General features: G+C 39.3%; 1 protein-coding gene across 1 annotated transcript; it reads left to right on the forward strand.

Annotated features, from left to right (window-relative positions):
• Window positions 1-5890: 5890 nt before the first annotated feature.
• Window positions 5891-41821, forward strand: ak3 (adenylate kinase 3). The gene is made up of 5 exons (XM_028802302.2): window positions 5891-6381; window positions 22801-22920; window positions 28693-28865; window positions 30226-30344; window positions 40542-41821. Exons 1-5 carry the CDS (start codon window positions 6234-6236, stop codon window positions 40660-40662), a joined length of 681 nt encoding a protein of 226 aa, XP_028658135.2. The 5' UTR covers window positions 5891-6233; the 3' UTR covers window positions 40663-41821.
• Window positions 41822-72089: the final 30268 nt, after the last annotated feature.

The following is a 72089-nucleotide window of genomic DNA, read 5'->3' on the forward strand; positions in this document are numbered from 1 at the left end:
TTGTTTAGTCTACTTTAGTTGGTTTATTTTTGGAATGTAACAAAGACAGCAGCTACCATCTGCCATGCCTGTTGGTCTCTCCTTCTGAAATCCGAAGATCCTTTATAACAGTGTATGGAAGGTTCCTTCCTTTAATCCATCAACTTCCCTCACCACTGGAATCCAGTTCCTTGCTATAAACTCCACTATTAATATCTCCAGTTTCCATATAATAATACTTATCATTCTATCTTTTGCATATGCCTTTACTTAATGTAATTTACAAGATTAGGAGAAATTGCAATTGTTTATATAGTTTTATTAGCAGATTGACATAGTCCGGTAAAGTGACTTGCTTAAGTTTGTGGTTTATAGTATTGATTTTCCACTACCAGTCCTCTGGTACATTAATGAGCAATCTCCTGCTCAAACATTTTTCTTAATGTGGATTGTGTGACTACCACAGAAATACTATAACAATTCATCACTCAGATTCAGATTGGGTAAGCTGTTTATCTCAATAATGTCTCTTCTTGTATATACTGTATAATCATTGGCATTTCTCAGTAGCACTACAGGTTGAACAGGCAGTTCCTTTTCAGGCATCGACAACCACTGTCCCTACAAGGATACAATATGTAGAACCATTTTACTTGTGTATACACAGAAACAATAATCACATTCAACTTCCTTAGCCTAAGATCATACAGAAGCAACAAAACTAAAAATTAATGAAAATGTTTGGGAAATAGAAAATTAAACTAAATTAAAGTAAATAAATATTTTATTTAATTTACTGAGTTGTTGTACAAAAATAAATACAAAGAATGCCTCATAGAGAGGTAAAAGCAATACCTGTTTTTAAAAATTTCACCATTGAATAATATTATTTTGCAGGCAATGGACAGGCATTACAAGTACTTCTAGAACCGCCTAATGCCCAACTGGATTATGTGTAATAAGGAGACAGGACAATACACAAGTTAGATGTAATTAAGGAAGTAGATACATTGAAGATTAACAAAGCCTTAGGATAATGTAACAGTCTCTGTGCTGCTTCATCCATTTCAGGGTTCAGAAGTTACAGGACCAATCCCAGCTGCACTGGGGACAAAGCAGGAACCAGCTCCAGACAGTGTATTAGTCACATACAGAGCTAATAAAACATACCCCACATTCACAATAATCAATTCCACTTCATTTGGAATCACTCATTGGTGTGGGAGAGGAAAACTCTAGAAAAACCAAGAAAGGGAGAACATTCAAACACCACATGATTAGTGACCAGACATGCGATTCAAACCCAGGACTGGATCCATGGTGCAGCAGAATTAATCACTGTGCCACCACATGATATCAAGTATGTATCTAATGGAATTGTACCAGAATATCTGAAACAATAAAAATGTTATTTATTACAACATGCTCCAGCAACCATTTCTGATGTACCTGATGATTTAAACATTACTCATGTTCACAAGGTGGGTGACAAAATAGATCCCAGCAATTATACAATAATACGTCTTACCTTTATGCCATGAAAAACAATCATAACTGCTATAAGAAATACATTTCCACCCTTATTTTACCCTAATTATATTCTAAATGTGAGAAATGATGGGTTCTTATTCCACCAAACTACTCTGTTAGATGTGTAAAAATTGACATAGTCAAAGTCAGCTATTTTCCAACCCGCTACATCCTAACACAGGGTCATGGGGGTCTGCTGGAGGCAATCCCAGCCAACACAGGGCACAAGGCAGGAACAAACCCGGGCAGGGCACCAGCCCACCGCAGGACACACACACACCAAGCACACACTAGGGACAATTTAGGATCACCAATGCACCTAACCTGCATGTCTTTGGACAGTGGGAGGAAACCCACGCAAACACAGGGAGAACATGCAAACTCCACACAGGGAGGACCTGGGAAGCGAACCCAGGTCTCCTAACTGCGAGGCAGCAGCACTACTCACTGCGCCGCAGCATTAATCAAAGTATACAACATAATTAACTTTCAGAAAGCTTTTAATACAGGTCTGCACTGTAGATTAATTGTGAGGCATGAAGCCAATGGCATTTGAGGTAATTTACAAAAATTAATTTCAAGTTGGTTTTAACAGGCTGGAGGAGGTAAGGAGTACACATGGGACAAGGGGCCTGTTCATTGACTTTTATTATTTCTAATTTATATAATGATATCAACTTTGATATAGTTAGTAAACCTATGAAATTTGCAGATGACAGCATACCCGAAGGGGTAGCATATACTGTACCATGTAGGTCATAAAAGTTATTCAGAAAGACCTGGACGATCTGTCGAACTGAGCAAACACTTGGAAAATGATGTTAAAAGTAGAAAACTTTGAATTGCTGAACATCCACTACCAGTCAAATGTTTTGACACACACAGGATATTTTATTTTTGATAGAAATTGACATTTTTTTATATCAAGATACCAACAAAATACCAAAATATTTTAAAATACAGCCAAGAAATTACTAATGTTGCTAATAGCTACTACTGCTTGAAATTACTGTTTTTTAATTTATTATTCATGTATCACTGCAAAGCCTCATTTTCAGCAGCCATTCATTGTGTGTCCTAATAGTGAACTCTCTTAGCTCATCCTTAATTAGTCATTTTGAATTCTAATTGGTTATTAGGGAAACATTTGTAACTGCATTAGTACAAATGAAACCTGTTATTCTGTTTACTTGGGTTGTATTCCTTATATTCAGTTTTGGGTTCAAAAATGAAAACTGAAACAGCTTTCTCAAGAAACATGTGAGGTTTTTTTTTCTTTTCAGAATGAAAGTTATTCATTATGACAGATTGCCAAGAATCTGACAAAGGTGTCTATTACTGCCTTATGAAATAAGCACAAACTGGATCTAACCAGGACAGAAAAAGAAGGAAAGACCCTGATGTGCAACTGAATAAGAGGATAAGAACATAACAATGTGGAGTTTGAGAAACAAATGCCTTACAGGTCCTTAGTTGGCTTCTTCTTTAAATAGTATATGCCAAATACCAGTGTCGTCTGCAACAGTGAAAAGACAACTGCAGGATTCTGGCCTAAAAGACAGAGAAAGTAAACAGCAAATGCAAAGAAACTGTTAAAATGGGCAAGAGAACACAGACATTGAACGGAAGATGACTATCCTGTGGTCAGTATTCTGGAGTCATCTTTTCTCTGTTGCAGACAACACTAGTTGTGGACTGTTTTTTTTTTAAAGAAGAAGCCAAGTGAGGACCTGTAAGGTGTTTATTCCTTAAACTACCAACTCTGACGTCCTTATCGTCTTATGCAGTTGTGCACCAAAGCCTTCCTTTCTTTTACTATCCTGGTTAGATCCCATTCTGCCAGTAACAGACACTTTTGCATGAAATCTCTTGGCAATTTGTCACATGGAATAACCTTTTTAATGCAAAAATATATATATACTTGAGAAAGCAGTTTCTGTCTGGCAATGTTTGAACTCAGAATTGAACTTTAGGAATGCCAGTTGTGACGGACAGCCGGGTCCCATGCCCGGCAGGGACGCCCCTGCTACATCTATTCCGGGGGAGCAACCATGAGCAGCTCAATACCTCCCCCGGGACGCTTGGTGGCAGCCTCCCTGGCGGACGGTGATCGCCCAACCTGTCGCATGGCTCCATGGGAGATGGAGTCTTCCACAGCCTGGTTGGGAGCTTGGATGGCCACTAGGGGGAGCTGCATGGAGTCAACAGCCCGGCTGGAAGAATCTTCAGCCCCACCCGGAAGTGCAATTAGGACCAGGTTGTCAAGCACCTGAAACGCTTCCGGGTGGGCTATAAAAAGGGCCAGCCACCACCACTTGAGAGCGAGAGTCAGGAGGAGGAGGACTAAGCATGAGGATGAGGATGAGGATGAGGATGAGGATGAGGATGAGGATGAGGATGAGGATGAGGAGGAGTGGTGGTTGTGAAGGAGAAAGGATTAAGGATTGTTGGTGTTGGTTAAGTGCTCTATGGACTGTGTATTGCCCGTGGGTCACGGGGAAGACATGCGCCCATGTGTGAAGAAAAATAAAGTCTCTTGTTATTTGGTACGTGCCTCTGTGTCCATCTGTGTTGGGTCCGGCGCCTATATAGCGCCTCTGTTACACAGTACATTGCAACCCAAGTGAACAGGTTTCAGCACTGCTAATGCAATTACTGTACGTACAAAGGTTTCTCTAATACAACTTATTTACAATACAACTTACGTTATGAATAGAGCTCTTCACTGTGTGCCGGCAGAGAGCGCTGTGAACAATTCTCAGTTAATATACAAGTATAGGTCACACTATTTACTAAATACAGAATTGGAATACATATAACTACAGATTTTTTAAAACACACACAGAACAAGGTAGAAACTGATTAAACATAAGTGAAAATCAATAATATCTGCCTATTAATTAATTGATGAATTATGGCATGTTGACAACAGTGAGGATTAAAATTGTAAAAGAGAATATTAAAAACAAAGTCAAAGTCCTGGAGACCTCTTCCCCTGGTATTTTCTATAATGGAGTCTGCGTTGGCCATCCCATCTGATGAAAGAATCTTTCCATCCACTGATTCCAATGCTCCTTTATCCAAGTCAGTGCCGTCTTAATAGCATCATAGGCCCCCAGGCACAGTAGTGCTCTGGGGCCCCTGTTTTGACAGCAAAACAGAAACATACATAGGTATCAGAAACATCATGGGCCCCTATGGTCCTAAGGTGCCCAGCCAGTGCCCATTGTGCTCATACGTTAAGACGGCCCTGATCCAAGATGACTTTTCCATACGCAGGAGAGCAGCCTGGCAGTAGAGCAGTGGCACTAAGTGCTACATCCAGATACCAGGAAGAGAAACAGAACTGAGGAGGGTTAGCGACAGTTTAAAATATTGTGATACTTACAAATGCTAACAATGTGCATTTAAAATGACAAATTAAGGATAACTTAAAGAATCTGACCGTTAGGATAATGATGGAATGGTTTGTGAAAATGGGACTTTGCTGTCATACATGAATAATAAATTAAAAACAAGTCATTTGCAGAAGTAATAGCCATTAGCAACACTAGAAACGTCTTGACTGTATTTTAAAATTAATTTAACAGTATCTTGATACAAAAGAGATGTCAAAATCTATCAAAAACATGAAAATGTCTAGGTGTGTCCAAACGTTTGACTGGTAGTGCCAGGTACAGGAAACATTAATTATAAATATAAAGTAAGTTTCACTGACCTACAGGACGCAACATATGAAAACAATGTAAGAGTTTTAGTTGAAGCATTAGTTTCATTGTAATACTGTAAAGAAGCAATTAAAAAAAATTGTATAAACATTTGCATATAAAATTAGGTGGGTTATAATACAATGCAAATGGAGTTCTCGTTTATGAATTCAGAGAAACTTAATACAAATATTAATGTGGATATATAACACGTAAGCGAGACTGAGGTGGACAGGCAGCTGTAAAGTTTCTACAATTACATCACATACCTTTTTTAACAAGAAATTTAAACAAAAGTTTGGAGCATTTTTTCATTTTATGATACCAAGATAAACAAAATTCCCTATAGATAAACCTGATAATATAATATTAACCATAACCATATAAATCACAGCACGTTAGATTTAACTATTTTAACAGAGAAACCTAAACAGGTTTATCCAAAAACCTGGGAACCAATGTTAGCAGGCTTTTGTCGTCGCTCAAAGTGCGGGTAGTTAAAGGTGATACACAAGCTGGATCGAAGTGCTCACGCAAAAGTGTTTTTACGTGGGGGCGTCAAGTATCCTCTGTGGCTTTATGTCAGATTGTATGAAATGGGAAAAGAGTCTTAAAAGTTTTTTTACAATTATTTTAGTCGTCTCGTTATGTATTAAAGCGTATAAAATCATATGTGTACGTATTAATAAAGAAGAGTGCTTTAAAACTGCTTATCTGCACAAATATCTAAAGCAGGCAGCGAGTACATAAAACTAAAGAAAAAGCTGCCAGCTACTACGTATCTCCCCTTCCCTGTGAATGGACAGCTCTTGGAAAGCAGGCGAATCTGTCTTCCTTCTCCTCCTTTTCCCCCTCCTACTCGGCGGCCGCCTCCTCCCACCAGCGGGGAGCCGAGTAGAACTTCTCTCGGCGCGGTGGGTTTTATTTCTCGTCACGCCGTGCGTGTGAGTCGTTACTGCCACTCAGATGCGATTTGATTACTTTTTTCAAGCAGAAAACTTTCACTGAAACACAACCATGGTTGTTCGTGTGCTGTTTCGTGCTGTCATCATGGGACCCCCAGGCTCGGGGAAGGGTACGGTGTCGGACCGGATCGTGAAAAGTTTTGGTTTAAAACATCTGTCCAGCGGAGACGTCCTGCGGGCAAATATGAAGTCCCAGTCAGGTAAGCAGATAAGATCGCTGCCGTCTGAAAGTTGTTGGTTTTACGGACACGTTTCATATGCGGGTCCAAACTGTCTATGGGCTCACCAGATGGAGAATTCAGCAGGGTCACCCATGGGCTGCCAGCATCTGTTCAGTGAAACTGAACCGTCTGCTTGGATTTTGCTGCTCTTTCAATAACTACAATCAGTGGATCCATAAAGCGCATCTTCTTGTCGTCCTTAACATTAATCGCCTTGTTGGTCGCAAGTGTAGCTGGGGCTCTCACTACACAAAAGTGCGCAGTACTTTGTTTGTATGGGGGAGGGGGGGGGGATTACATATGGGAAATGTAGATAAGTCAGCAGCTCAAGTTTCAATAATTTCTTTTCCTACTAGCGATCATCAGGCTCATAGGCCAAAACCACATTCGCAATATTTGCTTATTTATCTCATTTTCTACATTCAGTTGGAAAGGGGGTGTAGGGTGGTACACAGCTGATTAAACAAGAGATCATATCAGAGTGAGCTCGCGCACGTAGCCTGACCAGACACGAGATCAGGACCCCCATGATCGCGGGGTAGTCGAGGCAGACCGTGTGTTGTGTACTCTGACAAATGTGACACCTCATGTCATCAATTTGCTTATATTCTGAGTTGGTCAAACTTTAACATGCCTTGCAAGAAGCAGTTAGTCCTTGCAGTTTCTGTTAATGCGGAGGAAAAAGAGTTAACCTAGCTACTTTTGATTGTGTTCCCATCATATAAAACATGCACAACAGGAAAAAAGATTTTGCTAAGTATTTTACAGATATGGTCATCAATTTTCAGTTATTTTCATTTTCAAATCTGTCTTTCACCACTTATTGTAGTATTGCTAGGTTTAACAAGCACTGGGATCTTGGCCCTAAAGTCCCGGGTACGTTTTCCTAGATTTAAATGAGTTCTTTTGCTTTTGAGAGAGTGTAGTCCTACATTGCCTCGGTTTCTCTGCTTTTGTTCACAATTAACAGAGCATAAAAGGGGCTCTTTCTCACTTGGCTAAATAGTACATTGTTTTCTGTCCATTTGAAGTGTTACTGGGTCACACACCAAAATTAAGAACAAGACTGGCATCAGCATGGTAAAGGATGCCAGTCCATCAAAGCATAATTTTGTACTCAACCGTGTTGTTTCTCACTTGGCCAATTTGATACAGCAGCTGTCGGTTTACCTGATATATTTTATGTGCGGCAGGGTAAAAGTTGACACTATCTTAGTTTCCGGAGACGAGAGTTTGAATCTAGGGCCTGGTTGGTGCTGATGTGCAGTGTGCATGTTCTTGAAGTGTTTGGGAAACTGATGAATCTTAATTGTTCTTGTACAAGGGAGCACAGTTTTCTGTGTGGTTGTACCCTCCTGTGGGATAGCAGCACATCCATAGTTTGATCCTACCTTGTACACAATACTGTTGACTCTGCCAACCTACATAAATTAGATCATGTGGTTACAGTACATACTTTACCAACCTGCATAAATCAGATCATGTGGTTACAGTATGTATAATGAATGAAATTAACATCTGTTGGAATATGAGGTAAAAACAGAGAGTTCAATATCCACACATATTTTAAGTATCCAGCCCAAGAATGAGGCTTAAATTTGAGCTAAGAGGGAGAATTGTTAACCACTGCAGAAGCATGATACAGTGGTGCGTGCTCTTGTGTCTCAGCTGCAACCTGTACGAACCAGTCAGTCCTCATGAATATTGCCCCTTTTTATGTTAAGTACCAATGCAAGAAGCTTTACATAGCTACATAACATGACCGGGAGAAATGTCATATAAATCACAGAACTTAATTGGCTTGATAAAAATAGGGTACACCGGGGATAAACTTCCTGAATACACAACCCAGCTGATCCACTTTCTCCTGCTTAACTCTCGGACTGAGACAGCTGGGTCAGATGTCAGGACTTGTCCAAGCTTGAGACTTTCCAATGCAATATATAGGAGGAATCTATGTAAATCTGAAGAACAGAAAGACTAAAGGACTGTAACTGTTTTTTTTGTTGTGTGTGATATTCATTTTGTACTTATCCAGTGTTGTTATATTTCAATTAATATAATTAATTCCATTTTGTCTTAGCTGTGTTTGTAGCCTTTTTTGTGCATGCGATAGGCTCTGGTTTTACATAGTCCTTTACTGGAATAAACATTCCACGGATATGGATTGTTTTTAATGCTTGACAGTGCTTTGTTATACCAAAAATGGTGTTTTGGACCTATAAAATGATACCAACCAACCCAAATGAATCAGAAAGTGATTTTTTCAGCAGTTGATTGATAATAGTAAAAGACAAGAGGCAAAAGAATAGGTCAATATATAAAGGCAGACAGTCACTTTGTTTTAAGTACAAATAGTTCTATAAAGTAGCCAGCCTAATTATTTTTCCATGTAACATTATGTATCTATCATGTAATTTTATCAATCCATTTACTGAGCTTGCCTAATCTATCTTAAGTGTCACATGGTTCTAGAGCTGATTTGCCATACAAACTCTTTTAACAGGAGTTCTTAGGCTGATTTTAAATACACATTGTTTTTTGCACACCTGCACCTTTCTAATTGATCATTATTGTGAATGCAAGATATATGCAAATAAATCATTTTGTGCTATATTTTTGTGACTCCTTAAATGTAATGCTATAAATTCTGAATTATTTGTCCACACAATGTGTTGATGCTGTTAGTTGTCGTTTGTCACTAATTCAGCAGAATTGTTCTTTTTATACTTGCCCACAGTAAAGCAAGCAAACATAATGTAATATCCTCGACCCCACTTAATCCAGTTTATAGCTGTGGGGAGCCAAAGCCTACCCTGGCAGCTCTAGTGCAAGCTAGGAACCAGCCCTGTCCTGTCTAGTATATGGTAGAGTCCCTGCATGCACACTTTAACTCACAGTCTCTGAGGGTCAATTGTAAATGAAGTCTGTAACTTGAAATCCCTAGAAAGTTAGTGAAATGCCTTAAAAGGCATGTCTTTGGGATGTGGGTGGAAAACCATATAAATGCACAAAGAATGTGCAGACTTCACATTGACAACAGCTAGGCACAGGATTTGAACTCCGAATACCAAATCTGTGAGGCGGCAGCACTACCCTCTGTGCCACACCAAACATATAATTACATCGACAACATACATTTCACAAAAAAGGATTCACTGCTGTCATGAATAAACGTTTACGTTTAGAATTCTTTCACTTTTGACATTCTTAACAGGCAAGGTCCAGGAGTGAAGCACAGACTCATATCTTTGGTTATCAGAATAGGTCCACCCAGGGAGTCTATAAGCATGCAGTGTTTCTGTAAGTGAATATTATGACATTATTGACAAGTCTGGGAGAACTTACACAGGAATCTTGACTAGAGACAGGCACAGGCAGACACATATTGCAACTGGGATAGCTCACAGAAGGATCCATGCATGTTCAGAGTAAGCAATTCATATGAAGCAGCAGCCAAAACAGTTGCAATTTGATGTTACAAAATCTCTCTGCTGGAATTTAGGGCTAAGACTCCTAGTTAAATCAAAGCACATGGTAGCCCACTTTCTCTGTAACCATGGCACTACCACTGCTTCAGTGACTGCTGAGCAGCAAATGCATTTTAGTCCTAAAAACTAGACACAATATGCAAAAGAAAACCAAAATGAAAAATTACTACCACAGTTAAGGTGAAGAAAACGTTACAGCTAAGGGTAAAATGTGAGAAAGGGCTCAAGTGAACAACATCTGACAAAACCTTTTCTAGTGTAACTGGTTCTTTTCTAACCTGAACTTTTCTGTATGCTTCTAGTTATTCTAGGGGTTTTTGCCATTTTTTTTCAAGCAAGTGAGTGAATTTTATGAACATCTTGTTCTTTTTAAAGAGTTTGATTTATATGTTGACTTATTTCGCAATATGTGGGGCAGGTTAACAGGAAGTAGAACTCCCTTGCTAACAGTTAGAACTTGACCTGTCCTCTGTGAGACCTGTATGAGTTCATAGCCAGCATTTCCACATTTCTAGCTTGTGTTGTGCTAATGGCTAGTCCTAGCATTCATGACTTTGCATAAAGTTAATAGACCTGTTATCTTGGGTACAGAATTTTGATCTGTTAATTTTTAACCAGACAGTTTTAAATGCCAAAATGAGGCCATTCACCCTGTATGGTATGAATGAATGTTTGTGTATCCAGTTTCTTAATCTTTTTTAAGGAAGCCTGCTCAAGTAAAAAATCTTTAAAAATGTATAGTTTGTAGTTTTATTTTTTTCCTTAATGTTTAAATGCCTGGGTTCGCTTCCCGGGTCCTCCCTGCGTGGAGTTTGCATGTTCTCCCCGTGTCTGCGTGGGTTTCCTCCGGGCGCTCCGGTTTCCTCCCACAGTCCAAAGACATGCTGGTTAGGTGGATTGGCGATTCTAAATTGGCCCTAGTGTGTGCTTGGTGTGTGGATGTGTTTGTGTGTGTCCTGCAGTGGGTTGGCACCCTGCCCAGGATTGGTTCCTGCCTTGTGCCCTGTGTTGGCTGGGATTGGCTCCAGCAGACCCCCGTGACCCTGTGTTCGGATTCAGCGGGTTGGAAAATGGATGGATGGATGGATGTTTAAATGACTGCTAAAATAATGTATTTTTGCAAGGTTTCTTCTGGGGTCTAATTAGAATCCCTTATAAGACATAGCATAATACAACTTTCACTGAGTGTAGGCACAAAGCTCTGCGAACAAAATCTCAGTATATACTAGAATTTTATTCTTGTGATTATGAATTATTTTTGGATTATTTAATGTATAGAGGATGCCATTCAGATTAAATATTTGAGCAAAATATTTAATAATCTGATTTTATAGGAAGTCTAATTCATCAAACTGTTCAGAAACATCCTGTCAGTGTGCCATTTGTGGATTGCACTAGTGAAGGCATGCATATGTATGTGTGTGTGGCTGCGTTTGTCTATGCTGTGATTCCTGCCACACTGGTATGGATAAGTGCCTAGGCATGGTTTTGCACCATTTCAACAGTACGTTTTTTTGAGGCTTTATTTAGTTTCTGACCTTTATACTGTTTGAGTTTTGGTATTGGGAGCATTATATGTTGATGGCATTATAAGGACAAATGTGGGAACTAGCCTCATGAGTGACATTAAGTGCTTTCCCGCCACACTAACTTTGTTCTCAGGAAACAATGAGCTCCTGTACAATGTAGGCCCTTGGGCAACTTGTGGTCCCTGGCCACTTTTGTGTGTTGCATTCCCACCACAGAAAAGGAATTGTCCCCTTTACAGAAAATATGTGACGTGCAAAGATGAGTGATGTGCCATACCCTTTCCATTTGTAAATGATTAATTTAACTGTACTGCAAAGGATATTCAGTGGCTTGGATATTTTCTTGCATCCATACACTGATTTGTACTTTGGCATTCACCTTCAGACAGAGTTGCTTGGAGTGGTCTTTTGTCTTCATTGTGTAGGTTAGGCCAAGTTACTGACTCCCCACGTGTAGAGCCTTCCAGATACAGGTGCATTTATACTATAATCAGCTGAAGCTCCTTGACTCTACACAGGTGATCGCCATTTCACTAATTATGTGAATTCTAATTGGCTGTACCAGTGATGATTTAGGTGTGCCATATTAAAGGGGGTTAATACTTATGTGATCAATTATTTTATGTTTTATGTCTGGTATTAATTTAGATCAATTTGCTGTGATCCGGTTTCACTTTGTCTTTTTTGTTAATCACTGTCAAAAAGGCAAATTAAATTCACTGATAATTCAATGTCGTATAGCAGTAAAATGTGAAAACGTTCAAGGGGGTGAATTCTTCTAATAGGCACTGTAGCTGTGCTTTACGAAGCAGTTCCATACTTTTGCTCCTGAGAAGCCACCTGTGTCTCACTGAACAACTGTCTGGCAGGGCTTGAAATTGGAGATAACTCTCTAATATAAGGCTACAATGTTACCTGATGGACTAGTAATTTTGGCTGTACAAATAACTAACAATGTTTACTTGTGAAGATCCACTATTGTTAGTATAAATCCTTTATGGAATTCTTAATGGGGCACATCGATTGGATTAGTATGAGAAATGTGCGCTTTCAAACCTCAGTAGCGACAAAAGTATGCAGGCCAAAGAATGAGTCTTATTGTTTGGTACTGAGCTACATGATGTAGCTCTATTGGTTTCACTTTGACAGTGCAGCTGTACAGCTACTTTTAACACCTCAATTTTTGCTTTCTTGTTGAGGTTATATGCCTTACTGTACCACTTTTGTAGATGCTTCTATGTAGCCTTTCTTTAAAATAGCTTGTGCTGTGGTGGAGATACTACAGTCTAATTCTTAGAGTTTATGAAGGACTGATTTTTAATCTTTAAGCTGTAGTATGGGAAATAAAGTTAATTTTAATTAAACAAAAAGTACCATATATTTTAAATGTAAAATCAGAATACAGTAGCATATGCTACAGTATATACAATTTAAGATTGATCAGGCCAAGTATGTATTTATCACAAAGAACATTATAGGTTAGGGCTGTCAAATTACCCAAAAAATGAGGTTTGAATATTTCAATTAAAAACAAGTAAATATATAGATATATTCAAACTTAAGTTAACGATTATGGGTATTACACGAACATTTGTATGTGTATTGTTACCAGAGTTATAAAAAGCACACTCAGGTGTGTCCTATAAAAGAGAAGGACCTGTCTTCAGTCTAGTAGTGGGTGAGCAAATATTGTTAGGATGCCGAGTCATAAAGAGAGAAAATACTGCAGCTATCAATTCAAAGTGTCACCTGAAAACAGCCATTCACAAAAATTTAGTTCTCTGTGTATACAAAAACCATGTGATCATAAAGAAAGTAGACCTGGACACACTTAGTACTGCCACTAATGCAGATATTAATCACAGAATAAATCACCCGTAATTGCTTAAACACACTAAATGCAGTTGTTATTTAATTTTTCCCGAGCTAAGCTGTTTGTTTTTGTGCTTTAGACCCAAAAACATGAGTTCGTTGTTCGTCTATTTTTTTTATATAAATTGAAGTATAGTGAGTCTGTTCATATTTCACAAATGAAGTAATGTACTAAATGTTACATTATAATGGTCATTAACTATTTAACTATTTTTGTTTAGGAGACATTTTTATTCACAGCAGCTTTCAAATTATGTTTAATGACTTTGACCAGGAAACTACTAAGTTAACAACTGATAAATAAGGAGCAAATCACAAGAGGTGTAGGATGTAGTTAGTTCAAGAAATTAAATAAAATAAAGAACATAGCTGGTGTAAGGTAGATGCTGTGTGTGGACCGACAAGATAAGCTTGTAGCATGGAGTTGAGTGCTGTAAGTGGGAGCCAGCCATCAAGGAATAACAGACTGGATTAAACTATATTTACAGTTTCAACAGAAATGTAATAAAGATGGCTTGAATATTGTTCATTATGCCTCATTGTTTTAGGCATTATGTTGTTTGTTGTCTAAAATAAATAAATGTGCATTGTTGACAGTAAAAGGCATTTAAAGTGTTATAATAATAGAAGGAAATCAGAAATGTAACACGTTATTTTCTATTTGCATTAATTAATGCAATCTTAGGTTTAAGAGAAAATCAACATGGTATCAGATGCCGAATGATTAGGGATGAGAAAAAAAATACAGATTTTATGATTAATTCAAATTTTGGATTTGCTGATTTGATATTGATTCATAAAATCCTAAAATCAATCTTGTTAATTTATGCAGTTTGCCCATATTTGTAAATATTTTTTGAAGACTTTTTTATGTATACAGTAATCCCTCTTCCATCACGGGGGTTGCGTTCCAGAGCCACCCGCGAAATAAGAAAATCCGCGAAGTAGAAACCATATGTTTATATGGTTATTTTTATATTGTCATGCTTGGGTCACAGATTTGCGCAGAAACACAGGAGGTTGTAGAGAGACAGGAACGTTATTCAAACACTGCAAACAAACATTTGTCTCTTTTTCAAAAGTTTAAACTGTGCTCCATGACAAGACAGAGATGACAGTTCTGTCTCACAATTAAAAGAATGCAAACATATCTTCCTCTTCAAAGGAAACAGAGAGGAAAGCAAACAAATCAATAGGGCTGTTTGGCTTAAGTATGCGAAGCACCGCCGGTACAAAGCTGTTGAAGGCGGCAGCTCACACCCCCTCCGTCAGGAGCAGAGAGAGAGAGAGAGAGAGAAACAAAGTCAAAAATCAATACGTGCCCTTTGAGCTTTTAAGTATGCGAAGCACCGTGCAGCATACTTAAAAGCTGCACATAGAAGGTAGCAACGTGAAGATAATCTTTCAGCATTTTTAGACGAGCGTCCGTATCGTCTAGGTGTGTGAACAGCCCCCCTGCTCACACCCCCTACGTCAGGATCACAGATAGTCAGCGCAAGAGAGAGAGAAAGAAAAGTAAGTTGGATAGCTTCTCAGCCATCTGCCAATAGCGTCCCTTGTATGAAATCAACTGGGCAAACCAACTGAGGAAGCATGTACCAGAAATTAAAAGACCCATTGTCCTCAGAAATCCGCGAACCAGCTTACATATAAAATCCGCGATAGAGTGAAGCCGCGAAAGGCGAAGCGTGATATAGCGAGGGATCACTGTATAGGTCTTTTTATCCTGTATATGGTGCTAGTTTCCTTCCCATCTGTAGTATTTACCCGGCATCTATGCTTAAGTAAATTTAATAAAATAAGCTATTGCGTCTAACAGCAATGGCAGAAGTTGGCAATCTGAAAGCAGCATTTTCCATCCTTAAAGCAGGCTTTGGAAGCATTCTGAATTTAAAAACATACAGAACAACTGGTAAAAAACAAATATATTTGCAAAGTGTGCAGGGGTTAAATATTGTAATACCACAGATCTCAGAGATCATTTATTGATGAATCACCTGCACATTCTGAAGTCACAGTCCAATCCAGTCTTAGTTTCATGCTGCATTTGCTTGTAAATTTCCATAAGTTTGCTTTGCTGGAAAAATTAAATATTGAGGAAGTTATCAGATACAGGTAAGAGAAACCTATCAGAAAATCCACTCAATTGGTGGAGAGCACATTAGGGGTATTATCTACTTTCGTCCCATCTAGCAAAGGGCTACCTTTGTAGCCGTGGAACCAGTGTCCCTGCTGAAGGGTTATTTTTTTTTCCTACTGCACAAAGAAGTCGCCTCACTCACTCCCAAGAATGTTGACCAGCTTGCAGTGTCTAAGAAATGATCAGGCCTCAGATGTCATTGAATGTTTTTGATTTTTCATTGTTTTCAGAAGTGTTACTAACTTTAAAGAGGGCTATGTGTGGAGTAGGCTATTCTTCTAATTCTTTCGGCTGCTCCTGTTAGGGGTCGCCACAGCGGATCATCTTCTTCCATATCTTTCTGTCCTCTGCATCTTGTTCTGTTACACCCATCACCTGCATGTCTTCTCTCACCACATCTATAAATCTTCTCTTAGGTCTTCCTCTTTTTCTCTTGCCTGGCAGCTCTATCCTTAGCATCCTTCTCCCAATATACTCAGCATCTCTCCTCTGCACATGTTCAAACCAACTCAATCTCGCCTCTCTGACTTTGTCTCTCAACTGTCCAACTTGAGCTGACCCTCTAATGTACTCATTTCTAATCCTATCCATCCTTGTCACACCCAATGCAAATGTTAGCATCTTTAAATCTTCTATCTCCAGCTCTGTCTCCTGCTTTCTGGTCATTGCCACCATCTCCATATAACATAGCTAGTCTCACTACCGACCTGTAGACCTTCCCTTTCACTCTTGCTGGTATCCGTCTGTCACAAATCACTCCTGACACTCTTCTCCACCCATTCCACCCTGCCTGTACTCTCTTTTTTCACCTCTGTTTCACAGTCCCCATTACTCTGTACTGTTGATCCCAAGTATTTAAACTCATCCACCTTCGCCAACTCTACTCCTTGCATCCTCACCATTCCACTGACCTCCCTCTCATTTACACACATGTATTCTGTCTTGTTCCTACTGACCTTCATTCCTCTCCTCTCTGGAGCTTATCTCCACCTCTCTAGGGTCTCCTCTACCTGTTCCCTACTATTGCTACAGATCACAATGTCATCAGCGAACATCATAGTCCACGGGGACTCCTGTCTAATCTCGTCTGTCAACCTGTACATCACCATTGCAAATAAGAAAGGGCTCAGAGCCGATCCCTGATGTAATCCCACTTCCACCTTGAATGCATTCATCACTCCTACCGCAGACCTCACCACAGTCACACTTCCCTCGTACATATCCTGTTCAACTCTTACATACTTCTCTGCCACTCCCTACTCCATCATAAAATACCACAACTCCTCTCTAGGCACCCTGTCATATGCTTTCTCCCGGTCCACAAAGACGCAATGCATCACCTTCTGGCCTTCTCTGTGCTTCTCCATCAACACCCTCAGAGCAAACATCGCATCTGTGGTGCTCTTTCTTGGCATGAAACCATACTGCTGCTCACTAATCATCACCTCACTTCTTAACCTAGCTTCCACTACTCTTTCCCATAACTTCATGCTGTGGCTCATCAATTTTATCCCCCTGTAGTCACTAAAGTCCTGCACATCCCCCTTATTCTAAAATATCGGCACCAGTACACTTTTTCTCCAGTCCTCAGGCATCCTCTCACTTTCCAAGATTCCATTAAACAATCTGGTTAAAAACTCCACTGCCATCCCTCCTAAACAGCTCCATGCTTCCACGGGTATGTCATCTGGACTAACGGCTTTTCCATTCTTCATCCTCTTCATAGCTGTCCTCACTTCCTCCTTGCCAATCCATTGCACTTCCTGATTCACTATCGCCACATCATCCAACTTCTCTCTCTCGTTCTCTTCATTCATCAGCCACTCAAACTACTCTTTCCATCTGCTCAACACACTATCCTCACTTGTGAGTATGCTTCTATCTTTATCCTTTATCACCCTAACCTGCTGCACATCTTTCCCAGTTTGTTCTGTCTGTCTAGCCAATCGGTACAGGTCCTTTTCTCCCTCCTTAGTGTCCAACCTCACATACAACTAATGATACGCCTTTTCTTAAGCCTTCGCCACCCCTCTCTTCACTTTGCACCTTATCTCCTTGTACTCTTGTCTACTTTCTGCATCTCTATAACTATCCCACTTCTTCTTTGCCATCCTATTCCTCTGTATACTCTCCTGTACTTCCCCATTCCACCACCATGTTTCCTTTTCCTCCTTCCTCTGTCCAGATGTCACGCCAAGCACCCTTCTTGCTGTCACCCTTACTGCATCTGCTGTAGTTTCACAACTGTCTGGTAACTCTTTACTAGCACCCAGTGCCTGTCTCACTTTCTCCCTAAACTCAACCTTGCAGTCTTCCTTTTTCAACTTCCACCATTTGATCCTTGGCTCTGCTCTCACTCTCTTCCTCTTCTTGATCTTCAACGTCATCCTACAGACCACCATTCTATGCTGCTTATCTACACTTTCCCCTGCCACCACTTTACAGTCTTCAATCTCCTTCAGATTGACTCTTCTGCATAGGATGTAATCTACCTGTGTGCATCTTCCTCCACTCTTGTACATAACCCTATGTGCCTCCCTCCTCTTAAAATATGTTTTCACCACAGCCATGTCCATCCTTTTGGCAAAATCCACTATCCTCTGACCTTCTTCATTCCTTTCCTTGACACCGTACGTACCCATCACCTCCTCGTCTCCTCTGTTCCCTTCACCAACATGTCCATTGAAATCCGCTCCAATCACCACTTTCTGTCCCTTGGGTACACTGTTCATCACTTCATCCAACTCACTCCAAAAATCTTCTTTCTCATCCATTGCACACCCAACTTGCGGGGCATATGCACTAACAACATTCATCATCACACCTCCAATTTCCAGCTTCATAATCATTACTCTGTCTGACACTCTCTTCACCTCCAAAACACTCTTGACATACTGTTCCTTCAGAATAACCCCTACTCCATGTCTCCTCCTATCCACACTATGATAGAACAATTTGAATCCACCTCTGATCCACCTGGCCTTACTCCCCTTCCATTTAGTCTCTTGCACGCACAATATATCAACCTTCCTTCTCTCCATCATATCTGCTAACTCTCTCCCCTTACCAGTCATCCTGCCAACATTCAAAGTTCCTACCCTCAGTTCCACTCTCTTTACCTTCCTCCTCTCCTCCTGCCTCTGGACACGTCTCCCCCCTCTTCTTCTCCTTCTTATTCTTCTTCTACGGCCAACAGTAGCCCAATTTCTGCCAGCACCCTGTTGGCTAACAGTACTGGTGGCGGTCATTGTTAACCCAGGGCTCGACCGATCCAGTATGGAAATTTGTATTGTTGTCCGCATATTGATTTGGCAAAATTTTACACCGGATGCCCTTCCTGACATAACCCTCCCCATTTATCCGTGCTTGGGACTGGCACGAAGAAACACTGGTTTGTGCATCCCCTGTGGCTGGGTTGCGGAGTAGGCTATTACCTTCCATTAACATTCAAAGATTTTTTTTTTTTTTTTTTACATTGTAATAGAAATTATCTGGTAACTATAGTTCACTGTTTTGCTGGTTGAGTAAATAAAAAAGAAATTCAGTGTTTAATATTGGCAGTTGTTAATGTTTAACATTAATTAGTCTACACAGACAATCTTTTTAAAAAGAAGTATTGCAAAATTAAATTGAATCAAAATTGATCAAAATCGAAACAGGCTCATGTCAATCAGAATCAGATCGCATCTGAATACAATACAATACAATACAGTTTATTTTTGTATAGCCCAAAATAACACAGGAAGTGCCGCAATGGGCTTTAACAGGCCCTGCCTCTTGACAGCCCCCCAGCCTTGACTCTCTATGAAGACAAGGAAAAACTCCCAAAAAAAACCTTGTAGGGAAAAAATGGAAGAAACCTTGGGAAAGGCAGTTCAAAGAGAGACCCCTTTCCAGGTAGGTTGGGCGTGCAGTGGGTGTCAAAAGAAGGGGGTCAATACAATACAATGCAGTTCACAGAACAGAGCAATTCCTCAATATAGTAAGAAATAAAAAATATAAATTTTAGAAGTACAGAGCAGAATTTAACAGTAGATGATATATCCCATGATAAGATTTGGATTTGTGTAGAGTCCTGGAGACCTCATCCTTCAAGCTGCCTCCCCCATTTGGCCATTCCACGGCTGAAACAGTGCTGGGCCAGCCAATCTGATGAAAGGACCCCTCTTTCCCACGATTCCTGCGATCCTCCATCTGGGATGACTTTTCCTTAGGCAGGCAAAACAACTTGGCAGGTGGGCCATGGCACCAAGTGCCACATTTGAGTACCGAGAAGAAAAACAGAATAAGTGAGGGTTAGTATACAATTATAACTGTCATGTTACTTATGTTTAAGTGCTAATGACTAACAACAGAGATGCAGTCTGTACAGTAATCAGCAGCTCTAGTCAGGATATGCTAAACTGAAGTAGTGAGTCTTCAGCCGGGATTTAAAAGCTGAGACCGAAGGGGCATCTCTTATAGTAGCAGGCAGACCATTCCACAGTTTAGGGGCCCTGTAACTAAAAGCTCGACCTTCCACTGTTATTTTATTAATCCTTGGGATCATAAGCAGACCGGCATCTTGAGATCTTAATGTGCGCTCAGGTTTGTAAGTCATGATAAGCCGGACCTCGACCATTTAATGTTTTATATGTTAAAAGAAGGATTTTGAAATCTGCCCTAAACTTAACCGGGAGCCAGTGTAAGGATTTAAGAACTGGAGTTATGTGTTCGTATTTTCTTGTTCTTGTAATAATTCTCGCAGCCGCATTTTGGATTAACTGGAGGCTGTATAAAGAACAGTTTGAACATCCAGTGAACACCGCATTGCAGTAGTCAATCCTACTAGAGATAAATGCATGAATTAGTTGAATGGCATGCCTGATTGCCAGCATTATGAACTATACTTTTCATTTACCTGAAAAGTGTTATAAAGTCTGCTGTGAGTACTCCTGTGGATTTGGATGCATGGGAAAAGTTCTATATAAATAAAAAATATTATAAAAAAAAAAACAGTACAGTGGAAGAGAAGAAAAACTTTTCCAAACTAAGTTGTGAAGGAAGTTTGGCTGGAAGGTATACTAAGATAATGAGCTAACTATTCAAAATTTCTAAAAGGCTGATTGCAATGTGCAACAAAAACAGATCTGCCAAATGCTGCAGCATTGCATAGTGTGTCCAGAGTAACACAATGCCAAAATTAGTATGGGATAACAACCATTATTTTACAATAGAATGTCAGACTTTGCCTTTGAATAAGATCCTTTCCAAAAAGTTCAAATTATATATGAATAGTGACATTTGATCTGACAGTCCTATAATAAGTGTTTCTTGCTGTGATACGTTTCTAGTAACTTCCTTGTGACTTTCAAGCCAAGATATCTATTGACTAGTTGAAATTTGTGAAAAGCCCTTTTTACATTTATCGTTTTGTGCTATTTTAGGTACAGTTATGTAGACATCAATAAAAAAAAATCTAGTTAGATATATCTGTAATTATATTTTGACTAGTCCGGGTTTGAATTTTGATTGTCTACAGTTCCATTTTGGTTACACTGATTTTTTACAATGATTTATAATTATGATTTTAACTTGTTAATTCAGACAAAAAAATTATCAAAAATTCTCATTTTTTAGTTGTCAAAGTATATTTGCATAACAATATTTGTCAGGCACAAGGCAGGAAGCAGCTGGGACAGAGAGCCAGTTCATTGCATGTCTTATACATGCATATATCCACACTCGTTAAATCTCTAATTCATTGCTGTATAAAAGTCAATTGGAAATGTCACTCAGTTGTTAGTTCCCAACATATTATTACACACCTAGTTATAACATTTACTGGTAAATATTTAGTTACAGACACAAAAGTATAAATCTATGCATACTCTACTTCCAAGCCACACTCGTGTCAGTTTTGTGTGTATTCCATACCTTTGATGTCATCAATGCATAGGAAAGGCCATTGATATACCACAGAAAGATGTGTTATATGACAGAATTCCCAGATACTATGCTTTAAACCACTCCATTCTGGCCCAGCTGCAAGCAAGATTTCAGAAAACCAGCAGGACAGTTGACCATCCCTCTTTCTATGGGTTTCTCATGTCATATTTATGTGGCTTTTTTTTTTTTTTTTTTTTTTTTTAATATAGCTTTTTAAACTTAGTGATTTTTAATGGTATGCAGTTTTGAGGATTCCTTGCCCACATTACTATTAACACTCTTATTGCACTTTTAATCTTAAATACTTTATGTTAACTTTACAAATTAGAGTGGCCATATCAAGCAGTTGATCCCTTTCTTTTAAAACTTGATAGATTGTAGTCTGTTACACAGTACATTCACCCACAGTTACTCATACCAGTACATTTTAGAATAACCTGTTAGTCTAAGATGCATATCTTCGAAATATGGGAGAAAACTGAAGTACCCAAAGAAACCCTCCATGCACAGAATACCCCATAACTTTACACAGACTCTATTGAACTGTGTGGCTACAGTGCTATTCACTGCAAATTCCAGTTTTATGTATTACAACTTAAAAAGCTCTTGTCATTTATAAACATCTCTCATCTTCTCAAACTGCTTTTCATGGTGAGAGTTGTGGCCATTTGTGAACAGATATATTAAATGAACTGTGCAATGTATGGAGTTATTCCATTAATGGAGTTGTTTGATTTAAATTTTGCCACCAATACTGCATTGATAATCTTCTGAAGTGGATTAAGCTGGTTTAAGAATGTTATGTTCATTTTACCTGAAGATGCTTTAAAATGCTTAAAACACAGAATTTAAATTATTAACAGTTACCTTTTGAATCATATTTAACAGTGCTTACAACATTACTGATCAGAAGCTTTGGATTCTATGCCCCCTTGTAAAGGCGCTACAGTACTCCCTTTCCCATTAATGTGAGGCACTGGATGTCAGGAAAAGTCTTATTACACGACTGGATTGACAGTAGTGCTTTAGGAGTCCACTAAAAATATTATGCTTGGTATAAAGTAAATAATATAAAAAGAACAGGAAATGAAGGATTCTCAAAACACTATTCTAGCATCCAAAGTCCATTTTCTTTTGCTCTGTTGGATGTTTTTTTGCAACTGATGTACGTGTGAAGTAATGAGTGAGGACCCAGATAATGTAGGTTGCTGCTAGCGGTACTGCAATGGAAAAAATCAGTTTCAGAAAGTGATATAAAAGAGGTACATTTTACATTCATTATGTTGACAAAGAGAAGCAGATAAGGAATGTGGTAATGTTTTCATTACATGTATAATTAATGATGTTTAGCCTTTTCAGGAACTTGACACCTGCATAAATCTAGCGGTGTTTCTAGTGTTTTATTAACTTTTTAAAAAAATATTTTTTATGTTTGCAGAAATTGGCCTTCTAGTTAAGTCTTACATTGACCAAGGTCAGCTTGTCCCTGATGATGTTATCTCCAGGCTTATCCTTGGTGATCTGAAACATCTAGAGAACTGCAGCTGGCTACTTGATGGTAGGAGTTTTTTCTATATTAGTATCATACTATTACGTTTGTTATTGTTTGTTTCATTTGGTACAAAAGTATGCCTTTTCCTTCCTTCATGCTCAGTCTGTTTCAGTGTTTTTAAATTATTACATAAGCAAATTGTGCTCTAACCATAGAAGAACAATTACTTTAAAACTTCAGAGTGGTGGTTTTACTTCCACTCATAATTCTAGATCTCTACGCAGTTCCTTTACAAAACAAATAAAACTTTCACTTTAAACCACTCAAGTGGAGCCAGAGGTCTTAAAATTTATGGTAACATTTTAGGGATCCATGTGTAAACTTTTCATAAATAATCTATATAAATGATATTACTACTAAAAACAGAAAGAATCTTAGAATACATTGTCATTTAGCATTGTTTTATTCCGTGTTTAAAGTGCTTATGTTTTATATATTCAGCTATTAAATATCTCTATTTATAACATTTTATCATTTTTTAAGTTTAGAGAGGTATTGTAAAGTAGGTAATTGATTATAGTACAGCATGTGTTATAAATATTTTATGTTTTTTTTTGTACTATTAGAGAGTTGCCTTTTTATATGTTTAGAGTTTGTGTGAATATATACAGAATAACCTATTTTGAATTATGAGACAGAAATCTGATATTCACTATATTGAATGTAGTCATAAAAGTTATCATCTACTAGAGTTAGGCAATATGGTCTTCCATATTATGCAGGCTAGGTGGTGCCATTCTTGGAAAGGTAGGCATACACACCTACAGTGCATCCGGAAAGTATTCACAGCACATCACTTTTTTCATATTTTGTTATGTTACAGCCTTATTCCAAAATGGATTAAATTCTTTTTTTCCCTCAGAATTCTACACACAACACCCCATAATGACAACGTGAAAAAAGTTTACTTAAGGTTTTTGCAAATTTATTAAAAATAAAAAAATTGAGAAATCACATGTACATAAGTATTCACATCCTTTGCCGTGAAGCTCGAAATTGAGCTCAGGTGCATGCTGTTTCCCCTGATCATCCTTGAGATGTTTCTGCAGCTTAATTGGAGTCCACCTTGTGGTAAATTCAGTTGATTGGACATGATTTGGAAAGGCACACACCTGTCTATATAAGGTCCCACAGTTGACAGTTCATGTCAGAGCACAAACCAAGCATGAAGTCAAAGGAATTGTCTGCAGACCTCCAAGACAGGATTGTCTCGAGGCACATATCTGGGGAAGGTTACAGAAAAATTTCTGCTGCTTTGAAGGTTCCAATGAGCACAGTGGCCTCCATAATCCATAAGTGGAAGAAGTTCGAAACCACCAGGACTCTTCCTAGAGCTGGCCGGCCATCTAAACTGAGCGATCGGGGGAGAAGGGCCTTAGTCAGGGAGGTGACCAAGAACATGAAAGTCACTCTGTCAGAGCTCCAGAGGTCCTCTGTGGAGAGAGGAGAACCTTCCAGAAGGACAACCATCTTTGCAGCAATCCATCAATCAGGCCTGTATGGTAGAGTGGCCAGACGGAAGCCACTCCTTAGTAAAAGGCACCTGAAGGACTCTCAGACCATGAGAAAGAAAATTCTCTGGTCTGATGAGACAAAGATTGAACTATTTGGTGTGAATGCCAGGCGTCACGTTTGGAGGAAACCTGGCACCATCCCTACAGTGAAGCATGGTGGTGGCAGCATTATGCTGTGGGGATATTTTTCAGCGGCAGGAACTGGGAGACTAATCAGGATAAAGGGAAAAATGACTGCAGCAATGTACAGAGACATCCTGGATGAAAACCTGCTCCAGAGCGCTCTTGACCTCAGACTGGGGCGACGGTTCATCTTTCAGCAGGACAACGACCCTAAGCACACAGCCAAGATATCAAAGGAGTGGCTTCTGGACAACTCTGTGAATGTCCTTGAGTGGCCCAGCCAGAGCCCAGACTTGAATCCGATTGAACATCTCTGGAGAGATCTTAAAATGGCTGTGCACCAACACTTCCTATCCAACCTGATGGAGCTTGAGAGGTGCTGCAAAGAGGAATGGTTGCGAAAATGGCCAAGGATAGTTGTGCCAAGCTTGTGCCATTATTTTCAAAAAGTCTTGAGGCTGTAATTGCTGCCAAAGGTGCATCTACAAAGTATTGAGCAAAGGCTGTGAATACTTACGTACATGGGATTTCTCAGTTTTTTTATTTTTAATAAATTTGCAAAAACCTCAAGTAAACTTTTTTCACGTTGTCATTATGGGGTGTTGTGTGCAGAATTCTGAGGAAAAAAATGAATTTAGTCCATTGTGGAATAAGGCTGTAACATAACAAAAGGTGGAAAAAGTGATGCGCTGTGAATACTTTCTGGATGCACTGTAGGCAATGTTTTATGTGCATCATCAGAGAAATAACATGAAAGCAAGATGTGTGACAGTGTGGATGTTGCATCAACAGCAACAATCGCTCATACATAGAACACAGACTAGGAGCTTTGGTAATTATTATTCTGGCCATGTTAGTAATATTAAAACTGAATTCTGTCTAATTACACCATAGAATATATCCTCACTGATGGCATCACCATGTGGTATCATAACAGATCAGAAAGGACATTCAGAAAGTTGTGAATAGACCTACTTTTAAAATTACAAGAGCTGACCTGGCATTAATTGGTTATAATTTAACATCTGTGTGGTAAGTTAGTGGTCCATCAATCAGATACATCTAACTATTCAAAACAACAACTAAGGTTTTTCTGAATGTGGAAGTCATGACAACATTTGTGCTTGTGTTGGCTTGAGTATTTATGTAACAGACTTTAGTAAGGCAGCATTTTAAAGTTTTTTGCAACTGAAAAGTCAATCAACTTGCATAACCTATAGCATTGACTTATGTATTCTATTAATGTATACAAGGAATGTTCAAAACGTTTCCACACTTTTATATTTTCGTTGGAAACGGCTAAGGTGGGAGAAGTAGTAATTGGGCATTAAAAAATTAGTATTGCGCTTTGAAAATTGTATCGCAAAGGAAGGTGACGATGTAGAAAAGTGATGTAATTTTGTTTTTGAAATTCTTAATAGAGTTAAAAAAAGTGCGAAAACTTTTTGAACGTCCATCATATTCATAATACTACCAAAAATTCATATGTAATTTTAAGGAAAAAGTAATATGTAAAATTAATAGCTTATAATGCGTGCATGAAACATATTGTAAGCATTTTAGCATAATATAAAATAAATTCAAAATGACAATAGCATATTTTAAGAATTTTACAATTTTCAATAATATATTATTGTTAAGCTTCATTAATAAAAGTACAAGGGCAATCCCAAAAGTAAGGTCTCCTATTTTTTTAGAAATACAAACAACCGTTTATTTTCTATAACGTTTACATCATTTTAAAGGCTAAAGAATTACTTATTTTTCTACATAATCGCCATTTCGGTCGATGCATTTTTGTAGATGCTGTGGTAGTTTTAGAATGCCCATGTCATACCAGCTCGCCTCCATGTCCTTCAGGAAGCGTTGAACCTCATCTTTCACCTCTTCGTCGGAGCAGAATCACCTTCCGGACAAATGTTCTTTCAACTTAGGGAACAGGTGGTAGTCACTGGGTGCCAAGTCCGGACTATAGGGTGGGTGGGTGATGAAGTTCCAACCGCCGATCTTTACGCATGTTTTCCTCAACCTTCGCGACTGTCTCGTCGGAAATTGACAGTCTCCTGCGCAAACTTCGCACTTGGTGGTAGCGTTCAACGGGAGCTCCATTTTCAAGGGCTGCCAAGCCAAGATTGAGCATCCCAGCGAAGCCGCAAATGCTTGTTTGGGAGTGGAGGAAGCACCAATCACAACAATGTGGCCAACAGCCGTACGAACAGTTTCTCTACGTCCCCACCGCTTTGGAGACCTTACTTTTGGGATTGCCCTCGTATTTATAGATGCTTGATTCCTAAACTGAAATTTTACCAAATTGATTTTTTAGGCAGAAAGTCTTTGCCTCAGAGACAAAATTATTGATTTCTATCTGTCTGTGTCATTTGCGTAAGAGTTCTTACTCAAACTGACAGTATCTTTTCCAGCATTATGTACACAGTTTACTTGAGTTACATTTGTCTCCATTTGTATTCATTGGTATACATTTGCCATTCTAGCAGACCAAATCTTCAATATGTTCATGCTTTCAAATTTTTAATTTTATGAAAACCAAATTTTCTATATATGCATGCGTTCATATTTGTAGTTTCATGAAAACTGTGTTTGATCTCCTAAATTTCCTTTCAATTCAAATGGTGAATATGAAGCTGAACTACAAAACAATTTTTTGTGTTTTTCTAGTTGTTTCTTTGCACACTTGTTGAACCATGCTTTTTGTGTGATTTCATAAAATCACAAACAAACACTGTTACTCATCATTGTTTCTGATTACATTGTCTGTACGTAAAAGAGGGAGTATTGTATGATGTTTATATAAATAAGTACAAAAAAAGGGAATTTTATGTGTGAAAAAGTAAACATGTTACTACATTTTTTATGTTTTCTAGAAGTATCCTTTTCTTTAAGCATTGGACTAGTTCTGCTGGAGTTTGCTTTTTTTAAATCTAAAAAAGGTCAATTACATAAATAACTTGTACCATATATAGAATTATACTAAACATTATATTAACCATAATATTAGAGAACTTTTGAACTCGTCATCTTGAGGTAAGTTTAAGTTGATACATTTAAAATGCACAATTTTGCGACAGTTTGCAAACTGGTATAGTTTACTATGAATAAGGTTTCCGGTATTAATTGGCAAGTCAGAGATAACTTTTAATAGCCTTAACTATTTATTTGTTTAACTTATAATAGCCTTGGGCATGTATTCATTAATAATATAAATAAACTTCCCTTATATCTTACAAATACAGGAAAAATTATTTTGATAAAATAAATTTCTAACACAGTATGTACATTTACAAAGGCAAACCAGTCTACCAGGTGTTGAACCCAATTGAGCCTAGTTTATATATTATATTAGGTAATACTCTGACAGAGGTAAGCAGAATGCTCTAGAGAAGACAAAACATACATTTATGTATTTGTAAGTTTCAGTTTGCATGGTTTAAATGGGCATAATCAAACATTCTTTTTACATTTTTTGCCAGAGTGAAGATTTTCTCCAAATCTTTTTGGAACTCTTGGCTTTTATGCAAGCAAAGATTTCCTAGGCATTGTTTTTAGAAAAGAGAATTTGCAGGTATAGTGGTCCTTAAATACAAAGTACAGCATGTGCAAGTTCAAATCAATACATAAAAAGAGATAGGTACGTTTAATGAAAAAATAACTTTTATGATGTTATGAATTGCTTAATCACTCCACTTTGTGAGTTTGGCAGGGAATTGTGGTAGGGCACAAGTAGTGAAAGGCTTAAAGCTAGAATAGGTTTCCAATATAATATAGAGAAGGTAGTATTGTAGTTTGCCTCATTACTTGACTGTATGTGTAATTCTTCATATTAATGTAATTTCTGATTTGATTGGCTGCATAAATTGCCACTGCATACTTTAGGCCCAGAATTTTAAAAATTCATATAAATCTTTACAAAATGTATTAGCGTGTGTTGTACAGTTTGTTGATTAGAAAGCACGTTGCTGTTGTCTAAAAAGACTTACTTACTGACTGAGCACAACAAAGCATTGGGTCTTTTATTTTTATATGTTATTTTAGTAAAATATTTTGATTGCACTCACAGCCAAAGATTACAGAATATATTTTACTTTGAATATAAATCAAATTGTTTTTTCTAACGTCTTGACAGGTTTTCCTCGAACAGTAACACAAGCAGAGTCCCTACATAAAGCCTATCACATTGATACTGTGATAAACTTGGATGTGCCTTTTGAAACCATTAAAGAGCGCCTTACTTCACGGTGGGTGCATCCAGCAAGCGGACGTGTCTACAATACCAACTTCAACCCCCCCAAAATACCTGTGAGTTTTTCCAAACAGCTGAGCTCTTAAAGATTTTAGTGATACTCTTTATGTATAGTTTCTTAAAAGTTAAAGAACTGTATGTGGGTTGTCTGAAATATTTTGATGTCAAATATCATGTAACATCTGTCATCTTTTATTTTCAGATCTGTCCTTATTGGCAACCAAATCATTAAAATATCTCCTCTCTAATATGTAATATAAATGTCTTAAAAAATACTTCAACTTACTGAGTTTTATGTAGAATTAAATCTATTACTCATTTTAAAGATTTCAGTTGCCTTTCTAAATGGTACAGTGATTTTACACTACACTGCGGTTAGGGAGAGGTTTTTGTCAATGGTTACATCACAGGCCACTTATTAAAAAGCTGAGACTTTCTGTGCTTTTATATAAATATAAACTTTTTCATATCATCCTGCAGTCCCTCGTATTTACATCTATCTTGCAAAGTCTATTGGCTAGACAATTTACTAGCAAGTTTTATTTTTTTTTTATTTAACTTTGTGTATTATTATTAAGAGTGAGTCTTAACTTTGAAACAGTGACAAAAATGTTTTTTCTCCTACATTGTGTTCACTAAACACTGATACCACGTGTTAGTTAAATACTATATAAAATATGTAGATATAGAACATTGAAGGCTTTCAGATGCAACAGTAAAGCATCCATCATTGTGCACTATAATAAAACTGCAGAATATGGTTAGCATTTTTCAAAATTAAACCTTGAGAACAATTCTTACATTTCTATGATTTTTTTTGTGTGTCACTTATTCACTCAATTCACAATTGTAATTCACAATTGTAATGCAAACAGTAATATGAAACTGACTGTATTCTGCCTAAGAAATGTGAAAAATGTCAGGTGGGTTGATTATATTGGGATCTTTAGTGGTGTAGAAGTTAGTGCTGCTGCCTGGGTTTGAATCCTGCATGTGGTTGTCATTTACTTGGTGTTTGCATGCTATCCTCCTGTCTATGTGTGTTTTTTTTTTCTTGCTATTCCTACATGCCAATGACACCCATATTAGATTACTTCGCTATTCTTAATTGGCCGAGTGGAGCGTACGTGTGTGTTCCTTGTGATGGACTAGCACCCATTGCTGCCATAATAGTCTGTTCCCTGTCAAGAATCCTGAATTGAAGTAAACAGGATTAAGAATGCTAAGTAATTTGTGTTAAGAAGCTATGAAAACTATAATTTAAGAATAATCATCTTCTGATAATTTTTCTGTTTAAAAATTAACTGTTTAAAATCAATATTTTTATTGAATTGTGATAAAACTTTAATTGCATAGAAATGGACATTCTTAATAATATTATTTTCCTTTTTGGTTTGCTTTCTATGCTATCTACAGGGTTTAGATAATATTACTGGAGAACCCCTAGTACAGAGGAATGATGATAAACCAGAAACTGTCACAAAGAGGTTGAAGGCCTATGAAACGCAGACTAAGCCAGTACTTGAATATTACAGGTAAGTGTATTAAGATAAGGTGTATAGAATTATGTATATACTGGCTTATAACTTTGAGTGCTTAGGCAAGATTTGCCCACAACTAAAATGGGGTTGGGGTGTACATGCAGAGTTTCCTTCACTAGATTAGAGAAACAAGAGTGTGATCTTTGTCACATCTTAAAGAAAAAAGTGACATTCTAGCACATTTTAGTTGACTAGCAGCCCCATGATGTTATCATAGTTTTAATTCCAGGGACCTCATGCATAACGGCGTGCGTAGAATTCGCACTATAACATGATGTAAGCACAAAAGCCGAAATTTGCTTACGCACAGAAAAATCCAGATGCAGGAATCTGTGCGTTCGCCAACTTTCACGTTCTTCCTCTACATAAATCCCGCTCAGCGTGGAAATAAACGCACATGCACGCACTTGCTGTCCCGCCCCAACTCCTCCCAGAATTACGCCTCTTTGAATATGCAAATCAATATAAATAGCCCTTAATCCCAGTGTTCTGTGAAAAGGCAATGGCAAACGTATGAGGAAAAATAGAAGAATTTCAGCGAATACCAAATGGAGGCAAAGAAAAACGTACTATTTGTTGGTTTAAACAGTTATATAAGCAACAAAAGGAAGTTGATCGAGTGACATAGCGTGTCGGAGAAACTCGAAAGCTCAAGTTCACAAAGTTGCACAGTGCCCAAAATAAAAAAGTTGTCACATATCAAAGTCGACGAGAAAAGGCGACTCGTAGCCCACCGTCTGAGTGTCATATGAAAGCTTATTAGGGTACAGTGGGAAAAAAAGGCACACAGTGTGAAAAAGCACGAAATGTCAACTTTAATCTCGAAATTTCCACTTCAATCATTCATAAACTTCATCTTAAAATCATTTAATTTACTAGTTTCTCAAATCCCATCATAACTAAAGTAGCACGTTAAATGCTTTGTTGTGTATTTTGATCTTATATGTGCTTTATATGCCTGAATCACTATGTACTCTTCCTCCGACAGGACACAGAATCCATTACGTTCGTAATATTACAGCTCTCTGAATAATTGAAATAATGAGAAGTATACGTGATATCATTTTCATGATGATATGAGTTAAAGCATGTTATTAAACAAGGGAACACAGTGGCGCAGTGATTGTTCATGTCTTGCAGCAAGATGCTTGCTGCGCCATGCGTGACCTTCAATGAAATGCTTTATAACAGAAATATTGTCTTTTTCAAACATAGTAATCCCCAATTCCTATCCTTACTTTTCTTTCTATAAATACCCAATCGCCACACAATCAGCTCTGTAATAGACGTTAAGCCATCTGTAAGCTTAGAACGCCGATTCTTCAAAACTTTTAAGGAACATTGTTTAATTATTCTATCCATCTATCCTTCCAGTGTCACGCCAGCCACAGCATGAAAACAGCGTGAGGCAGGAACAAACCGTGAACGAAGCTCAAGCTCGCTAGCACTGCGGCACCGTGTAGTTAAAGTTAAAGTTTTATCTGTATAATATAATTGCATTTCATCTTAAAAATGATATCGTCATCAAATGTAAATACGCGCTTTATAAAGTGGCTCAGGTTGTGCAGTATTATAACTGTATCATAAGTACAATTACCTCATGGTAACTTGCAAGTACAAACAGTTCTACAAGGAGCACTTGATGGACTGATTCAGTGTGTGTATAGTTCTTGGGATGAAGCTGTTTGTGAACCGCAAGGTCCGAATAGGAAAGGCTGTGAAGAGTTAGTCGGATGATAGCAGTTCAAATAGTGAATGGCTGAGGCAGCAAGTGCTTGATGCTGTATACTGATAATTCTCTTTCCAATCGCTGTAGATCTGTGATTCACACTCAGATACAGTGATATAAATACTCTGAGTGATGCAGTGAGAGTAATATAGAAAAAGATGATCCACTGTGGCAACCCCTAATGGGAGCAGCTGACAGAAGAAGAAGAAGGTACAGTGAGAATAACAACACTAAAGCAGTTATGGTATTTAGAATAGTTTGACCATTCTGTGGACCATTATATTGTTACAGGTTAATTACAATCAGATGCATTAAATTTATGAACGATATGCGGTTATAATTTCAGTGTATTTGATAAAGCCACTGTCGTGGATGTGGATCTAAGAAAGGGTAACCACACAGGAACAGGAGCACTGCATTGATGCTGGGTGCTGCCAGTCTGCAAAACCAGTGTGGAGCGGAGAACTTGCGTACGACAGGGTATGAGGTACCATGGAAAAGTGCGTGGCTTTACGCCAAGTATAGGTTTTATACATCGCGATTTGAACATGGAAACGTTCTTACGCAACATTTCTGTACGTACGCACCGTTTATACATGTGGCCCCAGTTCTTTAGCTCATCATCTTTGAGGTGGGTATAAATGGATCCATTTAATATTCTGTTTATCCTTTATTGAACCACAAGGCAGAAATCATCCGTGGAAAGGACATCTGTGTATTATCTATACTAATTAATAAAAGGCAAAGCCCTCACTGACTGACTGACTGACTGACTGACTGACTGACTCACTCACTCACTCACTCACTCACTCACTCACTCACTCACTCACTCACTCACTCACTCACTCATCAATAATTCTCCAACTTCCCGTGTAGGTGGAAGGCTGAAATTTGGCAGGCTCATTCCTTACAGCTTACTTACAAAAGTTAGGCAGGTTTCATTTCGAAATACTACGCGTAATGGTCATAACTGGAACCTGTTGTTTGTCCATATACTCTAATGGAGGAGGCGGAGTCACGTATCACGTCATCACGTATTACGCCTCCTACGTAATCACGTGAAGTGAAAACAAGGAAGAGATTTACAGCACGAGTCAAACGCGGGAACGAAGGTAAATGACGTTAATTGTTGAGTGTCTTTTAATACTGTGTAAGCATACATATTAACAGATGTGCAATTAAACGTGTGCATTTACGGGGTGATTTCTCAGGCTTAAAGCTCGAAGTGATCACTCGAGTGAAGGCAGCTTCACAAAAAAACAGATCCTTAACAAACTATTATTGGTATATTCTACTTCAATTTGAAAAGGTTTTCTTTTCTTCTTAATAAAAATTTAAAAGCAGAACTTCGCCGGTGCGAACCGCGGGGATTTGAGCGACTGACGCATACAGACATATTCATGAGTGCAGGTACTTCGGAAACAAAGCACCGTGTAAACCTAAAGTTTAAATTAAGTTCATAGACCTACAAAAGGTTGCCATTGATTTCAGGCAAGATTGCTTTTCTCCTGTACAACTATACGTTGCATTCTCAAGAGTGTGCTTGCACGGCTTAGTCATATTACAACCGGAGTGCTGAACTGACAAACTGGTATACAAACAGAACAATCGTAAAAACAGGATTAAATAAAAAGGCTGCTTCCGTTGGCGAAGCAACGAAAAAGGAAGACCTTATATGACGTTCGTTTATAAAACAGCGGAGAGGCTGTGTGAAGTCAGCTACACAAAAAAACAGATACTTAACAAATTGTTAGTGGTATATTTTACCTCAATTTAAAAAGGTTTTCTTTTCTTCTTAATAAAAATTTAAAAGCAGTACTTCGCCGGTGCCAAGCGCGGGGATTTCAGCGACTGACACATACAGATATATTCATGAGTGCAGGTACTATGGAAACAGAGCACCGTGTAAACCTAAAGTTTAAATTAAGTTCATAGACCTACAAAAGGTTGCCATTGATTTCAGGCAAGATTGCTTTTCTCCTGTACAACTATACGTTGCATTCTTAACAGTAAGCTTGCACGGCTTGGTCATATTCCAACCGGAGTGCTGAACTGACAATAGATAGATAGAGATATATATATATAGATAGATAGAGATATATATATAGATAGATAGATATACAGTACAGTGATCCCTCGCTATATCGCGCTTCGCCTTTTGCGGCTTCACTCCATCGCGGATTTTATATGTAAGCATATTTAAATATATATCATGGATTTTTTGCGGGTTCGCGGATTTCTACGGACAATGGGTCTTTTAATTTCTGGTACATGATTCCTCAGTTGGTTTGCCCAGTTGATTTCATACAAGGGACGCTATTGGCAGATGGCTGAGAAGCTAGATTGCTTACTTTTCTCTATCTCTCTCTTGCGCAGACTTTCTCTGATCCTGACGTATGGGGATTGAGCAGCGGGGCTGTTCGCACACCTAGACCAGGGGTCCCCAACCCCCGGTCCGCGGCCCACTACCGGGCTGCAGCCGTCTGATAGCCGGGCTGCAAGAGAACTGCCGGCAACGGCGACTCACTCAGACTTTTCAGAACGCTTGGCGGGCGGGGCTTTGCAGCGGCGCAGAGAGAGGAGAGAGACCGAGGTGACAGAGTATTACAACAAAGTATTTTTATGGTCCCGACAGTTTCCCCATATGACACGAGTCTATAGAAATCGCGTTACTACGAAATACATTCAGCAGATGCTTTCATTACAACGAAGTGACCTTGAAATGCTTGAACGAATCATCCACTGAGCAGTTAGATCTGTGGTCGCAGCTCAGATGTGCACATTTGCACAACGATCCCCAAACAGAAACATTGTAAAAAAATCTCTTTCTTCGAACTTTCCTCGTACTGTTTTTTTTTTTTTGCTGTTTTTGTTTTCTGTGGTTTTCAGTGATACCTTTTGCTTATTGCTTGTCAACATTTGAAAAACATCCATTGGGATTAAACTCATTGTCACCCTCCTATAGAAACAGCAGACACGAAAAAAAGATAGCAGTGTTAATGTTTGTGATGTGCAATCTGTTGAAATGGCAAATGTAAATCATATGTCTTTGTTATATGCAAAAAAAGAAGAAAAATCTCGGGTTGCAAACGTATGCGAACTGCTTAATAACTTTAATAATAATAGAAATGGTATGTAAATGTAAATTGTGTATAAAACTGCTCCCCCCACAACCAACCCCCCTGACCGGTCCGTGGAAAAATTTGCATCTAATAAAGTGGTCCTTGCTGTCAAAAAGGTTGGGGACCACTGACCTAGACGATACGGACGCTAGTCTAAAAATGCTGAAAGATTATCTTCACGTTGCTATCTTTTGTGCAGCTGCTTCCTGAAACGACATGCTGCACAGTGCTTCGCATACTTAAAAGCTCGAAGGGCACATATTGATTTTTGACTGAAAAACAAACTCTGTCTCTCTCTATCTCTCTCTCTCTCTGCTCCTGACGGAGGGGGTGTGAGCTGCCGCCTTCAACAGCTTTGTGCCGTGGTGCTTCGCATACTTAAAAGCAAACAGCCCTATTGATTTGTTTGCTAGAGATTGTTTTTTCTATCTATGTGACATTCTGTGCTCCTGACACGCACTCCTTTGAAGAGGAAGATATGTTTGCATTCTTTTAATTGTGAGACAGAACTGTCATCTCTGTCTTGTCATGGAGCACAGTTTAAACTTTTGAAAAAGAGACAAATGTTTGTTTGCAGTGTTTGAATAACGTTCCTGTCTCTCTACAACCTCCTGTGTTTCTGCGCAAATCTGTGACCCAAGCATGACAATATAAAAATAACCATATAAACATATGGTTTCTACTTCGCGGATTTTCTTATTTCGCGGGTGGCTCTGGAACGCAAACCCCGCGATGGAGGAGGGATTACTGTATATCTATATATCTATATATTTATATATAGATAGATAGATAGATAGATAGAGATATATATAGATAGATATATGTGTATGTATGTAGATATGTATATATGTGTATATATATGTAGATATGTAAATATGTATATGTATATATATATATGTGTCTGTGTGTGTGTATATATATATATGTGTGTGTATGTATGTGTATATATATGTTGATATATGTATATATATGTGGATGTGTATATGTATATATATATGTATATATGTAGGTATATGTGTATATGTAGATATGTATATATAAGTATATATGTTTATGTATATATATGTTTACATAACCTCTTTAACACACTACTTCTCCGCTGCGAAGCGCGAGTATTTTGCTAGTAGCCTATATACATGTATACTGACAGCCAAGATCATGGGATGGGAGTAGATTGCCAGCAGTACTGGATGCAAGGCAAGAACCAACCCTGGAGACAGCAGGCCTTCAAAAGGCACATGCACTCATGTCAGGCCAATTTAGAGTCACCAGTTAATGTCTCACCTAAATATTGGAACTATACCCTGTGAAAAACCCATATAGGCCAAAGGTAAAAATGCAGATCCATTAGATTGGTGCTGATCATCTTGCACCAGTGTTGATAGTAATATCTAAGTTCTCCTTAGCACAGTCTGTAGTACCAACATGCTTTTAAAGATCCATCATTGTTCCTTTACCTGAAAAGTCAAGTCCAACCTCTGTGAAAGGCTATCGTCCTGTAGCACTATCGCCTATAGCAGTGAAGTGTTTCGAGAGGCTAGTCAAAAATTACATATGTTCTTCTCTGCCAAAAGAATTAGATCCACTACAGTTTTTAACTTCTGAGAGGCAGACCCCAGTTGGTTCAAGTGGGTGGCCACACTTCTTCATCCCTTACTCTGAACACAGATGCTCCACAGGAGTGCATTCCGAGTCCTCTGCTGTACTCCATGTACATAAATGACTGCATAGCTGTGCGTGACTATAATGTCATTGTCCAGTTTGCCTATGACATAGCTGTGGTAGGCCTTATATCTAACAACAATAAGCAGGCTTACCTGGATGAAGTAGAATGTCTGGCACACTAGTGCCAGGACATGTGTCTTCTTCTGAATGTCAGCAAGACAAAGGATTTTATTGTGGTCTTTGGGAGAAAACAGCAGAGGCACTAACACTCCCTCAGTATTAACAATACTCATGTGGAAAGGGTGGACAGTTTCAAATACCTTGGTGTCCACGTCACAGAGGACCTGACCTGGATCCAAGCACTTTTGATGAAGAAGGCACAACAGCATTTTACCACCTCAGACACATCAGGGATTTCAGGCTGCCCTCCCAGTCACTAAAGACGTTTGCATCCACCATCAAAAGTATCCTGAAAGGAGGTATCACTGGCTGGTTTGAAAACAACACACAGCAGGACCATAAGGCCCTGAAAATAGTGGTGTGGTTAGCTGGGTGCATCAGTGGGTGGGTTACTTCCAGGACATCTACAGACCAGAGCAAGGAAAATTATCAGTGACACCAGTCACCCCAAAAACAACATTGTCTCTGTGCTACAGTCAGCAAAATGGTACCGCTGCTTGAAGACCAGTTCAGAGAGACTGAGGAGGAGCTTTTTTTCCCACTGCTCATCTGCATCTTGAATGAGAAGTGTCTAGAGTTACATGATGCCTTATTGTTAACTCTCTTACATTGTTCTTTAAGTTATTAGATTATTTATTTAGCAATTTATTTTTTGTCACATATTTTATAATTCTGTTTTGATGTATATTATTGCACTCATTTAACATAATGATTTTTATTGATATTTATAAAGTCATAAATTATAGTTATTTCCCCTTTATATTCCTCTTAAGTGTACAGTCTTATTGATTAGCGACTAAACATTTCACTACATATTGTAAAATTAGATACATACAATAAAATTAGATTTTAAATGGGGCCTGCACTTTCATTTTCATACCTTAAATGACCACTAATGCTAAAAAAATTATAGTAGCATTCCTGGGAAATGCTTGCAAATACACTTGAACCTTTGTTTCAGATATGACATTATTTCTTTACAAACAGGTACATATTGCCATATCAGAGTAACGACTTCATTTTTGTTATTGTTTGTTTAAACATACTGTGTTAGAAACCAGTTGATCACTTGGCAAACAATACAATACCAATGCTCAAATAAATAACTGTTTAAAATTAAAAGAATTTAAACTGGATGTCGATATTGTGTTACATTACAGTAATGGCTCTTTCAAGCTGAAATTTGTATAAAATAGAGTCAGGGTGCATTCACAGTATGTAGCATTGCACAAAAGGTGTCCAGTGATTTGCAGTATTTTTTCTATTAACAGTACTAAACATGACTTTCCATGTTATTTGTGAGTAGACATCTGCTAAACTGAGAGCCAATGAAAACATTTAATTGAAGTTGTAAGTAACTTTAAACAGAAACATCCCCAGCTGCTGAATGGCAACAGAGAAGTTGAAACTTGAACTGCTTAAAGAATGAGTATTGTCATATTTTCCTTCAGAACATGAATTTGGGGGGAAAAATCAATTGTTTTCAAAAGTTGGGGACAATGATTTATGTCCTTTCTCCGTAGCTAACAATACATTTATTTTACAACGACTGGCTACCTGGGTTTTCAGTTATCACCTTCTTCTCTAAACAGATCACTGGTACAGTTGTACATTTTGGAGTAGTTGCATCAGTACAGCAGTGTGTGTTTTGAGGGATGAAGGATTCTTCTGTCATCCTCAGAAAGTGAAACTTGCTTTCTTGTTTACTTATTTAGGCTTTAGCACCATTTGGTGCTATTGTGTCTTATCTGATTCAAGTCGTGAGGAATTCTAGTAGATGATTTACAATCAATCATCAGTTACACGACTATGTTATTTAAAAGTACTTTACTCGTGGTACACAAACTGTATATCCTGCTTTGTTACACGCGGAAAAACTATAAGCTCTCAACAAGATCACAGAGCACTGATTAACGGCCTAAGGAAAATAGATTACAAAACTTTCCTTTCATACGACAAGAGCTATTGCATTTTGGGTATGCAGCATTAAGGCACTTTACCTATAAGCCCTGAAAAGAAGCTGGGGTTTGAAACATTGATTACTTTCCAGTGCTAAAGGTATCTAGAAAGAAAGATATCTCTGTTGGTACTTTATGTGGATCATGAAGCAAGTGATAAGACGAGACACACTTCTGGTTAATCAATTAGATCTGTGTGGTGTGTCCAGCAGTGAGCTTTGGCTCCATGGATGAACTAAGATTCTTGCTGGGAATCACACTGTGGAAAGGCTGTCTTAAAGCTAAAACTGAGATAAAATAACAACAACACAAATAATAATTGTTATACTTTGCTTGTATTAAAGAATTGTTCAGCATCCAAATCCATAATCAGGTTCTATAGTGGGTCCCATTATAAAAGTTGACAGTAATAAATGCAGTAGTTTCCAGAGGTGTCAATCATTATCTCCTCCAAATGGCATTAGAGCCTGCAGAGGTTTGGAGGCTGGAAGGTAAATGAAAAGCTGGAATTAAAAAATCCCTGGATTGATCAGGTCAATAACAGTGGTGCTCCAATGCCAAAGTATGGTAACACTTTACATAAGCTAATATTTTGGTAGAACAAAACTATCAGCATCTAAGCAGGAGCTTCACCACCCAGTTATATCAGGGAAACAAAGAACATTCTTGCCATTTTTCCTGGCAGAGCACAAATAATACATTTTCTTTGACTTGTAGAGAAAAAGTTAGCACTCTAACATAGAGTGATAATAATAAGCATGAATGAGCATACTATGTATTATTTAAAAGTAATATTTCATCAGAAGGCTATTTATATATGCCCGCCCACTAAGGTCCTCTGATTCTGGTAATCTTGTTGTGCCCCTCACTAATCTACACTCCATGGGTGACAGGGCCTTCAGCTGTATAGCGCCCAGACTCTGGAATGACCTACCAAAATTAATCAGGTCAGCTGACTCCATGAATTCCTTTAAAAAACAACTCAAAACTCATCTGTTCAGGAAGGCTTTTAGCTCTACTTGACTTTATTACCTTTCTCTCAGTTTACTTCTCTGTCAAGATGCTCATGTAACCTGTATGTGTGTGCGAGACCATCAATTATGTTGTCTGTTTTTTTTTCAGAATTTACTGTCTTAATCTTCTTTACTTATTTATCTGGTTTGTACAATGCTATATACTGTATATTCTGCCGTTCTTTATTATATTCTGTAAGTGCCTTGAGCATGGGAAAGGCGCTATATAAATAAAATGTATTATTATTATTTATTATTATAAGTGCAAAGCTTATTAAATACACAGACCAGTGACACAGTGGTTATAGATCTTCACTGCTGTCTACACGTGGTCAGGCTTAAAATATCACAGCTCTCTAACTGCATGTAAATGACTGGGGACCAAAGTATCACTTGGAAACCTTGCTTTTACAGTAACACTTTTATTCCGGTAGCCCACTTCCATGGTTAAGATGTATTTATTAAAAATGTGTGTCTTATTGTGATCTGACCATTGTGTTTTCATAATGTGTGTTTCTTTACAGAAAAAAAGGGATACTGGAGACATTCACAGGGACAGAAACTAACCGGATTTGGCCACAGGTTCATGCATTTCTATGCAGCAGAATCCCTGATGACCCAAAGGCAGCGGCTGGCAAAGTTTGAAATCTTGAGTGATATTTTAGAGTCAGCCCAGATTACTACATGAAGTGACCACTGCCTGCCACTACAATCAAGAGGAAATGATCACATTCCATAGAGGATTCTACCACTGTACTAAAATGGGGCCAAGAAAACTCGCTTCTTTACATCAGCACTGCACTGACATTTTGTACTCAACAAAGAGTACTCTTGATGTAAAGGACAGCTCTGCTTCTTAATATTCCATTTGCTGTTTTTTTAACATTTTAAATCATTCAGCATTTTAATTTGATCATGAGGAACTATGCGCTCTTATACTGTATGTGCATTAGCTTTTTCTTGCCTTGTAGTGTACATTTGCAAGGCAGTGTACACAAACTGTATTTTTTTTCTTCCTAGCACACAGCTACAATGTAGTTTAATAGTAATCTGATAAAACGTGAATAATCTGTGCCCTAGCTAAGCAGAAAGTAACATTTTTAATCACACTGATGTTTGAGAACATAACTGAAAATTATTAAGGGAACAGAAAAATGATTTGTGAAAATATTTTTTTAATTGCTGTCTGTATAGAGCTGAAGGTGCAAGGAGGATGTGAATTTTAAAAGGTATATAGCATTATTTTGAATTTTTTAAAATTGAACTATATTTTTTTAATTAAATAGTCTCATCAGTTGTAGTTTCGCTTATGGTAGGTAATATTTTACCCTCCTCTGCTGCCCCAGATAATAATGTTCAATGCTAGCAAAACCTTTGGTCTGAAAACCACTTTATTATAAGTTGTTTAGCATTTACATGGGACACAAAAGTAACTTGACTGGTGCGGAGTAGCTGTGATTTCAGCGAATTTCTGAAATAGTTAGCTTATAGCAGACAGGCTGCTGTAAATTTTTGGCCAGTTAATATGTGATGCTGCTTCTGCTTTTGTTTTTTTTAAAAAGTGGTTTAGCATCTTAAGAATGTAATATTCCTAAACAGTATATTCTGAACTGATCAGACATTTTGTGTTGCAGGAGTTTAAACAATGCTGTATTTTCCTTGTGTCTTATTTGCTCATTTAGTATGCTGATACTTTCACCACTATCATGTACAAGAACAGTTTAGGGGAACAGAGGGTCTATATCACTTGCCTGTGGAATTGAAAGGATGTGTTGAACAAATAATCAGTTATCTTAGCAAATAACCAACTCGAGTAAATGTGTCTTTTTACCATAGTCAGTTTTATCCATGGAATTTTTTTACCACTGTGTGTGACATACAAAGAATAATCAATGGAGGGGAAAAGACTGAACAGGAATCTGTTGTAATACAATGACTCAGTGCCCACTGCTATTTTTTTTTTAGCTCTGTGGAACCATCCATCCATCCATTCATTATCCAACCCACTATATCCAAACTACAGTGTCATGGGGGGTCTGCTGGAGCCAATCCCAGCCAACACAGGGCACAAGGCAGGAAACAAACCCCAGGCAGGGCACCAGCCCACCGCAAGCTCTGTGGAACCATTCTATAGAAATAAGAAATGTTTCATTATTGTCAACACAGTATGACTTTTAATTAACACATTGCCTCTCGTCTCCCCTGCCATATCTTTGCATTATGTCTAATTCAAGGGCTTCATACACACATCTATCTATGGTCTCCCTGTCCCGCTCAGAAAGGGAATAATGTGAATTTAGGAAGTGCTGCACTGTCTTCACTCCTGTATGTGCACTCACAGTGAGTGTATTAATAGCAACGCCAAAGGAAGAGTCTGGGGCAAAGTGCAGTACATATTTATAAATAGATATCTAAAATGGTACTGAATAAAAAAGCACAATTACACAGTGCATGTAATGCGTAGCATACTGTATGTATATATATATTATATAATATATTGTGGAACAAGCCCCGGACACAGACAGGCAGACATGTTGTTAAGCACCACCACACGTTTATTCACAGTCACTATTTACAATTAAGTGCCACACAACCCCAAAACTCCCCCAAAGTCCAGGCCAAACCACACTATGTCTCACTCTTCAGGCCGCCTCCTGTCTCTTCTCCAAGACCTCATCCGTCTTCCACCCGATTCCAGCCATCCTGTGAAGGGAGGCGGCCCCTTTTATGAGCACCTGGATGTGCTCCAGGTGTGTTCCGGCAATCTCCCACCGACACGCCCCAGTGTGGCGGAAGTGCCGGCTGCATCCCTGGAAGCACTCCAGGTGCTCCTCTTCCCCCCAGCACTTCCTGGTGCTGAGGTCCAGGGCTTTCCAGGCCCTGGGGTGCCCCCTGGCGGTGACCACGGGTCCCTACAGGATTGGGCTTCACAGCCTGTACCTGTGGCCCCCAACACAACCAGGGCGGACGCCCCCTCGTGGTCTCGAGGAGGCGCAGGCCCTCCTCCGGTCTTCCTGGGCGTCCCAGCTGGGTACCACCCCCAGCCGGGTGCCACAATATATCCATCCATCCATTTCCCAACCCGCTGAATCCAAACAGGGTCACGGGGGTCTGCTGGAGCCAATCCCAGCCAACACAGGGCACAAGGCAGGGAACCAATCCCGGGCAGGGTGCCAGCCCACCGCAGGACACACACAAACACACCCACACACCAAGCACACACTAGGGCCAATTTAGAATCGCCAATCCACCTAACCTGCATGTCTTTGGATTGTGGGAGGAAACCGGAGCGCCCGGAGGAAACCCACGCAGACACGGGGAGAACATGCAAACTCCACGCAGGGAGAACCCGGGAATCGAACCCAGGTCCCCAGATCTCCCAACTGCGAGGCAGCAGCGCTACCCACTGCGCCACCGTGCCGCCCTGCCACAATATATACAGTATATATATTTTGTAATTGCATTCCGTTTAGAAAATCCACCACCATGACCTTAGCTTTTCACAACTTGTTGCCATACATCATCACATTAAAAGCTTTTTTTATAAAAACTTTCCACCAACTTTAAGTTCAAAAAGGAGAAAAAAATCTCCAGAATATCAGTGCAGATTGAGAATGTTGTTACTGAGGTGCAGAACAGAGTGCATTGTGCTTCAACGTTTAGTTTTACTGTTTGACAACTTAGCAATATGTTCATAAGAACCTTTTAGAAAAAAAATGAAGTCTTGCCTAAAAATAGTAAGTCATATATATATATATATATATATATATATATATATACTGTGTATATATATATATATATATATATATATACTGTGTATATATATATATTTTTTTCTTTTTTTTATTGTTAAAGACTACAATTGTAGTACTTGATAGATCAAACAAAAATGTAAGATTTCAAGGGACCCATACAGCCTGAGCTAAATATCAATAATTGGTTCTGGAGTGAGGAAGTCAGATGTGTAACCTTCAGTGCTCAGGATGCTTTTTGTTTTAACAAAGTATGACATTCTCTCACCTGAATGATCTAATTTAGGGATGTTGAGTGCCAGAACCAATCAACATTTGACACAAAGCAGGAACCATCCCTGGGGCGGGACGCCAGTCCATTGCAAAGTCTACTTACACTCGACACTCACACTCTCTAAATAAACCTAACACACACCACTCACACAGCTTAGGAATATGGGAGGAGAAAATGGAGATGATGTGCAACCAGATGTGGGATTTAAACCTAGGATCCTGAAGATGTGAAGCAGCAGCACTAAATGCTGCACTGGTGTGCTGCTCAGTTGAGAAAATGATTAATAAAATTGTAAGGAACAGTTAAATGTCTAGATTAGCCAAGTAAAATCAATAAGGATGACCTTGGATTTATGCACATGCAGTATGTAATTGAAATGTAATTTTTTTATGTTATGGAAGTAAATAATAATATGTTAAACTTCACAATTATACTGTACAGAAGAAATTAAGAAGTATAAAGGGATTCTGGGTTACATAGCACTCAGCCTCAAGCTGAAGTCAGTGGATGATGTGCAAAGTCTTGGAGAAGCCATATCTAGAATATTGTATTCAGTTATGGTCTCCATTTTACAAACAAGTTATAAATATCCCGAGAAGTGCTAGTAGACATATCCCATGATGTAATCAGCTAATTTGGACTGTACCTTCACCCATTCCGTAAACCTACTTTGACCATCACGTGGTTGTCGCATGTCACAGCCGTAATGTGCCAGCCTTAGATGGCTTACCACACAACCCTGCATCTACTTATTTAGGGTTAACTGTTGATCTTTTATGTACAGATTTGAAATGTGTAAGGAAGCTCGAGGACTTATATACTGTAAACCCTACATATACATGGAGAACTTGCAAATCCTAATTTGGGAATCTCTCAGTGGAGATAACCCAGAAACCTGCGATGTTTTAACTGCCACCTCCTATGGCTGAGTCATTCAGCCTGAAATGCCCAGAGGGAGACTTAGACAGTTGTTTGTGTGCATGCATCTGAAAATAAATCTGAATATTTAGCCGTTTTGGAGAGAGTGGACTTCGTGTTCAAACGAGTGCTCCCTCTTGACTCCATAGACCAACTGCCATGGTGAAAGAGGAAGCTACCTGGCAGGCAATGACTGAGAGAAAGGGCCTCTCTAGTACCTTAGTAACAGAGAACAGGGAGCGTGGTCTAAGTCCTGTGCCAGGGAGTTACTGCAGCAACAAAGGCCTCATCAATTTCAGCTCTCGTATCAACTTAATCCAATAATCCGCCTTCAAACAGTCTTTTTATAGTGGGGAAAAACACTTCATGCACTATAAATACGATTAAAATTACATTGGGAGCTTTTTGGCCTTCAGCATGATTAGAGTCATTGTTAAAAGAGTGAAAATTCATTCCTAAAAAATGCATTGCTGCAGTTTGAAGGAGATTGCTTTTTTCAACTGAAGAGTTTAGGAAATTGTGTGGAGTGTCCTATGTGGGCAGGATTTATTGTTTAACCCTTTTTCAAATTACACTTTTCACATTCTGTCTCATTATTCAATTCCATTTTATGGTATGGTCCCAAGAGAGAAATTTGTGTTGAATGCAGGTTTTACAGAAAGACCACAACGTAACATTAAAAACACATCAATAAAGAATACAGGCATCAAACATAAACTTAGTACAAATAAATATACCCTAGCAGTGAGAAAAATACTTATGGTGAAAGATCAGATTGAATATATTAGGGCCGGTTTATACTTCACGCTTGTAATGCATACGCACACACGTCATGGCTGCCATGCGTTGTTTTCATGCGTCCTCTGACCACGTTGTCTGCGATTAACGCGACACATGTAAGTTGCAATACCTGCAAAAATATGAATGGCGTATGTGTTCAAGTTTTGTTACATGACGTCGGGATTGTTGCTTACTATCAATATGCGACCGCAAGCTGCAATGCAGCTCCAACAGGATAAATCGATGTTTGATGAATGGTTCAGTGCAGCGAAGCAAATCATAAGACTTAAATGCTGATGTGCGAATGTCTTCATGGTGCTTTTCTTCATCCATTTCTCGCATGGGCAAAACAAGCATCTCATATTCCCCACTGTAACGACGCGATACATTTAAAGGTCTCACATATCATCTGTATTGCTGTTGCCATCTCTTTTTTTTTTGCACTTTTGCAACAGCATCAGAATGGAAAGAATTTTCATTTTTAACATCTTTGTTCCCCAACTCACAACACATCGAAACTGGATGTTGTTTTCTCACTGTGATGATTTCTGACACTGACACCTGGTGGGATCCTCCAGATTTACTTAAAATAACATGCACAAGTATGGACAGTACACTGCTTGCATAGTAGCACTGTCCTCAAGCGCATGCGTCGCATAGTGTTAAGTATACCCTCGGCATTGGATGTAATCATTAAACCAACATTTAGACTTGACAGAAGATTGATACAAATGTTAACTGTTCGTCCAATGATTGAAGCCTGTGGATGTTTAATAAAATTGATCTTTTTTAGATTAATAGCAGCTGGGCTGAAGGAGTATTTGAACAGGTTGGTTTTGATCTTTGGAACCCTGAATTTGTAAGCTGATGGCGACAACTGGAATTGAGAATGTAGCGGATGAGTCCTGTTTGAACACACTTCTCTTTTTGTAGTACTTGCTTCCTATTATCCTCCTTAGCATTAACACTTTTTCTCCAAAAAAATGTGTAAAAGCGTTGCATTTCTTGGCTTGAAAAATAACATTTTTATTAAATCTCATCTTTCTACTGTACAACATGTGAAACACTAAAAGTATGAAGTCAGAAGTGTAGAAGTATAAAATTGATACAAATAATAATAATAACTGATAATATGAACAGCACTCTGAATATGTGCGAGTGATACAAGCATCACTTTCAGTTTCACTGCCTGAAGACAGATTCACTTCGTCATCACTGCTAACGAGAGGCGTTTGCTACGAGATGCCATTATGAGGCTAGGAGAAGACATGTCTACACAGTTGCCCAGGTAAGGCTCGGGTCTGACGCTTATGTACAACATGCCTATACCGTTGCCTGAGTAACGTTTGGCACTAACGCTATTCTCACTTTTACAGCCTGAGTAAACCTCAGGTCTTACATGAGATGTGTCTATACCGTTGTCCAATTGACGCTCGGGTCTTACACTTATGTGAGACACATCACAACTATACCGTTGCCCAAAAAACGCTCTGCACTTATGTTATTCGTATCTATCTATCTATCTATCTATCTATCTATCTATCTATCTATCTATCTATCTATCTATCTATCTATCTATCTATCTATCCGCACTTTTACAGCCTGTAAGCACCATCATAGTAACACTCGGGACTAACACTTTTTACAGTTCGAGTGACGCTCGGGTCTAAGGCTAAGGAAGGTAAACAGGGCCATCAGATCTGACTGTTGAGAACTTCTTACTTTTGTTTTATAGTTTGATTTGTTCTGTTTTTGTTTCTTACATTACAGTTTCCAAAACAGGCCAACAGAACATAAGTAAAGTTGGACTCAATAGAAGATTTAGAAAAGAGTAACATAATGATAGGACTTACACTAAAAAGACTCAGCTTTCTTAAGCAGTAGAGGTGCTGCTGTCTCTTTGTACAGATGGCTTCTGTATTTTCCTTAAAAGTCAGTTTTGAGTCCATGATTGTCTCCAGATATTTAGAACTGACAACACTCTCAAACCTGGGGGGTATTTTTCGTACGTGGATTACTTGTTTAGCCAGATGTAATTGTTGACGATTTGGCCTGATCCTTGATCTGTCGGTTTTTCGAAACTCTTGCTGGCTGTGTTGTCATAGCAGCACATCCAAATCCTCAAACCTGCTCGGAGCAGGTTTGTTCTACGTAAACAAGGATTAGTTTACACACGTAATCAGTGACGGTGCGTGGAATTCATTCAGTCATGACTTCGCCGTTCATGAATGAGCGACCAATTGATATCGGTACGCAAATTATAAGAAGATAATTTCATATAGAGAGGGTTTTGCGCGATTGGCAAGATCCTTTATTGCTCCCGGAGGAAATTCTTTTCGAAAGATACCGCTTTAGCCGAGGGGGAATATTGTACCTCAAAGATTTATTAGCACCTTATATTCGAAGTCAAACTCGGCGAAGTCGGGCTCTCACAACCACATAGACAGTATGCATTGCTTTGAGGTTTTTTGCAAGCGGCACTTTTTTTATATACTGTAGGCGATGCGGAAAATCTAACTAAAAGTGCAGTTTGCCAGGCAATTCGTAAAGTCTGTTTGGCTCTGAAATATTTCTTTCGGGTTTTCATAGTGTTTCCTGGACACCTGTGTGTGCAGACCATAAAAGAGGCGTTTCATGCCATTGCAGGTAGGTAATACACAGGCTAAAACACCCACAGTTCCATAAAGAATCTCACAATCAGCCTAACATTCTCATTACCCAGGATTTCCAAATGTGATTGGGGCACATGGGACTGATCAGAGTGGAGTTTGATTTGGAAAATGTACCTCTCCTCCTTATGAATAATCAGACACAGTGTCTTCATCAAATATTTAACCTTTGTCAATATCTCGTTGGTCAGACACAAGTTCTAGGGATATGACATTTCCTGCAACTGACCCAACAAAAAAAGAGGGCTATATGGAACATACCTATGGCACACATTGAGGACAAATATATGCCATGACCATCCTTTACCTGAAATGAAGTGACCACTGCATCCTGCCACTGGTTCTGAGGAGGAGCTTCCCCCTGGAATGCCCTCAAACAGGGCGATGGGCATTTGCTGGAGAGCCAACTCTTCTGCAGGGGTTAAGTCTGGACCACGTGGACCTCCACCTGTTTTTTGCTTGTCTGCCTTCATATTAGCTTTAAAATTAATGTTCTTTACATTATATATGATTCTTTATGTCAACAATTCTTTAAATAGTTATATACCAATATTTACCAGTTTGAAGTATATTCTTGTACTTCACTTTAATCCGTTCCCGTGTTCTCCTTGTGCTCACGTTTGATCTGGAATTACGACATATTAAATAATAATTAATCTGACACATAGGAAATGAAGCGCTGCATTCAGTAAGTACAATGCACACGCGTTTAATTTGTCGACCACTTTTTGCCAGCCGTCTTTTCTGGTTTGGGCTGCTTTTGCAGTGTTACCCCTTGTGCATATTAAATCTTGAAATCCTTCGACTAACTAACTAATTAACTAACTAACTAACTAACACACACACACCCATACACACCCACACACACGCACACACACACACACAGCTTGTGTGAAAAAAAATCCGCCCGTTCTTTCATCATTTTGTTGCAGCCTATCAAAGACTTGTTGATCATGTTTTCTGGACTCAATATATATGGGCTTTTCACTCAGAGCAGTGCTACTGTTCCTGTGTGGTTACCCTTTACTTAGATCCACATCCACGACGGCAGCTTTATCAAATACACTGAAATTAACTGCATATGGTTCATACATTTAATGCATCTGATTGTAATTAACTTGTAACAATATAATGGCCCACAGAATGGTCAAACTATTCTAAATACCATAACTGCTTTAGTGTTGTTACTCTCACTGCACCTTCTTCTTCTTCTATCAGCTGCTCCCATTAGGTGTTGCCACATCAGATCATCTTTTTCTATATTACTCTCACTGCACCACTCAGAGTATTTATATCACTGTATCTGAGTGTGAATCACAGATCTACAGCGATCGGAAACAGAATTATCGGTATACAGCATCAAGCACTCTCTGCCTCAGCCATTCGCTATTTGAACTGCTCTCATCCGACCAACGCTTCACAGCCTTTCCTGTTCGGACCTCACGGTTCACAAACAGTTTCATCCCAAGAACTCTAAATGCACACAATCAGTCTATCAAGTGCTCCTTGTAGAACTGTTTGTATTTGCAAGTTACCGTGAGGTAATTGTACTTATGATACAGTTATAATATTGCACAACCTGAGCCACTTTATAAAGCGTGTATTTACATATGATTACAATATCATTTTTAAGATGAAATGCAGCAAAATATGTTGATTATATTATACAGATAAAACTGTAACTTTAACTACATGGTGCCACAGCGCTAGCGAGCTTGAGTGCGCGACACTGGAAGGATAGATGGATAGAATAATTAAACATTACGAAGATATTTCAATGTTCCTTAAACGTTTTGAAGAATCGCCGTTCTAAGCTTACAGATGGCTTAACGTCTATTACAGAGCTGATTGTGTGGCGATTGGGTATTTGAAGAAAGAAAAGTAAGGATAGGAATTGGGGGTTAGTATGTTTGAAAAAGACAATACTTCTGTAATAAAGCATTTCATTGAAGGTCACGCATGGCGCAGCAAGCATCTTGCTGTAAGACATGAACAATCACTGCGCCACCGTGTTCCCATGTTTAATAACATGCTTTAACTCATATCATCATGAAAATTATATCACGTATACTTCTCAGTATTTTAATTATTCAGAGAGTTGTAATATTAAAAATGTAATGGATTCTGTGTCCTGTTGGAGGAAGAGCACGTAGTGATTCAGGCACATAGAGCACACATAAGATCAAATACACAACAAAGCATTTAACGTGCTACTTTTGTTATGATGGGATTTGAGAAACTAGTAAATTAAACAATTTTAAGATGAAGTTTATGATGTTCTACTTTAATGACAAAATAAACTACGTGATTAAAATGGAAATTTCGAGATTAAAGTTGACATTTCATGCTTTTTTCACATTGTGTGCCTTTTTTTTTCACTGTACCCTAATAAGCTTTCATATGACACTCAGACGGTGGGCTACGAGTCGCCTTTTCACGCCGACTTTGATATGTGACAACTTTTTTATTTTGGGCACTGTGCGACTTTGTGAACTTGAGCTTTCGAGTTTCTCCAACACGCTATGTTACTCGATCAACTTTCTTTTGTTGCTTATATAACTGTTTAAACCAACAAATAGTACGTTTTTCTTTGCCTCCATTTGTTATTCGCTGAAATTCTTCTATTTTTCCTCGTAATTTTGCCATTGCCTTTTCACAGAACACTGGGCTTAAGGGCTATTTATATTGATTTACATATTCAAAGAGGCATAATTCTGGGAGGAGTTGTGGCGGGACAGCAGGCGCGTGCACGTGTGTTTATTTCCACGCTGAGCGGGATTTATGTAGCAGAAGAACGCGGAAGTTGGCGAACACACAGATTCCTGCATCTGGATTTTTCTGTGTGTACGCACATTTCGGCTTTTGTGCTTACGTCATGTTATAGTGTGAATTCTACGCACGCCGTTATGCATGAGGCCCCTGATCTTTAATGATTGGTCCTTGTTGGTGAATTGCGTTTCTCCTGAAATCAATTACTGCGGTGGGCTGGCGCCCTGCCTGGGGTTTGTTCCTGCCTTGCGCCCTGTGCTGACTGGGATTGGCTCCAGCAGACCCCCGTGACCCTGTGTTAGGATATAGCAGGTTGGACAAAGACTGACTGACTGACTGAAATCAATTATAAGTGCCTTAGTTTTTGAAACATTTACATGTAGAAAAGACTCGTGACACCACTTAACAAATCATCTGGACCAGGACTGGTTTCATTCTCATGGAGTGGGCTTTCAAGCAACGAGTCATCAGCAAATCTCATGAGGAACCTAATTTTCAATTTTACAGTGACACACATTTGTATAGAGCAGGGGTGTCAAACTCCAGGCCCAGTGGGCAGCAGTGGCTGCAGGTTTTCATTCTAACCCTTTTCCTAATCAGTGACCAGTTTTCACTGCTAATTAACTCCTTTTCTCTTCAGTTTTATAACTCCGTTTTAAACGATTCAGACCTCTGAATTGATTCTTTTCATCATTAAATGGCAGCCAAACAGAAATGAGACATGAAATGAGCTCACAGATGACCAGCTAAATTGGGCCTTCAAACTCCAACCAATTTCACTTCAACCAGTTTCTTAATGAGAAGCCAATGCTTACTGTTAATTAAACTTGTTATTTAATTCTACTGCTTGTTGCTGCTCTCACTGTTGACTTTCAAAATGTTTTGGTGACCGGAGCAGACCAACATGACTGAGACCTTCACCTTACCTTACTTTCAGGTTAGCTGGCCATGTGGTGGCTTGTTTTGTGTCTCATTATTGTTTGGCTGCTCATTAATGAAAAAGAAACAACTAAGGGGTCTGAGTCAAGTTAATTAAAACTTAAGGCAAAAGAAGTTAATTAGCAGCCAAAACTTGTCACTAATTATGAAGATGGTTAGAATGAAAACCTGCAGCACCTATGGCCCTCCAGGACCAGAGGTCGACACCCCTGGTCTAGGGGATGCACAAAAGCAGTGAAAGAACACCCACCTGAGGGGATCCTGTGGAGAAGAACAGCATGTCAGACAGAAATTCATGGAGTTCAGTCTGTTAAAAAGTCAATCAGCCACTCATCCAAATTCAAATCTTTGTATGGATCTCTGCATGAAGGTGGCACTGGATGGTGTTAAAAGCTGATGAGAAGTCTATAAACGGGAGCTTCGTTTGACTCTTGATGCCCTCTAAGTGTTCATACAAGCAACAGATGATGGAAAGTGACAATGGTATCCTTTGTTCCCCCTGTTAGACTGGTTGGCCATCTTTTAGGAAAAGGTCGATCTTTTTTAGATTAATAGCAGTTGGGCTGAAGGAGTATGTGAACAGGTTGGCCTTGATCCTTTAAAGGTTGAACTTGTAAGGTGATGGCAATAACTGGAATTGAAGATGTAGTGGAGGAGTCCAACTTGAGAGAACACACTCAACTTTCTGTAGTACTATCAGTCACTGACTTCAGTCTGTTAAAAAAACGATCAACCACTTGTCCAAATTCAAATCTTTTTATGAGAGTATCTGCATGAAGGTGGTGCTGGATGGTATTAAAAGCTGATGAGAAGTCAGGAAACGGGAGCCTCGTGTGAGTCTTGATGCCATCCAAGTGTTCATATGAGTAAATGGCAGCCTTTGCCCCCCTATTAGACTGGTTGACAAACTGAAATGGGTCTAATAAACGCTTTGAGTTGTTTCTGTTAGCTTCCACTTGATAAGTTCTTCAAATGATTTCCTAACCAGTGATGTCAGAGCCCCTGGTCTGTAGTCATTTAAGGTTTTAGGGGTTTTGCCTTTATCTACTGGAATATAGCTTGTGTCCAACCCTTTGGAACCTTCTGGTGTTTTAATAATATCTTAAATGAAGTTACAGTGCATCCGGAAAGTATTCACAGCGCATCACTTTTTCCACATTTTGTTATGTTACAGCCTTATTCCACAATAGATTAAATTTGTTTTTTTCCTCAGAATTCTACACACAACACCCCATAATGACAATGTGAAAAAAGTTTACTTGAGATTTTTGCAAATTTATTAAAAATAAAAAAACTGAGAAATCACATGTACATAAGTATTCACAGCCTTTGCTCAATACTTTGTCGATGCACCTTTGGCAGCAATTACAGCCTCAAGTCTTTTTGAATATGATGCCACAAGCTTGGCACACCTATCCTTGGCCAGTTTCGCCCATTCCTCTTTGCAGCACCTCTCAAGCTGCATCAGGTTGGATGGGAAGCGTCGGTGCACAGCCATTTAAGATCTCTCCAGAGATGTTCAATCGGATTCAAGTCTGGGCTCTGGCTGGGCCACTCAAGGACATTCACAGAGTTGTCCTGAAGCCACTCCTTTGATATCTTGGCTGTGTGCTTTGGGTCGTTGTCCTGCTGAAAGATGAATCGTCACCCCAGTCTGAGGTCAAGAGCGCTCTGGAGCAGGTTTTCATCCAGGATGTCTCTGTACATTCCTGCAGTCATCTTTCCCTTATCCTGACTAGTCTCCCAGTTCCTGCCACTGAAAAACATCCCCACAGCATTATGCTGCCACCACCATGCTTCACTGTAGGGATTGTGCAAGGTTTCCACCAAACGTGACGTCTGGTATTCACACCAAAGAGTTCAATCTTTGTCTCATCAGACCAGAGAATTTTCTTTCTCATGGTCTGAGAGTCCTTCAGGTGCCTTTTGGCAAACTCCAGGCGGGCTGCCATGTGCCTTTAACTAAGGAGTGGCTTCCGTCTGGCCACTCTACCATACAGGCCTGATTGGTGGATTGCTGCAGAGATGGTTGTCCTTCTGGAAGGATCTCCTCTCTCCACAGAGGACCTCTGGAGCTCTGACAGAGTGACCATCAGGTTCTTGGTCACCTCCCTGACTAAGGCCCTTCTCCCCCGATCGCTCAGTTTAGATGGCCGGCCAGTTCTAGGAAGAGTCCTGGTGGTTTCGAACTTACGGATGATGGAGGCCACTGTGCTCATTGGGACCTTCAAAGCAGCAGAAATGTTTCTGTAACCTTCCCCAGATATGTGCCTTGAGACAATCCTGTCTCGGAAGTCTACAGACAATTCCTTTGACTTCATGCTTGGTTTGTGCTCTGACATGAACTGTCAACTGTGGGACCTTATATAGGCAGGTGTGTGCCTTTCCAAATCAAGTCCAATCAACTGAATCTACCACAGGTGGACTCCAATTAAGCTGCAGAAACATCTCAAGGATGATCAGGGGAAATAGGATGCACCTGAGCTCAATTTTGAGCTTCATGGCAAAGGCTGTGAATACTTATGTACATGTGCTTTCTCAATTTTTTTATTTTTAATAAATTTGCAAAAATCTCAACTAAACTTTTTTCATGATGTCATTATGGGGTGTTGTGTGTAGAATTCTGAGGAAAAAAATGAATTTAATCCATTTTGGAATAAGGCTGTAACATAACAAAATGTGGAAAAAGTGATGCGCTGTGAATACTTTCCGGGTGCACTGTAAAAATGGAGAGTTGGTCTCGTCTGTTATGGGAGATGGACGTCTAAAGCAGAGCTCCGTTAGCAGCAGTTTTATTTTTTCTCTTATCTCTTATTATCCCAAGGTATCCTGTTTTTACCCAACTCGAGGAGTTTCTATTACAGTATATAAACAGGAGCAACAAGAAAGAGGGTCAGAAAGAAACAGAAAAGAAATCTAAAACTACATCCAAATCTAGACAGGCATTAATTCCAAGTTCAAGGTACGGCCTTTCAGAGACAGACTCCCCAGGACCCTGCTCCGCTGCATCGTCTCCAGTCAAGAGCAAAAATGGGTGCAAATGTGCAAGTGATGTAGGTCATGATAGCTCACCGATTCCAGAAGATCACTTGAAACTATAATACATTTAGTGAGAGATCTCATATCAGATCTGAAGGACACCAACAAAGATACCTCCATGACACCCTGTGCTGAATACAGCACAGAAGAAACCTGCAGCAACTTTCAGTGCGCACTTTCTGAACTAGCAGCCGAGCAGCATTGCACACTTAAAAAAAATGTATGAAAGTAGGAGCCAGAAGGGCAATTAGACAGGGCATTAGACAATGGCTATGCAAGAAGAGTTGGGGCCAGTGGCGGTGTGGTTGCTCCCAAATGTATCAGTGTCCAGTGACTGTGCCATTGACAGTTCTGTATGTTGATCCATATTTCTGATTTCTTACATTACACAATATAAAGATTTCCAAACATCACTTTTCATTTTTTGCAATGGCATTTAGTTACATTTATTTGATTCGGTATCACGCTATACTTAAGTTCAAATAATAATGTACATCTCCATATGTTTTAAAGGGATATACAGTAAATGATTTTTCATGGCCGTAACAATCTGTTTTATGCGCACAGAATTCATTTTCATTTACCCACCGTCCTAAGTCCATTAAACCTGTTCTCGAGGAGATCCAAGTTAATGAGCAACTTTTTTCCCCTTCTCTGACTCCAAGAACCCCACTGGTACTGGACTTAGTCCTAGTCTTGGTCTGCTGAAAGCCTGCAGCTCTGAGACACACTGTAAACAGACCTAAACCCCAAAGTTAGTCTTGTTGCCGTAAATATGTACTAAGAGCAGACTAGTATGGGATCATCTTGAGCTCATAGCACACTGCAATTGACCTGATAAGTTCATTACAGCTGAGCAAGTGATGTAAGGCAGAAATTATTTGTGGATCATGTTATGGACGCCCCTGGAATGGAAGGATGGGGCAGGGCAGCTACTTGCCCATACTGCCTCCCCCAAAACGCTAGATGGCAGTTCCCCTGGAGTGTGGCGGTGCCCTGGATTCCCACAGGGCAGTTCAGTTTCTCAGCCCTGTTGGGTGCCGTTTGTGCTGCCAGGGGGAGCTGTCAAAGAACCTGAGGACTCATACTTTCCTTATAGTCCAGGCTGAAGAAAATGTCAGTTCTTCATTAGACCTGGAAGTGTCAGCCAGTTATGTGGTCGGAAGGACATAAGCACTTCTGGGTCAAGGACTATTTAAAGGACTGATGGGAACCCAGCAAGGGAGCCGGAGTTGGGAGGTAGAGGACAGAGCTTGCTGGGAGATGTGCAGGAGAGATTTGATTTATAAATATTTGTGTTTTGGTGTTTAATTATCTGTTTATTGTGGTTTGGGTGCTTTTGAGGCACCATTATCAAAAAGAATCATTAAAACAACTTCTGGGTGCTTTTGAAACGTGTTGTCAGTGTCTGTTTGTCGGGTTAAGCACTGGTATAGCTCCATCTAGTGTTACAATGGGAACACATACAGTGGTGTGAAAAACTATTTGCCCCCTTCCTGATTTCTTATTCTTTTGCATGTTTGTCACACAAAATGTTTCTGATCATCAAACACATTTAACCATTAGTCAAATATAACACAAGTAAACACAAAATGCAGTTTTTAAATGATGGTGTTTATTATTTAGGGAGAAAAAAAATCCAAACCTACATGGCCCTGTGTGAAAAAGTAATTGCCCCCTTGTTAAAAAATAACCTAACTGTGGTGTATCACACCTGAGTTCAATTTCCGTAGCCACCCCCAGGCCTGATTACTGCCACACCTGTTTCAATCAAGAAATCACTTAAATAGGAGCTGCCTGACACAGAGAAGTAGACCAAAAGCACCTCAAAAGCTAGACATCATGCCAAGATCCAAAGAAATTCAGGAACAAATGAGAACAGAAGTAATTGAGATCTATCAGTCTGGTAAAGGTTATAAAGCCATTTCTAAAGCTTTGGGACTCCAGCGAACCACAGTGAGAGCCATTATCCACAAATGGCAAAAACATGGAACAGTGGTGAACCTTCCCAGGAGTGGCCGGCCGACCGAAATTACCCCAAGAGCGCAGAGACGACTCATCCGAGAGGTCACAAAAGACCCCAGGACAACGTCTAAAGAACTGCAGGCCTCACTTGCCTCAATTAAGGTCAGTGTTCACGACTCCACCATAAGAAAGAGACTGGGCCAAAAACGGCCTGCATGGCAGATGTCCAAGACGCAAACCACTGTTAAGCAAAAAGAACATTAGGGCTCGTCTCAATTTTGCTAAGAAACATCTCAATGATTGCCAAGACTTTTGGGAAAATACCTTGTGGACTGATGAGACAAAAGTTGAACTTTTTGGAAGGCAAATGTCCCGTTACATCTGGCGTAAAAGGAACACAGCATTTCAGAAAAAGAACATCATACCAACAGTAAAATATGGTGGTTGTAGTGTGATGGTCTGGGGTTGTTTTGCTGCTTCAGGACCTGGAAGGCTTGCTGTGATAGATGGAACCATGAATTCTACTGTCTACCAAAAAATCCTGAAGGAGAATGTCCGGCCATCTGTTCGTCAACTCAAGCTGAAGCGATCTTGGGTGCTGCAACAGGACAATGACCCAAAACACACCAGCAAATCCACCTCTGAATGGCTGAAGAAAAACAAAATGAAGACTTTGGTGTGGCCTAGTCAAAGTCCTGACCTGAATCCAATTGAGATGCTATGGCATGACCTTAAAAAGGCGGTTCATGCTAGAAAACCCTCAAAGCTGAATTACAACAATTTTGCAAAGATGAGTGGGCCAAAATTCCTCCAGAGCGCTGTAAAAGACTCATTGCAAGTTATCGCAAACGCTTGATTGCAGTTATTGCTGCTAAGGGTGGCCCAACCAGTTATTAGGTTCAGGGGGCAATTACTTTTTCACACAGGGCCATGTAGGTTTGGATTTTTTTTTCTCCCTAAATAATAAAAACCACCATTTACAAACTGCATTTTGTGTTTACTTGTGTTATATTTGACTAATGGTTAAATGTGTTTGATGATCAGAAACATTTTGTGTGACAAACATGCAAAAGAATAAGAAATCAGGAAGGGGGCAAATAGTTTTTCACACCACTGTAACATCTTTGGGATGAGGGAGGTGACTGTAATACTTAGTCAAAATGTGGTCAGAGAGTGAACAATTTTGGATTTGAATCCAGAATCCAAAACCTGATGCATAGCTACTGCACCACCATGCCATTCCTAGGCCAGTTTAAAGTTTCAGTCATATTCTAAACTGCTTTGTCCTGAATAAGGTCATGGTGAGAGCCTATCCCAGCTAGCATAAGACGCAAGGCAGGAACAAACCTTGGCCAGGGCTCCAGTCCATCACAGGGTGAACACACTCACATCCTAACCACACACCAGGGACAACTTAGTAATGCCAGTCCACTTAATTTCTATGTCTTCGGACTGAGGGAGGAAACTGGAGCACCAGGAAGGAATCCACGCAGACATGGGGAGAACATGCAAATTCCACGCTGGGAGAACCCTAGACGTGAACCTTGGACTCCTTACTGCAAGGCAGCAGAGCTATCACTACGTCACCGTGTTGCCCCAGTTTAGAGTTGCTAGTTTGGAAAAAAATCAACATATTATTTAAAGAAAGAAACTTATCCTCTAATAGGACAAGTTTGATAAAACCTCTTGAGTCACTAATCAGGCAGGAGGAAACTTACCCATTTTGTCTGTAGCCTCCTTAGTGTTAGACCCAAGCGTTACTCAGGCTGTGAAAACCATGCTAAAAGCGTTAGTCCCGAGTGTCACAGAAAGCTGGCGAAACTGGATCTCATGCAAACGTTACATGCCAGTTTGCAGAACAAATCATTGCCGTACATCCACCATCCACTCCACTGCAGTCGACTCAGCACATCGCGTATCAATCCAGAGTGTCTTATTGGTAGACATTGTATTGATAATATACCTTCAGCAGAAAAAAAAACAGAATCCCAACTCGTACCTGTGCAGTGTGCTGTTCAAAAGTTCATAAATCTGGAAAGAAAATCTGAAAAGAAACGTGCTATTATTGTCCCGACTGTGATGTTGGATTGTGTCTTTAACCGTGCTTTCAGATTTATCACACAAAGGACTCATTTTGAGATTTTTTTTATGCGTTTATTTGGAATAAAATGCAACGTTAAGGAGGCTAATTTACTTCTCATTAAATACCGAAGAGGGAACATTCATCACAGCAGTCTGTACAGAATGGTCAAAAAAGTAAGGGCAGGGGTCAGCTTTATAAATAACTGAATTTACATAACAGTGCCAATTAATGCACATATTCACTCTGATTGGTTCAATGGTTTACACCCAAATGACTAATTGAAATAAAAGCCTATTCTGAAATAAAAGCCTATTGTTCTTTTCATATCTAAAGTGCTGTGAAAAAGTATTTGCGCCTTTCCCGATTTCTTATTTTTTTGCATGTTTGTCACACTTAAATGTTTCAGATCATCAAACACATTTAAATATTAGACAAAGATAACCCAAGAAAACACAAAATGCAGTTTTTAAGTGATGATTTTATTTATTATGGAAAAAAAAACTATCCAAACCTACATGGCCCGATGTGAAAAAGTAATTGCCCCGTGTTAAATCATGAAGTAACTGTGGTTAATCACATTTTTGGCCAGGCCTGATTGCTGTCAGATCTGTTGAATCAAGAGATCACTTAAACAGAACCTGTCAGACAAAGTGAAGCAGGCCAAAAAATCCCAAAAAGGAAGACATCATGCCGCGACATAAAGAAATTCAGGGAAAGATGAGAAATAAAGTAATTGACATCTATCAGTCTGGAAAAGGTTACAAAGCCATTTCTAAAGATAAGAGCCATTATCCACAAACGGAGACAACATGGCATAGTGGTGAACCTTCTCAGGAGTGGCGGCCTACAACAATTACCCCAACAGTGCAGCAACGACTCATCCAAGAAGTCACAAAAAATCCAGAACAACATCTAAAGAACTGCAGGCCTCACTTGCCTCAGTTAAGGTCAGTGTTCATGACTCAATCATAAGAAAGAGACTGGGCAGAAATGGAATGCATGGCAGAGTTCCAAAGCGAAAACCACTGCTGACCAAAAAGAACATAAAGGCTCCTCCCACTTTTGCCAAAAAACATCTTAATGATCTCCAAGACTTTTGGGAAAATATTCTGTGGACTGATGAAACAAAAATTGATTTTGTTTGAAGGTGTGCGTCCTGTTACATCTGGCATAAAAGTAACAGAGCATTTCAGAAAAGGAACATCAACAGTCAAACATGGTGGTGGTAGTGTGATGGTCTGGGGCTGCTTTGCTTCTTCAGGACATGGACAACTTGTTGTGATTGATGGAACCATGAATTCTGCTCACTACCAAAAAATCTTGAATTACAATGCCCGGCCATCAGTTTGTGACCTCAAGCTGAAACACACAAGGGTTCTGCAGCAGGACAATGATCCAAAACACACCAGCAAGTCCACCACTGAATGGCTTAAAAAAACAAAATGAAGGTTTTGAAGTGGACTAGTCAAAGTCCGGACTTGAATCCAATTGACATGCTGAGGCATGACCTTAAAAAAGCGGTTTATGCTTGGAAACCCTCCAATGTGGCCGAATTAAAATAATTCTGCAAAGAAGAGTGGGCCAAAAATCCTCCACAGTAATGTGAAAGACTCATTGCCAGTTATTGCAAATGCTTGATTGCAGTTGTTGCTGTGGAGGGTGGCAGAACCAGTTATTAGGTTTAGGGGGCAATTACTTTTTCACATAGGGCCATGTAGGTTTGGATAGTCTTTTTTCCTTAATAAAATCATCACTTAAAAAATTGCTTTTTGTGTTTACTTGGGTTATCTTTGTCTAATATTTAAATTTGTTTGATGAGCTGAAAAATTTAAGTGTGACAAACATGCAAAAAAATAAACCAGGAAGGGGGCAAATTCTTTTTCAATGTATGATGTTCAGCTATTATCTTTGATATCTCTGTGTATGTGACGACTGTGCAGTCTTGTTGTTTACAGGACATCTGCTGATCTCTTAATCATCTCCTTGTACATTTTGTGTGTTACATCAACCATTCTCGTAGTACATTCTTGTCTTTTATTTACTTAACCATTTCAGTAGTTCTCTTCTTGACATTTCAAAAACAGATGTTTATATATTTCAATGTGCACTGCAAATCAAAATACTTAACTACTGTTACCTCCAAATTATTCTCGCACACTAGATGCAATGTAACACAGAGGTTTAAAACTATACAGATCCAGATTTGTATGCATATTTCATGTTTATGTCACGCAATAAATGTTAGGTGAAAGCATGTACAGCAGTAGATAAAACATTTAGAATGTTTTGCTTAATTTTTGTTTGGGATTTACATTACTTAAGCTGTTTTCAAAGGCACTGGTTCATTTGATATTAATCTGTCATTTCTTTTATTCACTAGGGAGGTGCAGTGCCAGATGCCTTATTTAGCTGTGTGAGTCACGGATACACAAACAGTAAAATAACTCCCCGCTGACTGTTAGATCTTTGTTTAATCCAGTGGATTCAGATGCTGCCGGGGATTTGTGTGTCTGAAGCACCTACACCCTTGGCTCCAGTTTCCCTGAATTGTGTTTATTTTATTTTCAGTGAATTATCTAATGAACTACACAAACAAAATCCAAGTCACTTTTATTCGCCAGTAGTTAATGTGCGGGAATTGAACTTGGTAGCTTTGGAGCTACCAACATCACATACAAATAACATAAATAAGAGAAGTTAAACAAAATTGTGCAATTATAAAGGAAATGCGCAAATGAAAGTTTCTGTGTGTGTATAATGTGTATAGCATGTCTGTATATAGATAGATCTTTATTGTCATTGTCACTTTTACAAAGGCACACATACATGTATCTACACACACGCAGTATTTGAGAGGGCCACAAACCACCTGATTGATGTCAGGACCATCCTGGACTGCAGATGACCACAACAGACAGTCAGAAATGTCAAGATGTTATTGCAAAATTCTAATAAAATATCAAGGCTACTTTCTTGTTAACCTAATGGTGCCAACACCCCTAAAAGCTATTTATAAAAAGAAAAACAGTTCAGGCTCGGGTACAGGCCATAAACAAAAATAAATTTTACTCTCCAAATAAAGAAAAAACAGGAGCATATTGAGCCAGTCACTGAGCCACACAGCTGCTCTATCCCCTGTGTTCTCGGCTACTTGTCCACCATGCTGGAGTGCGGCCAATCAACTCCCGACCCCCCAATCACCTCAAGAGCTTTCCAGCTCTTAAAGACCCCCCAATAGGGTAACACCAATAATGACTCCAGGAAGGGAAGTAATGTCACCATAATTAATCAAAAAGAAACATTAAAATTAGCTGGACTACCTTAAAACTTAAATAAACTAACACAAATAAAACACAAAGTCAACAACATTATTGCCGGCTAAACAAAAGTAAATTTGCTTTGTATTCCAATTTTCCACACAAACGTACATGTGTTACCCCAGCGCACTGCTTTAAAAATTGTAATGTGCAAAACGATTCTTTTCAAAGTAGTGATGTGCAAAACAATTCTTTTTAGTGATTCAAATATCATTTCATTCAGTTCACCAAAATAATTCGAATCTTTGAATCACTGATTTGACCACTTCAAAAACAACAAGCCATATTCTAGTTTAAAATCTAGAATAGTATCATAACAGTGCAACAACTTTAACCACAAACAATATAAAAAGAAGGCAACAAAATAAGTGATTCACACATAATAGTAACAATGATACTCTTTATTGAATTTTGAAAATAAATAAAATCCATCCTTCCAACCCGCTATATCCTAACTACAGGGTCACGGGGGTCTGCTGGAGCCAATCCCAGCCAACACAGGGCGCAAGGCAGGAAACAAACCCCGGGCATGGCGCCAGCCCACCACAGGGCATGCACCAAGCACACACTAGGAACAATTTGGGATCGCCAATGCACCTAACCTGCATGTCTTTGGACTGCGGGAGGAAACCGGAGCGCCCGGAGGAAACCCACACAGACACGGGGAGAACATGCAAACTCCACACAGGGAGGACCCGGGAAGCGAACCCAGGTCTCCTAACTGCGAGGCAGCAGCGCTACCACTGTGCCGCCACAATAAATAAAATTTCAACAATAAATAAAAAAAAACAATTTTACAACTAGAACCTTAGAATAGTGCACATATCATGATAAAACTGTGAGAAAACTGATATATCTCTCTATTATAATAACAAAATACGGGGACAAGATGAGACTTTTTAGCCTGGGATGAGACGTGACTTTTTCAGACAGATACTTTCACGTCCCGTGAGACGAGACTTTGTGCCAAGAGATTTAAACCATACCCAGGGCCGAAAATAAAAGACAAAGAGTAGAAGACAAAATAGAACATCGTAAAGAAGTCAAAAACATTGGCGCGATACACATGAAGAGCAGGTTAGGGATAATGAAAGTACTAAAATTCGTAAGTCTCAAAAAAATGATAGTAAAGATCGCATTAGTGCAAAACAAATGGAAATTATTATTCAGTGAAATAACGGAACAGTGAAAAGAGATTGAATATATTGTTTGGATTTAAACTTTAAGTCGGAGACTTGTAGATTGTCTAATTCGTGTTGCCATCTGGGAAAAGTAGTGTTTCTTCCCAGTGAAGAGCGTATCCGTGAGAATCAAAAGATTTGTTGTTTGGTGAAAGTGAAATCCACATACGTGAGCAGCAGAGATGCAAAGTGGCTGGTGCGTAGCGCAGGCTTGGAGGTTGGCTAGCAAAGCGAGCAGGGGGGCAAAGCCCCCTAGGGACTAAATAAAATTATTTTCAGTTTTGGATTAATCTCCCATCATCAGTGAACTGAAACTGAAATTCAATGTACTGTGAGTCTGTTGCCTACAGTTCAGTACACAAACTAATTCTTTCAGTGAACTAGTGTAACGTACTGCAAGTCTCATCTGCAATTCATGAACAAACTCCTCCAGGTCAGTAGGGGGCATACTGGTTCATTCAATCAGTCAGTGTACTGAAACAGTCATAGTCACTCAGTCAGAATGAACCGATCACTAGGAAGCGCTAGGTGTCATCTACCAGGTCAGTCATTGGCTAGTTGTCGTTATGAATGCTTTACTGAAACAATTTACTGATAGGCTATTTCCCCGAAGACAGCAGTCATTTAAGTGAAAGTTAAGATGATAGCTCCTGGAATTTTATATAAAATGTAGCATGCACTGTCCATGCCTTGAACAAATTCATTCTTTAATGTCATTGAACCAGTACGTTCGTTTGAGAGGCCAAGACAAGTACAAAAGGAATAGTTTGTTTGTTTATTGCATATGACTATTTCAAAGTTGCAAGGTGATCTCGCACACAAGCAGCAACTAGAAAACGATGAGGACGGCAGGGGCAAACCAAGACAGAGAACTGCGGTATGTCATGGTAAGCCATTGCTGTCTTTTCAGTGCAAGAACGAGAAAGTACGAGAAAGGGGGTGAGCACACGCACCTCAAAGCATATGCTGGCTGCTTCTCATGCTGCGTCAGTGGTGTGTCAGAAATAACACATGAATGAGTGAGGAAGACTGGCAGAACTACTGGTTTGCGAGGGCTATGGCTCTGGGAAAGAAAATGTTTAAATGTCAGTAAGTTTGCCAATGCCAATTACCTTATAAGCAGACCTCCTAATACTTTGCCAAACTCTGAAACAGGTTGATCTGCAAATCGTGAACCTGTGATTCGACTGTATATTGAAATCTGTTATATTTTTTTTGTCACCTGAGGTTAGATTTCTCCATTTATAGAAGTTAGTGATGGCGCCTTAATTGTCCTTCAGATGCTCATCAATAAAATCCCAGAACTGAGGGGGGGGGTGGGCGGTGTACTTTCTTTTTCCCATGACTGACTGTACTTTCTCAAACCTGTGTAATCCAGTTTAGGCATGGTGGGGTCAAGGGCCTAGTCCACTGACAAGGACATAAAGACAAAGCGCAATCACTTACCTACTCAGGGGTCAACTTAGGATAACTGCTTCATCTACCATGCATGTTTTTGGAGATCTGGACCCAGACAGAATATGTATACACCTTAAAGAAAATATCTGGTGTGGAATTTGATCACAGGGTTCTATATTCGTGACATAAAAGAATGAACGCAATTATAACTGAATTTGAACAGACCAAGCTGCTAATGAGATCTGCTGCCATTATCACCCACAACACAGGAGTCAGAAGAAACTGCACAGTGTGAATCGCTTTCTCTTTCTGACACATTGCATGCAAACATTTTATATAACACCTTTATTTAGGGAATAATGTCAGCAACTACCACTATTTCTAACAAGTAGATCACAAATCGTACATACTAACATGACCTTCATGATGCACTCTTCTGTTGTAATAATCTCCTTGTTGACTAATGAGGACTTCTTTTATTACGATCCACAATGTCTGTGATAAACACTGGGGTACAGACTGAAGGGCTTCTTGGCTACAGTTCATTTTTCACTGTACCTGTATTATGCCACTTTTTCCCCCAATTGCTAAATTGTGTGTTTCGCTGAAGTTTTTGCAACAGCATATTATTCCCTCATGTGTCATCTTGAAGGAGTGTGTAAAAGCATTACAACTCCACAATCAAAATATGCTTTTTAAATAAATATAGCGGTGGATTGGCGATTCTAAATTGGCCCTAGTGTGTGCTGGGTGTGTTTGTGTGTGTCCTGCGGTGGGTTGGCACCCTGCCCGGGATTGGTTCCTGCCTTGTGCCCTGTGTTGGCTGGGATTGGCTCCAGCAGACTCCCGTGACCCTGTGTTCGGATTTCAGCGGGTTAGAAAATGGATGGATGAAATAAATATAGCAGGTCTTTTCTTAAGCATGTTCAAAGGTGGCAGAACTAGCAAAAAAAAGTGGACCTCCCGCTACCTTAACCTGATTCCATTTCATGCTGCTCTAACTGGAGTGGTGGGGCAGAGTGGTGGCTCTGAGGCTGGGGATCTGCACCAGCAATCGGAAGGTAAATGCCAAAAATGACTCTACTGCATTGGACCCTTGACCAAGTCCCTAAACCTGCAATTGCTCCGTACTGGATATGACGTTAATCTGCATCCAGCCCTGCAAGCAGGTCCTCCAACTTTCCAGGAAAACCTGGGGGTTGGTAGCAGGATTGGCACTCCAGCCACCATAAAAAACCTCACACTGGTTCCATTCCATCTGAACTAGTGTGGTGCTGAGGTGTCACCCATTGCATGGCTGCACTCGGGTGCTAATCTGATATCCTGAATTGGTTTGTCATGTGGTGGGTGCAGCAATCTGCTGTATCAGCGTATGCTCCTAACCTCTCTCTCCTAACCGGAGTGGGTATCTTACTATTTATTCCACTACTTATCTTGTGCCGCCTTTGTTTTTTCAACTGGAGCACAGGCAGGACACGTGAGTAACTGTGGGACACGAGGACTCAGAATCAGGGTCTGGACGGGCATCTCTGTCCTTCAAATATAAGAATACTTAGAGACCCTTTCATCTGTGAGCCTGTTTGCTTTTGATACACATATACTTAGCTTACATGTACTTAATTACATTTCAGTGATACACTGGGGTTCTCAACATGGGGACCCCCGGTTTTTGTTCCAACCAGCTTCTGTTTTCAATTGGAATCCTGGACTAATTAAGTGAACTGTTATTTCCTAGATTCTGTGTTTTAGGAGCAATATAGAAATTAGAAAACTAGGTTTGGTTAAAAATAATAATAATATTAAAATGTACTAAGCAGTTATATGGGAATAATGTATTTTATTTTTTCTTTTTAACAGTATTTTCATCTTGATGTTCATTCTGTTTTTGTGGTTGTTCTAATTGTTTAATTAATCCATTATTTACTAATTAGTGGGACTAACGCTAAAGTAATTGCAGCCTTTCACGATTCTGTGTTGTTTGCCTGGGTGTCTGCTCTGCTTGTTTTCAATTGTCATTAATAAGATACAAAGAAGGAGGAAAACTGCACAAAGGGCAAAATATAATGAAAGCAACAAAAGACAGTTAAGCATTTAAATCTATAGCAAAACCAGAAATATTTCTAAATGTCTTATAAATGTAAAAGTCTTACTGCTGTGCCTTCTTAATGTAGAATAAGAGAAGAGAAAAAAATAGCAGCTAATTAATTCAGCACAGTGTTAACTGGTGTTGTCACGGATTATGAATCTGGTTGAAGTAAAAACCTGAAGCCACAGTGGACCCCCAGGACCGACTTTGAGAACCCCTGGTCTATCACATAAGTAATAACTTGCTGACTGATCTTTCCAGGTAACTAACCAATTTCAGCATTATATACGAAGGCTCTTAAGAAGGTTATCAAAATGCTATAGTAACAGGTGCTGTGTTGGTCAGCAGAAAAGATATTCCATTTAGCAGTGGCCAGCAGAAAGTGCATTCTTATTTGGAGCAAGGATGGTCAAAAGAATATGACTGTCCATCCATCCATCCATTTTCCAAACGCTGAATCCGAACACAGGGTCACGGGGGGTCTGCTGGAGCCAATCCCAGCCAACACAGGGCACAAGGCAGGGAACCAATCCTGGGCAGGGTGCCACAGACTGGAAACATGCCTGTCCACCAGAGCTTAGGAACATCTCCATTACTCCCCTGAAGATGGATAAGCAGTCATTGAAGATCACACTAAAGAAAACAATTGGACTGAGCTATGGGCTTCTTTCAGCTGTTTGTATACATGAGAGTAAAAGCTGAATGTGAAATCAAATGAAATATATCCTTTCTTCAGTACCTCATTTCCTTTTCTTAATATCTCTGCCGTGGTTACTGCAGAAGCATATATCGGTTATAATATGGCTGCAATTCTAAAAGAACTCATTCCTGGTGAGCATGCACCCCCTGCTGGATACACTTGCCAAATGATCTTAAGTTAGAAAAACTTAGAGCTTAGATTAATTGATAAATCTGCTGCGGCATTTTAGAGGAAAAAGTTCACAGGAAACATTTGTTAGGTCTTTTACTGCAATAGCAAAAGTCAACATCAAGGAGTTGAAGGCTGAAACATTTTGTAAATTTTGACAGATTGTTTGTTTTTATCTTTTAGATCAGGGTTGTCGAACTCCAGGCCTGGAGGGCCACAGTGGCTACAGGTTTTCATTTTAACCCTTTTCCTAATCAGTGAGTAGTTTTCACTGCTAATTAACTCCTTTTCCCTTCATTTCAATAGCCCTTTTTTTAAGGATCCAGGCCTCTGAATTGATTTGTTAATTAAATGGCAGCCAAACAGAAATCCATCCATTATCCAACCCGCTATATCCTAACTACAGGGTCACGGGGGTCTGCTGGAGCCAATCCCAGCCAACAGAGGGTGTAAGGCAGGAAACAAACCCTGGGCAGGGCGCCAGCCCACCATAGCCAAACCGAAATGAGACGTGAAATGAGCCAACAGATGATCAGCTAAACTGGGATTTCAAACTCCAACCAATTTCACTCCAACCAGTCTCTTAATGAGAAGCTGATTCTTGCTGTTAATTAAGCCCGTTATTTAATTCAATGGTTTGTTGCTGCTCTCATTCTGCCACAGCAGACATTTCCAAATCTGTTGATTTTTCTGTTTTTTCTGTCATATGGTGGCTTATTTGATGTCTTATTATTGTTTGGCTACTAATTAAGGAAAAAGAGACAATTAAGGGGCCTGAGTCAAGTTAATTAAAACTAAAGCAAAAGAAGTTAATTAGCAGTAAAAACGGCTCACTAATGAAGAAGATGGTTAGAATGAAAACATGCAGCCACTGCGGCCCTCGAGGACCGGAACTCGACACCTGTGTTTTAGATGGAAGCAAATATCACTTGAAAGCCAACATCCCAGCCTAGAAGCTGACGGTCAAAATGCGTTAAGATCTCTGTTACCTTGCAGAGTGCAGAAAACAGAAACAGTGAAAATCACTTTGAAGTGTGCCACTCTACTGTAGGGTATAACACAAATATGGGACATGAAAAGTGTGTTGACTTTGCTACACAAGTTTTTCGAGGAGCATAACCAAGTCTTGATCTGATGAGCTTATATTTTAGTTCCCAGTTTTCTACTCAAATTCCAAAGAATCAAATTGTGCAAAACATACAACTAAGAAATGTTTGTAAAACTATAAACACTCTATATTTATAACTTTAAACTGTATGATACCATTCAAAGTAACCATGTAACAGACCTTGAAATTCTAGAAGAGCTAAGGCTGCCACGGATTGGCATAGGCTACAAAAGAATGCTACGCTTAATTTACGACGATAGAGTTCAAAGGCCAATATTAATTCGATACTGTATTATTTTCAATCAATCACTTGTTCAAATAAATTGAATAATACAAAAGAAAAATTGCTTATTATCCCATCCATCCATCCTCTTCCTCTTATCTGAGATCGGGTCGCGGGGGCAGCAGCTTGAGCAGAGATGCCCAGACTTCCCTCTCCCCAGCCACTTCTTCTAGCTCTTCAGGGGGAATCTCGAGGCGTTCCCAGTCCAGCCGGGAGACATAGTCCCTCCAGCGTGTCCTGGGTCTTCCCTGGGGCCTCCTCCCGGTTAGACGTGCCCGGAACACCTCACCAGGGAGGCGTCCAGGAGGCATCCTAATCAGATGCCCCAGTCACCTCATCTGACTCCTCTCGATGCGGAGGAGCAGTGGCTCTACTCTGAAACCTTCCCGGATGACTGAGCTTCTCACCCTATTTTTAAGGGTACAAAAATACAAAATATTCACAATATTTACAACACATAAGGAACAAACAAGACATAGACAAACATAGAAACACCAAACAAGTCCAGCATGGAAGAAGAGATAAATAAACTATGAAGAAAGCTTACAGGTGGACAGTGGTGAATTCTCTAACAAAAGCAGCTTCCTCAAAGAAATAATCCACAGTTCTGTCAGCAAATTGCAAAGTATATGAAAACTCTGGAAGCGCGCCTCCTCCAGAGGAAGAGCAACGTTAAACAGAGGAGTCTGAAACTGTCCTTCAATGATGCTGTAGAACCAGGTCTTTGGTCACGAAGCCTGCTCTCTGGCTGGGAATTCTTCTTATTATTAGAAAATGAACAAGAAAGGGCCTCCCAGGCAGTCCTCCCAATGGATTTTTATAGGGTAGCTAATCAACAAACATAATAAACTACAATACCCCCAAAGCCTCACCGCATCATCATTCCCTTCTTAAAAAAATACCCGATTATTTTCGAAATTTTACACAGGACATAATGAACCAAAAATGAACCTTTTTTACATGGCATTGCCCCAAGCAATTGCATGCATTTCTGGCACTGTTTGTCCAGGCGACCATGTAGTCTAGCTCATAACTGTTCTTATGAAAAACGATTTTCAGTTAGTCTGCTTGGCCATAGAGGGTGGCCATCACTATTTGATGCCTTGCTGTAAGCAGAATTGAAGTGTGTGAGCTTCAATTTATTGTGCGGTCTTTGCTGCCACCCAGCAGATGAAACCAAACAGTCCACTATATTGATGACTTCTGTCGACATTCAGAGATAGTTTTAGCCTTCTACTACTTGAGATTGACTTTTGTTGACACCCACCTGAAAAGGGTTAAGTTCACTTACTCTAAAGCCTTAATTCAAAGTTACCTTGTGTACTGTGTGTTTTCAAAAACAGTCTTCAAATACTCATAAAAGATTAATAAAATAATTTTTAGGTGTATTTATATAAAAGGTGTGGTCGAGTGAGGTACGACATGAGTCCAAAGAATAAATGTTGGATTGCCAGCTGGATTGCCCCTTTTAATAAAGGTTTCAAGCTCAAAAGAAATAGCGCAAATTGGTGAAGATATACAGTACAAAGAAATGACAAGGCGGCAGTATGGACGACCAAACTATAGAATCACAAAGTCTGGTGGAATGCCGGATGTTTCGGATTATTGAACCATCCTAATCAAAAACAATTAAATAAAAATAAAAGATTTAATTCTTCATGTACAGTTTTAATTTGGTGTCACTTTTAAGGGAGGGCACTTTGCATGCAAGACTGTTGTAACCACCGTGTCACACACACACACACACACACACACACACACACACACACACACACGCACACAAAAGTGAGCAATATAAAGAAATTACACATCATGTCTTTCAGACAAGCAAGAAAAGTAATAAGAGTTAGCTCTAAAACAAATGGTGCAGCGACGGCAAAATTGCCAAAATTTTATTTGATCCAATGTTACTCACAACGACGTAACTAAGACAAGAATGAATACATACTTTGTTATGGAGTATAAAAAAATAGGAGAGGACTAGGTGTGCTGTTCCATTACTGCTTCAGCACCAGTTACAAGGCAGTGGTAATCACAGCCAGCATTATGACCAAAAAAAAATACATTGGAAGAACTTTTTCAGTAAGTTAAATAACAAAGCTATTCCACAAAGTAACGATGGTGGCAGGGAGGGAACAGCATCAGAACAAAGTTAGAGAATGTACTGTGCTATATGTGGAAAGCATCCAGAAACTCAAGAAAAAAGGTGGTCCTTTGATTTCATACAAAACTAATTACAGTGGATTCTGAAAGTATTCAAACCCCTTCACTTTCTGCACACTTTATGGGCTTGTAGATTTATTTTAAAATGGGTATAATTTCCATTTTTGCCCATCAATCTACACTCAGAAACTCATAATGATTAAGTGAAAATGTTTTCATAATGTTTGCAAATTTTTTACAAATCAAAAACTGAAATCTTTCATTTATATAAGTATTCAGATCCTTAATTCAGTACTTAGTAGAAGCCCTTTTGGCAGCAATCACAATTTTGAGTCTTCATGGTTAAGGCTCACCTTAATTTGGGCAGTTTATCCCATTCTTCCTGGCAGATCCTCTCAAGCAGGTTGGATGAGACATGTCTGTAAACTGCCATCTTCAGGTCTCTCTACCGATGTTCAATGGAGTTTAATCCTGGGCTTT

This window comes from Erpetoichthys calabaricus, chromosome 5, assembly GCF_900747795.2.
Source record: "Erpetoichthys calabaricus chromosome 5, fErpCal1.3, whole genome shotgun sequence".
In the NCBI taxonomy this organism is placed as follows: Eukaryota; Metazoa; Chordata; class Cladistia; order Polypteriformes; family Polypteridae; genus Erpetoichthys; species Erpetoichthys calabaricus.

Coding starts and splice junctions, on each gene's coding strand:
- ak3 (XM_028802302.2), top strand. CDS start 6,234: ATGGTTGTTCGTGTGCTGTTTCGTGCTGTCATCATGGGACCCCCAGGC. Junction 6,382..22,800: donor AAATATGAAGTCCCAGTCAG/GTAAGCAGATAA, acceptor TTATGTTTGCAG/AAATTGGCCTTCTAGTTAAG. Junction 22,921..28,692: donor CTGCAGCTGGCTACTTGATG/GTAGGAGTTTTT, acceptor ACGTCTTGACAG/GTTTTCCTCGAACAGTAACA.